This window comes from Malaclemys terrapin, chromosome 8 (genome assembly GCF_027887155.1).
Source record: "Malaclemys terrapin pileata isolate rMalTer1 chromosome 8, rMalTer1.hap1, whole genome shotgun sequence".
Taxonomy (NCBI): Eukaryota; Metazoa; Chordata; order Testudines; family Emydidae; genus Malaclemys; species Malaclemys terrapin.
In genome coordinates this window covers 55779949-55836136 of record NC_071512.1, presented here as the reverse complement: position 1 = coordinate 55836136, position 56188 = coordinate 55779949, and the positions used below count along the sequence as shown (strand labels likewise).

Here is a 56188-nt window from a genome sequence, read left to right as displayed (position 1 = left end):
GTGGTGGGGGCAAGGGGAAGGTTGTAACACTCAAGTTCTGTCCATAGCTCTTCATCTGAGACAGCACCTGATTACAAGCATGATATATCACATTCTCTGGCCTTGGCTCTATTTATTAGCATCCAAACACACCTAGGAGTTCTGCTGGATTCCCTGTGCTTGCCCCTCCGAGTTAGTTTGGCTCCCCCTTGCAGCAGGTCAGATACATACTGGACTCTCAGATCCTTTGTCCTTACTCATAGTGCCAAAATGCTGCCACTCCTTGTAGAATGGGCAGATAACAGAAATCCTCTCATCATACAAGTTATTTCACTGCTTACCTGTCAACATTGTAAGTTAATATCTGTTTAGATGAATGGGGTTTTTCATACTTCCGAGTTAATTTCAGAGTCGGCAAACATCTCTACATCAACCTCAAACACTTCCCTTGGAGGTTCCTGTATCTGAGCCAGAGAAACCTAACCCATGTTATTACCTCACTAGGCAGTTCTCTATAGAGCAAGGCAGCACATACTAGTAGCCAACCAGTGGACAACCTAAATTGCTGTAAATCTGCAGTGAAAGGGGACAGTGTCATCTGGCACTGCAGCAGGGCCTATTTGCACAGTGCATTTAAAGCAAAGAAAGAGATTCCCCTCACATCAGCTGTTCAAGTTATCGACTAAAAGGTGTAGCCAATTGTTTGGCTACACTCAAGGATCATTCTTAAAAGTGTTCAAGACCAGATAATCCAATTTAGCTAAATATATGGTCTAAAGACAAAGCAGTACAATAAAAGGAGACATGCATACCTTCCTGGGAAGCAAATGCTTGCAGCTATATGCTTCAAAGATATACATTTCAGCTAGTAGTAATGATTTTACAAGTTACAACTCTTTACACATCACTTTAAAGTTTAACCCACTAGTTTGTGCCAGCTTTGTCCTTGGTATCTCCCTGTACTTTCCCATATTTTGTTTTGAATATTACACTCCATGTGTTGATGAGCCATGAAAGTAAATCCTAACTGAACTTGATACAAAGCATTCATGCATCTTTGCTTTGCCATGTTTCCTATTTTTCTAATTGTAAAGCCGATTTCAGCTTTGACAAATGTAGTAGGATATTTGACATGGGTGAATAGAATTGTGGGGAGAGCACAATACTTAATGTAGTTTCCCAACACACATATAATGGGGTTCATTATATTAATATTGTGCTCATAATATCTATTAATGTAGTGTATTCTACATCTCATTACGTATTGGCTAACAAAGTCCTAGGATTTCAAACCTCCTCTTCTGTCCATTCAGTGCAATCATGGTCTGAAGCAGCAACGACTAGTAACCCTTGCAATTCTGAAGAATTGTTGCTATCTGTCCCACATGCTCTTTTACACCCTGGAGACAATAAAGAGACATTTTTCCCAAATTTCTCATACCTCCTATAGACAAATGCTAAACCTAAAAGGAAACAGCCATGCTCAAGTCCAGAATCCAATCATCATACAGAGACAAAACATGTTACGTCTTGTGAACAGAACACTTTATTAAGAACAAAGTATACAGACTGTGGTACTCTGTAGTAAGGACTATTTTACATAATATCACCAGTAGTCCTAAACAATTCTTTTCAAGCTACTGTGAACAAGTAGAATGACAAACAGACTTCTGTATTAGTAACAAAGAAATTCCAGAAGGAAACATGCACATTTTTTTAGAGTACAAGAAAGACTTCAATGGATTTCAATAACCACCACGCCCCCTTCCTTGGCCCCCATACCCACCTCCATAATTACCTCTATTCCCACCACCTTGGTACCCTCTATATCCTCCACCCGAGCCTCGATACCCTCCCCCAGACCCTCTATATCCCCCCCCACCTCTATAACCTCCCCCAGAACCACCTTGGTATCCTCTTCCTCCAGAGCCACCTCGGTACGAGTTATAGCCTCCACCACCATAGCCTCCACCTCTGTAGCCAGAGCCACGCTGGTTAACTCCCCGTCCTCTGAATCCACCTCCATTGTCATATCGAGCCATTTTGGGTGGACGAGGACCATCTCCAAACCTAGGAAAGAAAAGTTTTAAGAAAAAATTAATTTAACACCCACAACTTTATAGGATTCAATATTTTCATCACCATCGGAGTGGAGAGTTCCAAAAAACATAAAAACTCCCACTTCTCTTATGCAGCAGAGCAGTATGCTCAAATCCCACACCCAACTTAGACATTTGCTCCCTGTAAAGCTTCATTAAAGAGCAGCCCGGAGTGATCTCATCTGGTCCAGGACCACACCCATTCTGAAAAAATTCTAAAGCGGAGATAAAATTGTCCACTGATGTGGACTTTGTCAAAAATAACCACTCATAGGTAGGGGTGGCAGTTTTCAGCTTACGTGGGAAGTGCTGGGCTCTCTATTTTGCCCCTCGTAGGTATGTTTAAGAAAAAATAGAAGTTGGTCCCTCATTTTGATCAGTTACCTATACTCCATACAGTTGAGTCTCCCTCACTTTTATTAAATTATCTACATCAGAAATAAGGAATGAAACAGGTTATTAGAGGCAGGGCTGCCTGACATGTCCTACTATAAGACTCTGTTTTCAATTGTTTATAACTTTGCCAAAGTCCCATTATGGGGCTGAAGTTTTCCATGCCAGCCACTTGCCTCAGGCTGAATTTCAACCAAAGTGGTTCAGCCATTTCTATTTGAGGCTACTGCTAACAATGGTCCAATGATACACAGAAAGCAGAGTTTCTGTTCTGCTTATATAACAGCAGAATAACGAACATTAAAGTCTCTGAAGTCATTAACATTTAGCCCTGGAAATTCACCCAGCATTTGAGAAAATAATGGGAAACAGCCTGCAGGAGATGGAAGAGCAGACTGGAAATAGGATGTGCTTGACATAGTTAGGGAAGGGGTGGGGTGGAGGGGAAAGAGAGTCAGCCTGTTCCTCAAAGCAGAAAGGATACTGAAACAGGAACTTCCTCCCCCCCCCACCCCCCATGCAGCCCTTCAGCAGCTGTACTAGGACTGATACTGAAGCAGAGAAAAGATTCTGTTAGAACTTTCGTTTGTATACATCACAGAGCTCTACGGCTCCCTTTCCCCATACACAGCCATGTTTACCAGTGGTATGGAAAAGCACAAATAGGTATTGTATTATGAGAAGTGGTGAGACTCGTGTGGACTGAGACCAACTATTTTCAGATATTTTTGTAAAAACCGCAAAAGTGGTTCTTGTTGTCAATGGTTTGCTGTGCTGAGCAACACAGGTACAGTTTATAGTGGTTTATGAGTCTGGAGAACTTCTTTGATTTCTATCATTCTTTATACAGACTGGATGAGGAGCTTCAGCACCCATTCTCTACAAGAGAAATCCCAACCCTGATGTGTGCTTTGCCCACACTGAATCTGACTAATGTTAGAGTAGTGTTTTCTGCTCTTAGGCAGCCATTAGGACCAAGGGGGAATCCTAGCATCACACAGTCTGAATAGACAAGCACTCAAGAAATGATGCACTGATCTCTTCAGGAAGAGTATTTGTGGTAGGAATGGAGAAGTCAAACACTATCAACCAAATACATTTCTCTCCTTGCCTGCAGTTCAACCATTACTATATCTCCAGAGATTTGGGAAAAGTCATCTTTACATCTTAAATCTGTTTTGTATAATGAGCAACACAAATTGATGTGAAGGGTATGAAATTGCAGGCAATCTAAATATCCTTGAGTAGGTGGAAATCACACATGCTCAGAGTATGTAAAATTCAGTAGACAAGTTAATGCCCACCACTGCAAATCCAAATCAACTCTACAGCTGCCAGAATGTTCAAGCCATATGATGTACACACCAGGGTACCATGACCTCTTGGATTACAACTACAGGTCTGTCACATATTACACGCATTTAACATGCACGATTTCAGCTTTACGCAGTCGGCAAAAACAAAAAAAGAAAAATAATTTTAATACTGTACCTGTAGTGCGGGCAATTCTGCCCATTACACTCAATGTAATTTTGACAATATGCGATTTTCGCTTTACGCATTGACTGTGGAACGTAACCCCAGTGTAAGATGCGACAGACCTGTACCATATTCTGAATTTGACAGTAGAGTTAAATTAAAATGAACTTGTTCAAACACTTCATACCAAGATCAGTCTTCTGGTGTGAAGTTTATTGCAGGCCAGTGAAATGGTTACTCTCTGCAGAGTAACCATCTGTGCGTACCAAGTTGCTATAGTTTAACCATACTCTCCCAGGTTTTTGAAAGATTTCTACTTCAGGGCCTAAAAGTTATGTTATTTCAGTTTCCTGAAACTACTATTCATAATTTTTTATAATTCTGCTAGTAATGGGAGGGTGACATATGTGGCCTGGGGAAGGAATTACAGTCAGTATACTTTGTGTATGTGATGGTGTGCATTTCCCAAACAATTCAAAATCATGCATGAGTAGAGCAGCCCCCTCAATTCGTTTGTGAAATCCAGAAGATCCTTGGTACATTCTGTATCACAGGATAGCCAATCACACCAAACCTCATTAACTCTTAACTATAGAAGCCATCATTTACTCTCCTTTTGTCATCCTCCATCAACCTGCAACTTCACTGCTTGCACGGTTTCTTAGGAAGATTTTCAGACATTATGATTCACTGAAAATATGAGTATATAAAAACTTCAAACACTCACTATCCACATCAAACAGCCTGCTTCCAAACTAAATCCCACAACAGGAGTTTTTGCTGGCATAGGAGTTCAGACACATTTTGGCCTTCGGAATGTTTAGGCTTTCCAAGTTACCAGGAATGTTTTCCTACTCCAAGGATCCAGCTGTATACATGAACCGATTGGCGCTAACCTTGTGTTGCCTGCCATGAGGTTGATGCCAGCCGCTGAAGGCCTGGAGATTTGGCGGATCACATTCAGCATTCGCTCATTCACTGGGTCCAGCTGGCTAATGATTTCAGGATCTTTAGTTACTTCAACAACAAGAGCTTCCATTGCTGCACGTAGGGCAGTGACACAGGCAGCTGCATCATGAGACATCCGCAATTTAATCCTAGAGCAGGAAAAATGATTTCAAAATGAAGATCTCTCTAGATATAAAGCATCATAGCCTACAGGAGAGAGGCTATAGAGAACAAATGTTCCACAGAGCAGGTGTTCAGTGCGTCTAGTGCCAACCACCACAGAAAACACTTAGAACTTCAAAGTTCAGAGTATGGATAACACCCTAACAATGGGGAATGCCGCCATCTGGAACCAAAAAAGTATGATTGGCAACATACGAGATTCCCCAGCACTGAGAGAAATCAGAAGCCAATTAGAACAGCTGCTACATTTTTGACTCCCTGCTCTTCGGACCTGGAACGCTTCAGGTACTACCAGTTACTACTCCATTACCCTCTGGGAATAAAAGATGCCAAAACGTTAAAGCAGGCTCAAAAATACAGGAGCTCTTCAAGGCTCTGTTACGGACACAAAGATATCATCAAAAACTACTCACCATCCCATAATCTCAAATTTGACAAATGTTAGTGAACTAAGCTTCAACTCTGAGAAGTGGGTAGGCATTAACTCATTGTAAAGACTGCCTTTTTACCTCTGGTTTCCCAATTACTTGCCAAAGGTCACAGGAAGTCAGTAGCAGAGCCAGCACTCCTGACCCAGTCCTGTGTCTTAACAATGAGGCTATCTTTCCTCCTGCTTGTCTACGAGGCAGTGACCCGAATTCTACACTGCCTCTAATTCAGATCTGATATCAGGGAAAGCAGCTTTTGTGGAATCCAGCCAGTGCCTCATGTTTTCAATTTAGGAACATAATCTACAGAAAAAACAGGAGCTGCCAAAATAAACTGTTCCCCCATCCTTACACACACCAACGATAATGCTCTGATGAAATTCATCTGTTACTGCACGGCCTGACCTACATTTCCCATTCTAAACATACTTATAGCTATGTTACCAGCTGTTTCTCCTCACAGTTATCCATGATCAACTAGGAAGTTCATACCAGTCATCCACCAGAATGATCTCTCCATCAGATAAGACTTTCTTTGAGGCAAACAGAAGCAGCTGCAGCGGGCTCACCAAAGTCATTCCTTTGGCAGAGATAGCTCGTGTTCGGATCTGCAGGTAGAAGAGGAACATGGTTTCCCATTTCAAGAACTAAGACGGCTCTTTCTTCCACAGGCCATGGAAACTAACAGAATTTTTTTACAAACAGGATAATCCCTGGGAGATTGTATTTATTACTAATCCATTAAGAGAGAGAGCTCCTCAGATCAGGACAGATGCTGTGAATCCAGCTTTGGTCGGTTGACACAAATTCATTACCATTTAAAAGCTGTTCATTTGTCCATGTGAAATGAATTTTGTGGTCTCAATGCAGTTCCTAAGGAACAGGTGTCACTTTGACAAAACTTGAGGTGTTTTTGTAATCTCAGCACAATGCCCCAGCATCAGATGGAACTCTCCTCTCACCCTAAAGATAGTCCATACAACAGATCTGGGATGCTGCACTTTGGTAGGGCACTCTAGGGGAAGCTTGCAATCTGTTCTTTGGATAGTCAGTGATCCAGATATTCCTGGTGATTATACAACTGTCCCACAATTGCAGATTTTTAAATTCCTGCATAACTGTGCTAAAAACCTACGCTTTTGTTTATATAAACAAAAACCTGAACTTGGTACTTGTTGAGAATACCTTCAAAACAGGATCTGGCATAAACCAATTCAGTGACGTCTGCCCAACTCTGCAGACAGACAGACAATGGCTCTGACTATGTGAACTGCCCCATTCATTTCAATGGTGTATTAACAAGCCCAATTACGGTTAGAGATCAGTCACTGCTGGCTGTTGTGGCAAATATTGGGGTGGAGTGCAATGAGGCAGCCTGTTATCCAGGGTTGCCAGAGTGACGGGAGCAAGGAATTAATGCCTGCATCCCCCCAAATTTATAATTCTCTCTCCCTCCCCTTTTTGCGCAGGAGTGAAGAGGAGATGGAATCCCCTCCCCAGCACCAAAAGACTCAAATGCATTTTGGGTAACAAAACACAAGCTATTCTCCCTCACCTTCATGGGTGCCACAAGTCATAGCTGTCCCCTGTTCAGCTCCTTAAACCTCCATCATGCCCCTTGACTCTATAAAGCAGTTACTTGTCAATACAAAGTATGCAGCACGCTGAACACTTGGGGACTGTGCACAATATAAAATAAATGAACATGGAATTCTGAATCAACTGACCCTGAGCAGGGAACAGCAAGAGGAGAGGGCTAATTCCAGGTTTTTTTGCCATACAACAGAAGAGCCTTGGAATACAGGATTCCAGGGCTGCAATCCACTCTGTTTCACTAGCACTAACATTTTCATTAAAGAAATAGAACAGTGCCAGAGAGGCTCCTTTTGAAATGAAGAATGGGCATAAAAATTCGTAACCTTATCAAAGAAGGTATTTAACGGTTCTCTTTACCTTTTCACCAAAAACAAAGAAAGGAGATGGATACTTCATGTCCTGGCTGCTGAAAGGACAGTTGACGGATGACTTGTGGATAAGTGCATTGCGCCCCTCAGTGGTAAGAATTTTCCTCTTCTCCTTGTGATAGCAGACATTAGGGTATACACCAAAAGCAAGCAGGGAGATCACAACATCTAGATTGTTATCTGGTCCAGTGTTGTTAAATATCTGAGTCATCAAACACTCTGTTGACAGAACAGAAAACAGGCTACTTTCCAGATCTCGCATAGTGCAGTGCAACTAAGTTATTCAGGATCTTTGATCTGAACATTTACTGACTCAACTATTTATTTAGGCATTGGTTCTCAAGACATCTCTGCCCTTAGAAAAGGGCATTTTAATGCTGCATCACAACAACATTAAAGAATTGTATTTGTAATGAGTAAACTGAACACACATTTTCTAGTATTCAATGAGGAAAGAGCTGAAAAATAAACTACAAATTAAAGCCATTCCCCTTCCCACACACTCAGGAACAAGGACATAAAAGCTTGTCCAGGAGTAGCTGTATCACATCTTTTTTTTTTTTCTTCATTTGTTTTGGAGACATAGGACCTCCCAAAGAGGTCAAGTTGGATGTTGTAATAGTGTCATTGCCTGTCACAACAAACCTGGAGTCCCAGGTTGGGGGTTGTTAGGTCATCCAGCCCAGAAAGAGAATTATTGTAGCATTTATCCTTGAGAGCAGAGGGAGAAAGACTATTGGATATTAAGAAAATGAAAGGGAGAGCAACACTTTGGATTCCCATCAACTTTTTAACATGGAACAAAACTTCCAGAGATTATCGAATCTAGAACCTGTCCCATCTTTAGGAAACGCTGCAAAACCTTCCTCCTCAAAAAAAGGGCTTTTCTTCCACCACAAGAATGGAAACTCTCTGCATTGACTCCTAACCCAAAGACCCCAACCCAAGCATACTCCTCAAACAAAGTGTCAAGTATCGGGGGGTAGCCGTGTTAGTCTGTATCTACAAAAACAACAAGGAGTCTGGTGGCACCTTAAAGACTAACAGATTTATTTGGGCATAAGCTTTCGTGAGTAAAAACCTCACTTCTTCGGATGCATAGAGTGGAAGTTACAGATGCAGGCATTATATACTGACACATGGAGAGCAGGGACTTACTTCGCAAGTGGAGAACCAGTGTTGACAGGGCCAATTCAATCAGGGTGGATGTAGTCCACTCCCAATAATAGATGAGGAGGTGTCAATTCCAGGAGAGTAAAAGCTGCTTCTGTAATGAGCCAGCCACTCCCAGTCCCTATTCAAGCCCAGATTAATGGTGTTGAATTTGCAAATTAATTTTAGTTCTGCTGTTTCTCTTTGAAGTCTGTTTCTGAAGTTTTTTTGTTCAATGATAGTGACTTTTAAATCTGTAATAGAATGACCCGGGAGATTGAAGTGTTCACTTATTGGCTTATGTATGTTACCATTCCTGATGTCCGATTGGTGTCCATTTAATCTTTTGCGGAGGGACTGTCTGGTTTGGCCAATGTACATGGCAGAGGGGCATTGCTGGCACATGATGGCATATATAACATTAGTGGATGTGCAGAGCTGCTTCTGTAATGAGCCAGCCACTCCCAGTCCCTATTCAAGCCCAGATTAATGGTGTTGAATTTGCAAACCTGCACATCCACTAAATCGTCCCAAACCCTACCCCAATCAAAGTTTTTACCTTGAAAATGGGTTAGAGGCAAGGACCCCATAAAGTCCACTAGGGACCTGGCCATTGCTATTAATTTTATGCAGAACGCACTAAAATTTACTAGATTTCAAGTTGACAACGTCTCTATAAATTCAACCTAATTTGGATACTTATAGTTACCTTCCTTAAATTTGGGCTTCTCTCTGAATAGACTCCATTTGAAAGTAAATCTGACTTCTTGCCCCCCTGCACATGGCTGTGTTAAGTCATGTCTTGCTCAATCCCATATTGGTGACTAGCTGAGAGATTTTGCTATGTATTGTAACATTCTCACTGCTTAATGGAAATGAAAACTCAAATATAAAGAATTCTAAGCTAACATGCTATGTAATGAAGATCTGAGTACAAGCCCAGAAAACTACAGAGCAGGAAAGGCAGTGTTCAGATCCTGTGGGGAGGTAATGCCCTGAGTAATTCCCTTAGGATAATGCAACAGCTATGCCAAGTGATTTTGGAAGGGCAGTCTCTAGCTCTTCTCATCTAGAAGGAATATCACTGCAATATGGAGCATATATGGCAGAGGTAAGAGGCAGAGAAGTATGAGAAGCAAAACCATGGAGATGGATCTGAAAAGACAACTACCACTTAAAAGGTCAAATTCCTCATAACCGTGCCCTCCAGAATTTACCACTATTGTAGTGCTAAATTCACAAGCAGTTGTAGGGCTTGTTTACACTGTGCATTAATCCACACTAGAGGGGTGTAAGTTCTAGTGTGCACTAGGGTGTTCCACACTGATTGGTCTGCATGGACCCTGCTGGCACACACTAAGTTCCCTAGTGCTCATTAGCGTAGTCCCAATGTGCGCACTAAAATAGACAAGTCCTTAAATTGCTCTTCCGCTAGAAGAGGCAGAATGCATGCAACAACACTCAGGTGGAAACTGCTTTAACAGCACAACAGTGCTGGGGCAAATTCACCATGGGCCCACATGCCGTGTATTCACCATTATTGGGCTATTAGCCAGCCAACAGGTTGGAAACCTATCCCTCAACTCTCAAAGATTGAAGAGGACAATACTGAAATGACTACTTCCATGGAATATTACCTTCCGGAAAGCCAGAATTGATAAGAATATCTTTAAGCTGGACTTTGGCTTCCCAAGTCATCCTGAGTGTAGCCATGTTGAGCCTTTTGTGTTCACAGAATCTTATTTCTGCATCTTCACCGCCCATTCTAAAAAGGAAACAGTCAAGACAGACTCACTTGGACTCAAGAAGATCTGTACAAGAGAAGAACGAGTGCCACAAACGGAAACTCTTAACACAGCCATTTGGCTATCTAGTCAGGTCACATAGTTGCTCACCCAATATTACCCTTAATCTTCCATCAAGTTCTGTGCTAAGCCAACATACCTTGCATCATCCCAGGCCTGGAAGACTGAAAGCAAGGCTACATGATCTGAAAACCTGTTCCCCGCAAAATTCCTATGGACGTAACCCAGCCGTTTACCCTCACTGATGAAAGGCTCAGGGAAGCAGGTGGCAGCGGAGATGGTACACACAGCATCTCCTACACTGAAACAAAAACCAAAGAAGTATTTATGACTGGGTTTGTTCCTAGACTTGTTGCCAACAGCTGGTACCGGCCCACTGACATGAGTAAAAACTTCCTGCTTAAGGACATAGGCCTCATTACCTCAGTACTTATTCTTAGAGAGACTTCTTTACAGAAGCTCTTCCCAGGGTAAAGACATTAATTAGATCAAATGACAGTGGCTGGAATTTCACAGCACATTCATGAATATTATGCCTCTTCCCCTCCCCCATCTGTTCTCACAATCCTGTTCACTACCCTCTTCTAGATAATGGGCTCTCCAACACCACCCCTCATGATTAAAACCAACACCCGCATACCTCTATTGATCAATATTCAGTCCCGTGGTTCTTTTCACCTCTTCTCTCAAATGCTAACGGTTCACATCTCCCCAACCACAGTTCACTCCGATCTTACAAGTGTTCAGTGTCCCATTCCCCCACTTCATAAATATTTAGTCTCTACTGGTGCCATTCAGTTCCTCCCTAGCTCATGAATATTTGGCTCCCTACACTCAGTGATGTTATTTGTCTCCTAATCTCATGAATATTCAGTTTCCTCCCCTTCCCCTCCACGCCACCACCCACAGTGCCATTCACAGCCCATCTGGGTGCATTTTTTTTGACATTATTGGATGCCTGAAGATTCAAGAACACAGGGCAAGACAGCCAAGAATCCTCATTGATACTGAGGAACTTACTAGAAAATGCAGCCCATTATCATCATCTTGCCCAGACGAGGTTCAATGGGGAGTTTAGCAAGGATTCTCCCAAGAGGTGTCAACTCATCATTGGAGTCCAGGGCATCCAGCTCTGAAACAAGCGATTAACTGATCAGCAAAGATGGTTCTGGCAGTTGCCTAAGGCTAGTCTACACTGACAACGCTAAAGCGATGCCATGGCAGTGCTTTAACGTGGCTTGTGTGGTCATAGAGTGCTGGGAGAGAGCCCCCAGCGCTCAAAAAAAAAAAAAAAACCCCACTTCCACGAGGGGCGTAGCTACCAGCGCTGGGAGCGTGGCTACTAGTGCTGGTGCACTGGCTACACTGGTGCTTTACAGCACTGAAACTTGCTGCGCTCAGGGGGGTGTTTTTTGCAGCACTGTAAATTACCAGTGTAGACAAGCCCAAAGTCAAACCAAAGATTTAATTAGTACTTGGATGAGAGATTGAGAAGTTTAAGAACTTAAACAATGATGTTCACCCAAGTGTTCTGAAGGAACTCATATGAAATTGCAGAACTACTAACTGTGATATACGACCTTTGCTTAAATCGGCCTCTGTAACCAGACAACTGGAAAGTAACTACTGTAACACCAATTTTCAAAAAAGGACTCCAGAGGCGATCTGGCAATTATAGGCCAGTAAGCCTAACTTCAGTAACAAGAAAATTAGTTGGACAGAACGACTGGACACAGATAAACACATTATGTTGGGGAAGAGTCAACACAGCTTTTGTAAAGCGAAATCATGCCTCAATAATCAGAATTCCTTGAGGGTATCAAAAAGCCTGAAGACAAGGGAGATCCAGTCAAAATAGCCTATTTGGACTTTCAGAAAGCCCTTGACAAGGTCCCTCACTAAAGGCTCTTAAGTAAACTAAGCAGTCATGGGATAAGAGGAAGGTCCTCTCACGGACCAATAACTTGTTAAAAGATAGGAAACGGTAGAAATATATAGTCAGTTTTCTCAATGGAGAGAGGTAAATAGTGGGGGCTACCTAAGGATCTGTATTGACCACCTGTGTTCTTCAACATATTCATAAGTGATCTGGAAAGGGGCGTGAACAGTCAGGTGGCAAAATTTGAGACTATGGTACTCAAGATAGTTAAATCCAAAGCTGCAATGAGTTACAAAGGGATCTCACAAAACTGGGTGACCAGGCAGTATAGAAGTGCAAAATAATTATAACACAATCCATCAGCCTAGATCAGACTTCTTTTGAACCAGTCTCCCAAATGCTTTAATGCAGTGGACTCAGTCGCATCTCATATATACGAGTCTCACAGCTGAAGATACAGTAGTAGCCAGCTTCACAAGATCCTCGTAAAATGTAACAAAACAAGCCTGAAGCTAGGAAGTCAAATAGAGGAACATTTGTGTTCTTCTAAGTACTGCTCCAGTTTCAGAAACTCACTGCTACCCAGAAAATGCATTCCAGAGCCACAAAGGAGGTCTTCAGACATCAGGTTGTTCCAGCCAAAGAAAACCTAGAAATATAAATGTCTATCTAGCAATATAAATGTCAAAGCTACTTACAACTGACCTTGAGACCCTCAACCATTCAAAGCTGTAAATGTCACATCTCTGGGTTTGCTAACAAAAAACCTTGTGGCCCAACAGGAGTACCTCTGAGTGTGTGCTCTGCTTCAATCACTGCATCCAAAGGTGGTGGTTCTATCGCTTTGGCCAAGAATTGTCCAATCCCTCCCAGTCGCAGAAGTTTGATGCTCAAAGCAATTTCATGCAGTGGTGTTCTGAACATTTCAGGTGTCATGTGAGTTTCAAGCCTGAAAACAGTGAGGGGAGAACAAAACAAGTCAACCTTCTAGACATATGCATTCCCAATCCCCAATACAGATCATCCCATCAAGTGCAACCTAGCCTTCCTACATGAATACATTCACCAAGTTACCTCATCAATCCACCCTCAGTGACTTCCTGCAACCTGCACTGATTAACAGTACTTATCTTCAGAAATTCCCATTTCCCTTCCAACTGGAACCCTCTCTCTCTCTCTCATCTACTTGCCTTTCCACAACCAAACTTGAATGCTAGAACAGGTCTTCCATTCCTCAGGCAGGTCAATTACTTCCAGGCTGCCTATTACCACTACCCTGTTTCCAGTTTCCATGCTGGCTACTTTATCACCTCCACTCCCAACACCATCTGCTGGTCCCTGGTTCAGTTGGGTTAACAACAAGGAGGAGTGCTCTTACTGGAAACAGGCCAAGTATTTATTTCTAGAAGCATGGAGGTGTGGTGGGGATGGAGCTCTTTGGCCCCTTTCTCCCTAACACAGTGCCCTCAGTCTCTTTGCCTTGAGGACCACAGTTCAAGTGTTAACCCCTAGAAATGATTGAGTTTTTGAACAGTTAGTATCCTATGTGATGTTTGGGATAAACATGCCTCCCAAATGAACATGGTCCCATCCATTTCTACTTCTTACCCTGGCTTCCACATTTCAAACTGTCTTCCTCCTTCTACGCTGCATGAAGCTAGGCTTTCAGAGATTCCAAGGCCAGAAGAGATCATTGTAATCATCTAGGCTTATCTCCTGTACAACACAGGCCATAGAATTTCCCAAAATAATTCCTCATGCATATAATTTAGAGAAACATCCAATTCTTGATTTTAAAACTGCCAGTGATGGGAGGATCCACCACAACGTTTGGTAAATTGTTCCAAGGGTTAAATTTTTTACCATGGGAGTAATTATGTCTTATTTTCAACTGGCTCATGTTATACCTTTCTCTGCTAGAGTGAAGAGTCCATTCAATATTTGTTCCCCATGCAGGTACTTATACAATTAGGTCACCCCTTAAACTTTTACTTTGTTAATCTCACGTTGAGCTCCTTGAGTCTATCATGATAAAACATGTTTTCTAATCCTTTAATCATTCTTGTGGCTCTTCTCTAAACCCTCTCCAATTTATCAACTTTCTTCATAAAATGACATCAGAACCGTACAGAGTATTCCAGCAGCAGTTGCACCAGTGCCAAATACAGAGCTAAAATAGCTTATACTTCTAATAGAGATTCCAATTCAGGCAAGGATTGCATTAGCCTTTTCAGCCACAGCACTGCACTGGGAGCTCATGTTCTCCTCATTATCCTGGGAAGCAGGAGGTTTTTGTTTTTTGGTTTTTTTGGAGAGAGAGATCATGGTGGTTACAGTTCCCCAATCTGTAAGTATGGCCTACATTCTTTGTTCTCAGATGTCTACATTTAGCCTATTAAAACTGATTGCTTGCACCCTGTTTACCATGCAATCCTGTTCATTCTATCAATGGCCTGTTCTCTTCATTATTTATCATTCCCTCAATCTGTCTCATCCACAGACTATCAGTTGCTATATTTTCTTCCAGATCACTGACCAAAAAAAATGTTAAATAGTGTAGGATCAAGAACCAATCCCTGTGGGACCCCATTGGAAATACATGACTCAATCTCCTGTTTACAATTTGTCTGTTTAAGCACAGTAATTCCTGGGGTTCCATGTTCTCTGTGGTAAGCTGAACTTAAATTCTGACAAGACCCCATGATTTCTTTAACAGCATGCAACTAGTTTGCTGTCAGAAGTTCATAATGAATTAAGATGATCACATTATACTATAATGTGTTTAAATGTTTAATTCAACAAAGATTTTAGGAATGTTTTTATTACATGCTGCTTCAGAAACAGATTTCTTAACATCGATCACTGTAAACATACAGCTATCCTGCAGCTGTTGTCTAGGGGAATGGGTGTATGGTGATGTTTTGCAGGGTAGTGGGTGAAATATAGTAGAATCTGACAGCTGTGTAAGCCCCTGCAGCTGGGCAGTGAGGGTTACATGGCTGTGTCTTTGGGGAAAGGTTTGGCAGATAGGAATGAGAAGGAGTCAGGTTTCAGCAGTTTGGGAATGTTAGAGCAGATGGAAGTGGGAGAAAAATAACATTTTGGCAGCAAAAAGAGGTGTTAGCAGCTTCTGGCCAGGGAGTTGGGAAAAAGGAACATCGGTCTACCTGCCTCCTCTCCTCTGAGGTCTTTCCCCCTCACCTGGTTCTCACCACCTTCCACACCTGCTGTCCTCTCTAGGAGAGGAGTAGGATCCCAGCATCTCTCTACACAAGCATGCACTTTTTGGTTGGTAGGATCAAGGTGTCTTTTGTGGCATCTCATTCTAGAATCCCTTTTCTTTTCAATACCTTGGGCCTCAACAGTCTCTCACTGGGTGAAGCATGGGGCTCCTTCTTCCCAGTTACTCCATCAGGCTGCTAGGCCATACTTGTCCAGTCAAGTGGGGACTGCTCCTGAAGTCACATCTCTAACAATTTCCCTGCTTTCCATGGCAGTTTTCTAAGGGGACCCACAGATTCTAGAGCGGGAACTAAATTCTGTGTCTGAGGAAATGCAACTGTTCACGGCAATCTTATCCCCATGATTTTGCATTAATCTGTTTCCTCTGCTTGGTTTGAAGCAGGTCACAACTGCATGCTCTGTAATTTATGGAGTGCTCCCAAATGTCCCTTTGTCCCAGAAGAAGAGGCACAGCCTCACCTTTCAAAGCGAGCTCTGCTGCACAGATGGAAACAGAATCCAGCCCGCACTCGGCCAGCTCGCCCTTTCCGTTGCTCAAGGTTAGTTTTTGATGCCCAGACAGTGGCATAGTTTGTCATATTGTTGTGAGCAGTGAACAGCTTCACCTTTTGTCTGTAAAAGTAGTAAAAACAATGAAGATCAAATATTGCCAAAGCAGGTCTGCACTGTATCATTTAATGCAGCAAAACTGGAATAAAAAAAGTTAACTGTGCTAGTCTTTCTGCTTAAAGAATAGTGCCCCCACTCACTGCATCAGAACCCGTATTTCCCGGACTTCTCCCAAAAGTTTAAATCTCAGCTCAAAGCTCTAATGCAATTAGTGATTCATGACTATAACATGCTCAAAGTGCATACAGCAAGTCAGAGTGCATAACAGACTAATATAGGAAGGTTTAATATTCCCCCAGCAACCATACAATGAGAGTTTAAACATAAGAATGGCCATTCTGGGTCAGACCAAAGGTCCAACCAGCCTAGTATCCTGCCTACCGACAGTGACCAATGCTAGGTGTCACAGAGGGAGTGAACGTAACAGGTAATGATCAAGTGATCTCTCTCCTGCCATCCATCTCCACCCGCTGACAGAGGCTAGGGACACCAAGGTCTGTAGTATGAAATCATCCATTTGGAAAACAGCGTACAGGAATCCCACTGACACCCATATAAATACCATTAGCATGGTATTCGATTGACCAAGGACAATTTAGAGATACACCAATATGGTTGTTTAACTGTGTAGATTGCTTGGGGAAGCACACAACCACTGCAGATTAGGTCTCCAAACTCAGTCTTGGGGCTACAGCAATACAAGGAATTACTGCATGTTCGCAAAAACTACTTAGCATTCCAACAAAGAATACGTTGTGTAAAACAGAGATCTGGATCGGGAACTCACTTGCAAGAGTCTATAACATAGACAACGTCATTGATGGTAATGCTAGTCTCAGCAATGTTGGTGGATAAAATCACCTATGAAAACAGGAAAATTGTATTAGAATACATGTTTTGTAACAAGGAGCCAAGGACGGTCTGTAAGGTAACATATAGAATGCCAGCATTAAAAAGCTCCTCTCAAAAGTACAGGAGAGAGCAACGATACTACACTCTGTCTCTGTGTAGGTGACAGTTTCACACCTTGGTCACTCCAGAAGGCACTGGATCAAACACTCTGCGCTGTTCGTCTCGAGGAATTTGTGAATGCAGGGGCAGAATTCTATAGCGATGGCTTCCTACAATATGAACACCGGGAGGTTAAACTATAGCTGTTATATATCAGACATTAAAGTTCAACTCTCTCTTATCCATTCACTGCTTCATACCTAAACACCTTCCTTCCACTTTCTCTCATCCATCTACTCAAACCCAGCTCTCATCCTATATAGACACACAAGGACCAACTCCTTCAGTCAAGTCATCTTTACATTCATCCAGTAACTGTTCTGAGAGAAGGACACAGTAGAAAATAACTAAATGCTGTTTGTACCAAAGTGTGGATTCATTTCCAGATGCTTTTGCATGGTGTAAATCAGGTTCCAGCCAGGCAAGAAGACAAGCACAGCTCCTGGAACATTCAGGGTCTCGATGTACTTTAGCAAGGCCTCAATGAGCTCAAAGGGAGTTTCCTTCTCATTCAACTGGGCCATACAACGTTTTGTTTCTGGACCATATTCATCACTACATATAAGATTACAGTTGGCCTGCAGATGTAGAGAACAAACAAAAACCCTTTAACCAGATGGCACTCTGATACTATGGGGATGAGGGCCACTCAAACCAGATAGATGAATGGGATGGATGGATTGGAAACATGTCCTAGGCTCAGTCCTGGCTCACAGGACAAGATGGCCTGGCCTTGTTCCCCAGCTTTTTTCTATACATATTCTCTTTTCAGAATTATAAACCAGTGAAATTATAATTTAAGAGTAGGAAACTATCAAACCAATTAAATCTCCATTAGAACAAATGGAGCCATAATTACAGCATCAAACTGCTTTTCTTTAAGGAAATACCAATATGTAGGTTTGAAGAAAAAAAATTGTTTCTTTTAAGGAGAAATGGTTAATTTGCAATCAAGCTAAAAAAGGAGTAAGAAGTACAGGTTCTACACCTGTGCGCAAACCCTCTAACTATATTTTTTTGTGATTTTACAACTAAGTTTTTTCTGCTGAGGTGTTGATCTCTCCTCTGTTGCTTTAAGACAGACCTACAGTGCCAGCTGGGGAAAATTAGGAACTATATAGAGTACCCCCCAATAAACTTGCAACCCCTCCACAACTCCTTTGGGTCAGGACCCCTACAATTACAACAAAGTGAAATTTCAGATTTAAATAGCTGAAATCATGAAATTTATTTTTAAAATCCTATGACCATGAAATTGACCAAAATGGACCATGAATTTGGTAGGGCCCTAGTTAAAAGATCTTAGTCATTACAAGATTCAGGACAGTAGCTTTTTACAGAAAAAACCATCACCTACAGCCATGTAAGGAATACAAATTCTTGGTAGGCATAGTTGCTGGCAATATCTACTGCAGTAAAAGAAGTAAGCTTGAATTCACAAATCAATTAATTTTTTTAAAACACAGGTGATGTGACAAAATGGGACTGGAACTTTATAAGGTAAATAAATACAAATAAAAGCTGTTTTATCCAGCATGCTGGAGGAATGGGGAGTGCCAGTAAATGAAAAAAGCCGGTTACCTAAGGGGGAGGGAGTTTGGGTGCAGGAGGGGGCAGGATGGGCCAGATCTGGGGGATGCTCATCTCAGGCGGCTCCCCACAAGCAGTAATCTGTCCTGGCTATTTCTAGGCGGAGGTGTGGGAGGCAGCTCTGCGTGCTGCCCCCGCCCCAAGCACTGGCTCCGCAGGTCCCATTGGCCGGGAACCAGGAGCAGCTGGGACAGGTCGCTACTTCCAGGGAGCCACCCAAGGTGAGTGGCCCCCCGATCTGGCACCCTGCACCCCACCTGCACCTCAAGCCCCATCCTGCACCCAAACTCCCTCTCAGAGTCTGTGCGCCGCATCCCAACCCCCTGCCAGCCACACACCAACTAGACTTTCAATGAAGATCAGAAATGCCAGTTTATAGAGCTTTCCAGTTGAAGTGCTGTATAAAACAGCTTTTACTGTACATCAATTAGAGGAGCATTCAGAAAATACAGTTAAATATATCAACAGCAATCCCACATACTATTTCAATAGTTACAAGGTTTCTGAAAGCACTTTAGTGCAACAATGTTGCAGTATTTAAAACACAGCCAGTGAATTATATAGGAATTCATTTTATACCATTGTTCCGCCGTCTGACCACTACCTCTGTCCCCTGATTAGTTACTCTTGCTCATCCATTAGTCTTTGTATAATAATGTAGGAACAATACTTTTTTGAAACACTGCAAATATTTAACCCTCAAAGGAGAATCTGAAAAATTTTACTATACAGTACTATAATTTAACTTGGTTAAATTGTGTTCTGTCCCTAACAGGACAAATGCCTCATTGATGTCCAAGTAAGAAAGGAGTACAGCAATGCATGCATTACGTTGGTGCGCTGGTTCCAGCCAGTGCTTATTTAATTTACATATATAAACAAGCCCAACATACATCGTCATCTTCACCACCTTCTTCATCTTTGTCTTTCCTCTTCTTATCCTTTAATGGAGGAACAAACTGAGTCATCTGAATACAGTCTTCCAGAAAATACTCTGCAGGGACAGATCCATCAAGTTAGTATAGAGGATGCCCATCAACCAGTCACATAAGCTTCACTAGAGGGACATATTCGAACCATAGCTCTACACAGGCCCTTCCTAAAGATAGCTATAAAGTTTCGAAAGAGCAGGATGAGGACTCAGTTTGAAGCTAGTGCTGGAGATGAGTGCTTGACTGACAGCCTTGGAAACCAAACTCCTCAATTTATACAAAGAATAAGTACAGCATGGGCAATGGCACTACAAGCTTCCCCACACTCTCCCTCCCATTGTTCCTCACCTCTGACCAGCCAGCCTGTCCATTCAGGCTCTTCCCATGTATTTTCCACAGCAGTTTTTATACTGGATCATTTAGGCTGGTTTATTCAAGACAATAGATGTATGCATTATGTAGAAGCAACTCATTGTTACATCACTATCACTATTTAACCCTCTAAGAGAAACAGAAAAATTTCACTCTGTAGTAGTTAATGTTCTCTGACTTCTTTGCCGACATAGGTTATAGACCAGATCTCAGGATACGCTGTGATTCATGTGACCTGTTTAAGCTTTTGTCCCCTCTACTCTGTGCAAGATTGAAGAGCGAATGAATAAAAGCAATTACTCAAAATACATGCTCAGACAGTGTTTTACCTTCAACTGGGAAGGTTCTACCGTAGACCTCAATGATGGGGCAATTGAAGAAGTATTCACAGAACATGCTGGTATCAATAGTGGCAGACATAAGGATAACTCTGATTTCAGGATATGCCTCAACTACGTCTCTCAGCACCACCATGAGGAAGTCAGTCTGTATATAGAGAAAACAGGAGTGTTAACCAACTAGCCAAGGCTGCCAGAAACATTTTCATTTCTCCAGTAACCCTAACAATAGATAAGCAACTATGTAATTGCCTATTCACATGAACAGCACTTATGTTGCCTTCTATTAAGAACCTTTCAAACTAAACTAACTTCTGAAAAACAGCTAGCATATTGGAGAATTAAGCACCTAGTTATCAACTCCCTATGCTCATTTTCCCCCTACCAGATTAGGCTAGTGTTTCAGTTGCTTCTAGAGTGCCTTCTTAAAGTGGTTTTGACTTCCATGTCAACAAGTTAGCACCAAAGAACCCTTTGCGGTTCTAGTTTCCAGTCCACATTAAAAAAATACAACTGAACAATTGCTGTAGTTCTACACACAGGACGTTCTACAACTAATGAGAAGGGAGGTAATTGATGAGGCACTATGAAGTGGTGATCCATACTATGAAAACATTTAAGTCTGGCTTATCTGTTTAGCTTTCCCTGCATTCAGACCACCTCTTAGTTTAAAAAACACCAATTCTGTACAAAAATCTAACTACTCAATACAGTACATGCCCTTAATAGCATCTCTCCTATTAGAAGAGGAAAAGGTGCATCTCATCCAGTCTGGATGCTACAAACGCACGTACATTTCCTCATAAGAGGATTCATAGTACAAATGAGGAACCTAACTTTGACAAACTGAACTTTAATCATGTGATAAGATTCAGCTTTCTGGTATGGCAAGCTGAAAGATACCATTAATGACTGCTTCTTGGAGCACCTAGTCCTGGAACCCATAAGGGCAGAGCCAATCCTTGATTTAATCATAAGTGATGTGTGGGATCTGGTCCAAGAACGAATATAGATGAACAGCTCAGTAACAGAAACCATAAAGTAATTAAATTTAACATCCCCCCCTTTTTTTTTGGGGGGGGGGGGGGGAGGAGAGAAGGAGGAGAGAGAAAGAGAAATTCCAAAGAAAGGGGAATGACAAAAATGAAGAGGCTAGTTAAATGGAAATTAAAAGGAACAGTCAAGACTGAAATGCCTGCAAGTTGCATGGAAACACCACAAAGGCTTAAACTGTATGTATACCCCAAATAAAAAAAATAGCACGAGGACTAAAAAACACCACCATGGTTAAACAGAGTAAGAGAGATGGTTAGAGACAAAAAGACATCCTTTAAAAATTGGAAATCAAATCTTACTGAGGAAAACAGAAAGGAACAAACATTAGGAAAGGGATAGATAATGAGAGAAAATAATCTGATGCCACTTTATAAATCCATGGTATACCCACTCCTTGAATAATGCATACAATTCTGGTTGCCCCATCTCAAAAGAAAAAAAAAAAAAAGCTATATTAGAATTGTAAAAAGTACAGAGAAGGGCAACAAAAATGATCAGGGATATGGAACAGCTTACACAAGGAGAGATGAAAAAGACTGGGACTACTCATCTTAGAAAAAGGTATTTAAGTGTTGATATGATAAAATCATGACTGCTGTGGAGAATGAATAAGGAAGTGTTATTTACCCTTCACATAAGAACTAGGGTTCACCCTATGAAATTAATGGGCAGCAGGTTCAAAACAAACAAAAGGAAAACATGTTCACACAAAGCCGAGTCAACCTGTAGAACTCATTGCCAGGGGATGTTGTGAAAGCCAAAATTATAACAGGGTTCGAAAAAAAAAAAAAAAAATAGATAAGTTCCTTGAGGGTGGCTAATGATGGCAAGGTACCCTGGGACTGGATGAGAGGGGATGGATCACTCGATAAACTGCCATGTTTTGTTCACTCCTTCTGAAGCATCTGGCACCAGCCACTATCACAAGATAGGATAAATAGGCTAGATGGACCACTGGTCCGACCTCGTATGGCCATTCTTATGAAAACCAAGGTAGATTCAGGTAGATTTAAAAAAAAGAGTTTTTAACTAATTGTGAATAAATTCAGCACAATATCCCCACTTTTATATTAAATGTTGCTCATTTTGCAGTGCTTTCAAGTTTTCAATTTGTTGCAGATTTTTGTACTAAAGATGAACTACTGCATTGTAGTTGTCAACTTGATGACTGTGGCTTAAGTACTAGCATATTAAGTGGTATATTACTGTAGATAAGAAAATGGAAGGGAAGGACAACAACATTTTAGTCTAATTTTCACTCTTGTCTTCAGCACCAAACAACTTTGTACAAAGAGTACTTGCACCGTAGTGCTCTATTTGCTAGAGAAAGCCAAAAGTGTAGGAGAGAGTCCTAAGACCTATAAAGAGACATAAGAAGAAGCTGTGAAGCCTTGATCTTCAGCTGGAAACATCTCAGAAGTATTTCAACCAGTACTACAACTGAGAACAATTACAGAAGACTCAGATCCATACAATTTAGTAAAATGCACAATTCCCTTTCACATAAGACAGGAACACAAAAGACCTGGTAAACAGGTAAAGCAATCCAGACCTCCAACTCAGTAACTCACATTAATGTCTCTCTCATGGATCTCATCCACAATAACATGACTAATTCCACGGATCCCAGCCTCCAGTTTTCTTAGGAGGACACCTTAAAAAAGGAATTCACATTAATAGGGATAGTAACAGCTGAATGTTGACATGGATCACAGCAGTTCAAACATTTATAACAAAGCCTCAGCTATGTTGGCAACAAGAACTGTGCACATTTTGAAACCCTTTGTCTAAACCCCACATTTACACCTGTATGTAATGAGGGGAGTGGGCTCAAGTGTTGAGACTAGAGAGACCACCTCTCCCCACCCACCACCTCCCCATCCTAAACTTCAGGTGGCTACTCCTCATCTCACTTAGAGGGAATATTGTGGATATGGTATCTGATCTGTATTCATTCTCAAACCTCTAATGAGCCCAATGACTAAACTAAACTGGCACATTTCCCTGTCCGTAATTGGAGAAAAGTTTGCTGAGCAGGTGAACAAAACTTGCGATTTTCATTCAGATTCTCCCTGAAAACAAGGACTGTTTTCTCACTGTCATCAGTACCACTAGTGCAGGGGTAGGCAACTTTTTAGAAGTGGTGTGCCGAGTCTTCATTTATTCACTCTAATTTAAGGTTTCGCGTGCCAGTAATAGAGACCTTCTAAAAACATTAAAATGTCTCTTTCTATAAGTCTATAATATGTAACTAAACTATTGTTATATGTAAAGTAAATTAAGGTTTTTAAAATGTTTAAGAAGCTTCATTTAAAATTAAATTAAAATGCAGAGCCCCCTGGACTGGTGGCCAGGACCCGGGCAGTGTGAGTGCCACTGAAAATCAGCTCGCGTGCCGCCTTTGGCACATGTGCCATAGGTTGCCTACCCCTGCACTAGTGCCAGGCATCTAAGCTGTTACTCAGATATTAGACTGGTTGGGTAACAAAGCAATACAGACCTACAGTGCAGAACATCACACTGGCATGGGGGCGAGGAAGTACAGATTCAAATCGTACACTGTATCCACAGCTTTGCCCAGGTTCTTCTCCTCTCTCATACGACACACGCTCTGCCACGGAAACTGCACTGATCCTCCTGGGCTGAGAGGTGAAACATTTTTTGCATATTGTAAAGATGAAACTGTGCAAACTTATCTATTTCACAGACCTACAAGTAGAGAGACTGGGGAAGTTAGCTGTGCCCTCTCCCCAAACTTTAATGTTGAAGATAGTTATTTAAAGACAAATCTCATCGGTGAGCACCCAAAAAAGATGAGAACTACAATCCAAACTCTTAAAATACTCATGAAAGTACATTACTAACAGCACTGGCTTGAGCCATGTATAGTTTGGGCAGGTAATACGAAAGTTCTACGCAGCTCTGCCAGTGCACCTCAGAACATTTTTATCTTAAGCAGATCCTGCTGCACAATGTGAATAAATAGAAGCTAGGATGCAAGTCAGTAGCTGCTTCTAATGGACAGTATCACAATGCAGACACTGCAAGAAGCAAACTACTTAAGCTGGGAATGATGGAGGAAACCAGATCACCAAAAAGGTGCAAGCTCAGTGTTTTCCTTAAAAAATGGTTCATCTTGCGTATGCCAGCTGATTTCCATAGGCCCCCATATCTGCTGGATCCCATTCCTTCAGATAACCAATAGGTCTGACCTGCCCCACCTATCAACTAGGACAGGGATCGGCAACCTTTGGCACATGGCTCACCAGGGTAAGCACCCTGACGGGCAGGGCCGGTTTGTTTACCTGCCGCGTCCGCAGGTTCGGCCAATCGCTGCTCCCACTGGCTGCGGTTCGCCATCCCAGGCCAATGGGGGCGGCAGGAAGTGGCGGCCAGCACATCCCTGGGCCCGCACCGCTTCCCACAGCCCCCATTGGCCTGGAGCGAGGAACCGCGGCCAGTGGAAGCAGCGATCGGCCGAACCTGCAGACGCGGCAGGTAAACAAACCAGCCCGGCCCGCCAGGGTACTTGCCCTGGCAAGCCGCGCGCCAAAGGTTGCCAATCCCTGAACTAGGATATTCCATTACTAAGTATCAGAAAGGACTGCACTGTATATGCAAGTGCAGAGTTTTCTGGTGCTGTCCACAAAGATTATTTCATCAAGTCTTATCAGATACCCACTGCAACATGAATAATCATTACACACACACACATGCATAGTGAGTAATGAATTTAGTGTAATCAGAATAGCAGATGTTTTCACAACTGTCTAGAATGTGATTTAGTTTCTCCAGCCTTCGTGAACGGTTTTAATTACATTCAGATTTAATAGCATGTCTAGATGGGTATTTTATCGTAAACCACCATGAAACCTAAATAATTTCAATTTATAACGCGTTCCTCACTTGTGTTACTACAATGTTGCATTCTGCAGCTTTGCCGTTTTTGATGTATTCATCCAGGATGTACTGTGGAACCTGTGTGGTTTTGCCACAACCAGTGGCACCACGAATGACGACAACAGGACTGTGATGGATTGCATCAAGAATTTCAGTCTCAAATTTCTTCACAGGCAGGGTCTCCCTCTCTTGTAGGATCTGAAAAGAGACCCAGATCTTTCCCGTAATATTCAGCAATCCGACCCATTCTGCTCTCTATCTACATCAAGAGTGTCCCACTCTTGCAAAACATGTACTCTACTCCACATTAGTGGGATCTGTGAACCTGAGAGATCTCTTCCTGCAAAACCCATAATGGTAGCATTCTTGAACTTGGGCAAAACATATTAAAGCAACCATTCCTGCAGCAGTAGTGCCCCATGCCCCTGAAAGCACTTGCCAGCAATCCCGAGTAAAACCCACAATCCCCAGCACAAAGAATTGTCTACTGCACTCAGAAACAGCAGCAACTCCAGGGCTAGGGTGAAGAAAATTACAGCAAGCATTGCTTCTGCAAACTTACCAGCATGCCAAAAGTCACAGGCAGCAGACTTACCCTCTGTAACTCTTGATCCTGCTCCAGGCGGTACATGAGATCATTTTTCAAGTCCATGCTTATCTGTTCTGGGGTGGCCTGGAAAGTACACGAAGGGTTAAGAGACTCGTTAGGAAGACATTTATTTATATTTACAATGCAAATAAACTTCTTATTGCATTAATGTGGTTAAGTGGTACTAATGCAATGTTACCACAATAACCTTAACTCTGACCCATTACTTCATCATCCAAATATTCAGTATTAAGTTATATGTGCAAATCTGTAGTTATAAAAAGATGCAGTTTGAACAAATCAGGAGTACACCATCAATATTACTTTGACAGTCCATTATCAGAAGACATCAAATGCCTGCCACTTCCAAAGACAGGATATGGGAACCGATGGACCAGGAGTTTGGCTGAGTATTTATCACAAAGATCACATGCAGTAATCCTTCATGTTATAGCATTAGAATTCCATATGAAAGTTGACTCATGGAACAGGTTATTTCCTCTCATAACGAAGACCTAGCACCCTTTTTGCGGTGAGATCATCAGTAGAAATATTCTCTTTGAGACACTGTGCCAAATTGCAGCTTCCTACTCTACATAACTTTGGATGCGAGAATATATATATTAAAAAAAGATGAAAATGGACTTCTAATTTATAGAAAGAGGCCCTTTGGAAAAGTCTACTGCAAAGATGTGAGGTTTTATTTTTTTAAAACCATGATAGTGAGGACTTAGCTTCACTTTCTAATCAGTAATGACTGAAGAACGCAGGCAATCCCAAAAGAAACAGGATCTTTTCATCTAGTTCCCTGAGCTATCCTACCATTTCTTTACCTATCTAGACCAGCATGCTAGAGTTTGGATGGACCATTTTTCTAAAAAAGTTAGTTTTCCCAAAAAGTTTTCAGTAACAGTCTAACTCTTTGTTGTAGGCCTAGATACAAATGCATTGTACTCTGATTGAATGAAAAAACTATACATCAAGGAACTGCTGAAGTGATCACTCTGATGGCAATCTTTCACATGCATCATCCACAGATTAGCCATTCTGCACAAAAGAGCAGGATGCAGTAAAAACCTTAGCTGAACTACCACCTCCAATACTTAATAAGTAGGGCTGTCGATTAATTGCAGTTAACTCACGCAATTAACTAAAAAAATTAATCACAGTTTTAATTGCACTGTTAATAAATTTCAACTGGTGTTTTATTGTTTGACTATTTTTGGATGTTTTTCTACATTCTCCAATATATTGATTTAAATAACAACACAAAATACAAAGTGTACAGTGCTCACTTTATATTATTTTTATTACAAATATTTGCACTGTAAAAATGATAAAAGAAATTGTATTTTTTAATTCCCCTCATACAAGTACCATAATGCGATCTCTTTATCGGAAAGTGCAAACGTACATTTTTTTGGTTACATAACTGCACTCAAAACCAAAACAATGTAAAATTTTAGAGCCTACAAGTCCACTCAGTCCTACTTCTTATTCAGCCAATTGCTAAGACAAACAAGTTTGTTTACATTTACAGGAGATAATGCTGCCGGCTTCTTATTTACGTCACCTGAAAGTGAGAACAAGAGTTCGCATAGCACTTTTGTAGCTGGCATTGCAAGGTATTTATGTGCCATTCGTATGCCCCTTCATGCTTCGGGTACATTCCAGAAGACATGCTTCCATGCTGATGACACTCCTTACAAAAATCATGCATAATTAAATTTTGATTGAACTCCTTGGGGAAGAATAGTATGTCTCCTGCTCTGTTTTACCAGCATTCTGCCATGCATTTCATATTACAGCAGTCTTAGATGATGACCCAGCACATGTTGTTCCTTTTAAGAAGGCTTTCACTGCAGATTTGACAAAATGCAAAGAAGGTACCAATGGGAGATTTCTAAAGATAGCTACAGCACTCAACCCAAGGTTTAAGAATAAGTGCCTTCGAAAATTTGAGGGGGACAAGCTGTGGAGCACGCTTTCAGGAGTCTTAAAAAAAGAAACGCTCCGATGCAGAAACTACAGAACCTGAACCATCAGCAAAGAAAATCAACCTTCTGCTGGTGTCATCTGATTCAGATGATGTGAACATGCACTGCTTTGGATCGTTATCAAGCAGAACCAGTTATCAGCACAGACACATCCTCTGGAATAAGAACAGGAGTACTTGTGGCACCTTAGAGACTAACAAATTTGTTAGTCTCTAAGGTGCCACAAGTACTCCTGTTCTTTTTGCGGATACAGACTAACACGGCTGCTACTCTGAATCCTCTGGAATGGTGGTTAAAGATGAAGGGACATATGAATTTTTAACGCATCTGGCACGTAAATATCTTGCAACACCGGCTACAACAGGGCCATGGGAACATCTGTTCACACTTTCAGATGACACTGTAAACAAAGGCAGGAAGCATTATCTCCTGTAAATGTAAACAAACTTGTTCGTCTGAGTGATGGGCTGAAAAGAAGGAGGACTGAGTGGACTTGGAGGCTCTAAAGTTTTACATTGTTTTATTTTTGAATGCAATTATTTTTTTGTACGTACTTCTACATTTGTACGTTCAACTTTCATGATAAAGAGATTGCATTACAGTACTTTTAGGAGGTGAATTTAAAAATACTATTTCTTTTGTTTTTTACAGCAAATATTTGTAATAAAAAATATAAAGTTAGCACTGTACACTTTGTATTCTGAGTTGTAATTGAAATCAATATATTTGAAGACGTAGAAAACATCCAATAATATTTAAATAAATGGTATTCTATTGTTTAGATCACACGATTAATCTTTTTACTACTGCGATTAATCTTAAAAATTAATTGTGCGATTAATGGCAATATTAAATATAGTGATAAATCTTTCAACTTTGTTACTAAAGGATCAATTAATCTCCGTTGCAAAAAGGAAGCTACACCCTGCCGAGCAAATCTTGTGAGTGATATGAAGTATATGTTCAATTTGCAGTATCAGTCAAGATCTTAATTACAAACACATCTCAAGCTTACATTTAATGGACTGTTGCTAGGGCCGCATTTTGAAAAACAATGCTAATTGTTTCAGCCAAGCAAGCAAAGCTCAGGGAGGAGATAGGGACATAAACTGGATCAGAAAAATAGAAAACAAGACTATTGCTATGGGTATCCTATTTTGACCAGTTTATGTTGATACTCAAGTCAAGCCAGCTGCATCCGCCAAGCCAACATTTCCTTTTCTTTACTAGGCCACATCATTGTTCTCTATGTAGCTGGAAGCCATGGAAAAGCAGACTGGTAAGAAAGTGACACCTGCTTGAAGCAGTTTCTCCTTTCAAAAGCAGGATTCCTGGGGAGACAGGCTGAGAATAGTTATAAACTGAAATTTAAGGAAGCCTATATGCTTGCATTATGAAGTTAATAGGAATTATTTAAGGGCTGCAAAAATGACAGAGTGAAACAAAATGGCCAAATAGGACAAGCAAGGGGCTGCTGTCAGACAGCCAAACCCAAAATCCATTAAGTCAATCCATGAAGTCCCATGGATTATTGGAACTTTCCCCAGAAACCTGGAATAATGCATTTACAAGTTCCAGGAATATGAAAATAGGAACAGATCCATTCTAAGAAACTGCCTTAGACTTACATATGCCAGAGGACCCTCATCAATATTGCAGCTGGTCCAAGGGTTCCAGTTTGACTGCGGGGGTGACCATGGGACAACTCCCATTTGATTCTGTCTCACAGATGGTTCAAAATGGGCCAGTTTTCCAATGTTGAGCAAAACTGGACAGCTTGGATCTTCAGGCTACAAGTTCAGAAGAAAAAAAAAATGTTTAAACAAACTGTAAGACTGATGGGGAAAAACAGTGTAATGAAGTGTCTCAACTACGGCTGTCGGTTAATCAGTTAACTCAGGCGATTAACAAAAAATGAATTGCAATTAAAAAAATTAATTGCGATTAATGGCAGTTTTAATTGCACTGCTAAACAATAGAATACCAATTGAAATTACATATTTTTGGATATTTTTCTACATTTTCAAATATATTTATTTCCATTACAACACAGAATACAAAGTGTACAGTGCTCTCTTTATATTATTTTTGATTCCAAATATTTGCACTGCAGAAGTGATATACAAAAGAAATAGTATTTCAATTTACCTCATACAAGTACCATAATGCAATCTATTGTGAAAGTGCAACTTACAAATGTAGATTTTTTTGTGTTACGTAAGTGCACTCAAAAACAAAACAATGTAAAACTTCAGCGCCTACAAGTCCACTCAGTCCTACTTCAGCCAATCACTAAGACAAATAAGTTTGTTTACATTTACGGGAGATAATACTGCCCGCTTATTTACATCACCTGAAAGTGAAAACAGGCATTCGCATAGCACTTTTGTAGTGGGCATTGCAAGGTATTATGTGCCAGATAGTAGATAATGTTTTCACCCCTCAGCTCATAGAGAGCCGCACATGCCCCTTCACGCTTCCAAAAAAATCATGTGTTAATGAAATTTGGGAATGAACTCCTTGGGGGAGAATTGTGTGTCTCCCGCTCTGTGTTACCTGCATATATTTCATGTTATAGCAGTCTCAGATGACCCAGCATACGTTCATTTCAAGAACACTTTCACTGCAGATTTGACAAAATGCAAAGAAGGTACCAATGTGAGATTTCTAAAAAGATAGCTACAGCATTTGACCGAAGGTTTAAGAATCTGAAGTGCCTTCCAAAATCTCAGAGGGACGAAGTGTGGAGCATGTTTTCAGAAGTCTTAAAAGAGCAACACACTGAAGTGGAAACTACAGAAACCAAACCACAAAAAGGAAAAATCAAGCTGCTGTTGGCATTTGACTCAGATGATGAAAATGAACATGTGTTAGTCCACACTGCTTTGGATCATTATCGTGCAGAACCCATCATCAGCATGGTGGTTGAAGCATGAAGGAACACATGAATCTTTAGAGCGTCTGGCACATAAGTATCTTGCGACACCAGCTACAACAATGCCATGTAAACACCTGTTCTCACTTTCAGGTGACATTGTAAACAAGAAGCAGGCAGCATTATCTCCAGTAAATGTAAACAAACTTGTTTGTCTGAGCAACTGGCTGATAAGAAGTAGGACTCAGTGGACTTGTAGGCTCTAAAGTTTTACAGTTTTATTTTTGAGTGCAGTTATTTGTACATAATTCTGCATTTGTATTTTCAACTTTCATGACAAAGATGGCACTACAGTACTTGTAATAGGTGAATTGAAATATACTATTTCTCAACTTTTTACAGTGCAAATATTTGTAATCAAAAATAAAGTGAACACTGTACACTTTGTATTCTGTGTTGTAATTGAAATCAATATATTTGAAAAATGTAGAAACCATCCAAAAATATTTAAATAAATTATATTCTATTATTGTTTAACATCGCACGATTAATCTCACGATTAATTCTTTTAATCACTTGACAGCCCAAGTCTGAACCATACACCCACCTGTGGCATGACCTCAAGAGAAAGCTCCTGTATGATGCTATTCAGCTGATTTTCCAAATCAGGAGAGATCACCACTTCATAAGGTTCTACCTGTGAAATTAAAAATACTATAATAAAAACCCAAGATATCCACAAGAACCTCACTGGAGAATATATTGAAACACCGAGAGGCTTCTAAGGAGAGAGAAGTGAAAAGGGATGCTGACAGCTCAGAACTCACATTTATTAAAGGTACTTTTTATACAAAATTTAAGTTCAATAAAAATCTATGTTTTAAAAAAAAAAAAAAACTTTTGTTTGTTTGGTTGTTAAAATGAATACGTAGACATTCCTTTCAGTGTTTGCAATCAAAATACTGCAGTACTGCTAACACAAGAGAACCTGAAACTAACTGGTCTGCTGACAAGTTAAATCAAGTTTGCCAGAAGCTGGGAATGGGAGAGATGGGATGGATCACTTGACGATTACACCTGTTCTGTTCACTCCCTCTGGGGCACCTGGCATTGGCCACTGTCAGAGACAGGATATCAGGCTAGACGGACCTTTGGTCTGACCCAATATGGCCGTTCTTATGTTCTTAAGTTGAAAAATAAATTTTTTATTTTTAGTTTTACTATTGTAGAATGTGACCACAAATAAAAAACCTTTCCTCCCCTCCCCCCAATATTCATGCATACCTCTCTGTTGCTCCAAGCGCACATGTGCACACACATACATACACACAAATACACACGCAGATACTTCTCTGTTCATCCCAGCCACTCATCTTTCCCCAGATCAAAATCAATCTCTGGTCCTGGAGATCAGAAAATTGCATTAGCTTCCCAAGCATTAAACATGGAGCATAAGCAAGCAGAGACAAATTTACACCAGTTCACTGCTCCTTCTGACTCAGAGGAATAGTATCTGCTTCTCCTATAGCAGACTCACTGTTTCTCCTTCCTTCTTCTTTGTCTGCCCAGTGTAGGGCTCGATGACCCCAAGATGGTAGAGCTGTCTGACCAGGGACAGAGCACAGGACTGTGCTGCCAGCTTTTTGTTTGATCCATGCTCACGAGCAAAGATTCCTGTAGCACACAAACATTAAGGTTATAGTAGCCAGTTATGCATGTTGTCTGTGTGAGTAAACAGCTTTAGCATAAGATAGCAATATGAGATGGGTTTAGTGGCTACTTAAAAGCAGGTTTCAGTAATGATCCCTACTGAGAAGAGGGACTCCCAGCTCCAGCCAGGCTGTAACTAACAAAAGTTAATTCACATTACAGTATTCATGCAAGCAGGTTTACCTTATAGCACTCAGCCTACCCATGCTTAACAGGGCTTTTTCCACAATATTTGTGAAAGCCAGGACTCCCTTACAGCACCCATCTGGACCAGGCTATGCTGCAGGCCCATTTTCAATTTCAAGGCACCAGTCCACAAATCCAGTAGAGACTTGACACTTGTTTTTCTTGTGTCTTCAAATACCTAACAGTTTGGTCATTTTAAGGCACCACACTACATCAATTTTACTGCATTATGGACATTATAAAAAGATAATTAATTGACTGGTGAAGTTTCTAATTGTGTAGATATCTACTATAAGTTCAAATCACAAGAGTAAGACTTGTGTGCTTGGTATCTTAAAAAAAAAACCACACAACCCACAGGTTTCTAACTAGCTGTTTGAAACTGCATAATTTTTGTGATTCTCCAAGGTTCCCCACCCATCCTAGTCCTGTATATATCTCTATCCTCGATCACTGACCAGATACTTAACCTGAGCAAGGTGTCTTCTTGAATGGTCCTATTTCTAGCTCTTTGCTTGCTTTGGACTTTACTGCAATAGACTTCCATGAAGGCAGAGGCCAGCTCGTTAAAAATAATTTCTAAAAGCAATAATTCAAGCAGTGCAATACTAGATACCTGCATCTCTCAGGTGGTTCAAGGCCAAGAGTCTTAAGCTATTTCACTAACCAGACATACACTATGTAGCCAGTTATCACAGACCATCCCTTTACAATGTACAAAGGAAAGGCCTGTGTGTTTAATGAACAAGCAGCTGAAAGGTATACTGGGGGAAAAGGTAAAAGAACATTTCCATAATAGCAGTCAATGGTGAGAAGACTTCACACAATTCAGCAAGCTGCTTACTGGGGCCCACTGGGACACTGGCAGCAGTGCATTATTGCATGAAACACCATCCAACTAGTGTTGCATGTACTCAGAATTATTCTCATGTTTCTCTTCTCTAAGACCCATAACTAGCCAGACAGGAGGAAAAGGAGGACACTTACTTCTGCCCAGCTGCTTGACATAAATGGTCATTTCTGCAATAAAGCTCCTGTAACACACAAAGAGACACAGTTAAGGCTTTAATTCCTGAGAGTGGCTGAACCCAACATTTCCAAGATGGCCAGGCTTTCCAACGGTTTAGACAAAGCTCATCAAAACTCAATTATAAAACAATTATTTCCTCTTTAATTCTAGAACAAATGAAACATTAACCTTAAAATATAAGGTTTTTCCTCTGTACAGTGACACCTTCTCAATCGTGAGATCTGCTCCCTGTGTATTTTGAGCAGCAGAGTCATACTTCAACAACGAATGACTAAAATAAGATTCTAGTGCTTTTAATCCCATAAAAACTAATTCAGCTGAGTAAACTGGATTCTAGTTTGACTGATGGATCAATTGTTCCAGTTGCAGATCCAGATTCTTCCCTTATTTGTTCCCTATGCAACTTGACAGTTAATAGGCAACACCAAAAAAACCCACACACTCACTCAGTATTTGGACTGATATACTAGTAAAAATGCAGCTTAACTTTTGAACTGAAGAGTGACTTTGAAGGACTGGCAATTGGAAAAAAAAATCTGGTAATTTGAGTATGTCTGATTTGGATTCATGAACACACATACCCATGATGTCATTTTACAGTTACTTTTCAGAACAGAACCTTAAGAAACTGACAGCACCAGACAGAACTATCTGACGAGCCTGGAAGAGGATGGATGGATGGGGTGTGTGTGTGTGTTGGATATCTTCACTTGTTTACTCCAGCATCAAGGTATATATGTTTCAACACAAGAACAGGCTCCTATCCTGCCTGGAATCAAATAGTGAAGTGTGACCCAATAGGCAGATAACAGAGTTGCTTTTGCATTGTAGTCAATTGTTCTGTTAACAAGATTCCTATATGCAGTACTGCCTAACACTGAAATCTAGAGCAATCTGCTCAGATTGCCCTCATTTCCATGTGTTCTGGCTTTGCCTTCAGTCAGAACACAAACATCCAGACTGCTAACCATATAATAAACTTGTTAAAGAGACTACTGGTACATTAAGGCTGTGATTTTCAGAGACACTTAAGGGAGTAAGACACCCAACTTCCACTGAAATTCAATGAGCATTGGGCACCTACCTCACAAGTTTTGCCCCCCCCTTCTTTTTTTTAAATCACAGCACAAATAAATGCGTGTTCGAAAATTAGAAATTAAAACCACGTTGTTATAACTCTGGGTTTAAACTTGCAAATCTGATCCAAGTTGTTTGGGCTCTAACAGATGCAGTTCCTCTCTGAAAACTATGCCTCTGGTGCTTCCACTGCTGCAGGCAGAACCTTGCAGCTAGGACACGGCCTTGATTTCTCGCTGTAAATAAAACAAAGGTTAGGTGAGGATTTAAGTTCAATGTTAGACTCCTTCCTGCACCACCAGTGAACTGACCTTCAGGCACAGCGGCTTCATGAGTCAAAGGCCACTGGCTCTCAGGGATACAACAGCCACCCTTTCATTAATGACACCGATGCCAGTATGTTTCTCAGCCAGGCTTATAGTCAGCACTCAATCTCATTCTCCTCCACCTAAGGGGGGAACAGCGACACCAGAAATCAGTTTACAATAGACTCCCATGTGATTGCTTAGTTCGGCCTAAGCAGAAGCACATGTGTGAATGAGCACAGATCTCTGGTGTCGCCGTCTGCTACCCCTTTCAGCATGAAACAAGCAGCAATGCTGTACCCAGACTGCCAGTGAAGTCCCCAAAAGGTAAAAGTCTTGTCCCATCATTTGCTAAAATATTCATTTTGTGTTCTGTGCCCCAGAAGTTCTACATTTACATTCCTGTCACTCAAAATAAACCCTCTCGATTCCAAATGTATGCTATTATCAAGTACCTGTACCCACTCAGTTTTGAAGGGACAGTGACAAAAATCCACTGAAGAGACATATTTCTCCTTTAAAATTTCTCACTTATGGAAAAGTAAAACTGACACTCAACATAAAGAATATTAAAAAGATCAGAACTAGCAAGTTATACGTAGACTTGGAAGGATTAGATTTTTATTGGTAAATATCAGCAAGTTTAGATTTCATCACACACATACAAAGGGACAGAAGACTTACCATCAATAATCTAAATTTACAGATAAAATAAGAAAAATGCTGCTTGAGAACTTACAGTTTGATTTAAGGTTATTTTCCTTGTATCTTTTGACATGTTATATTTACAATTTGTGTTTGGTTTCTAAAGCTTTAACTTTCTGAATCTCAGTGTTAACTGTCTGACACACTCAGTTTTGGACACCTGAAAATTTAAAACATTGATATTATCTGTCAAAATTATAAAAAAAAAAATAAAAAACTGAACTCTGCCAAGCCTAGATATATGTGAGGATTGGTGCTTCCTGAAAATACTACTACCACCCTACTTCTTCAATCCAGAGATATAGTGCAACTATTCCTCTGCTTTTACTGGATATTCACCGAATATGCAATTTTATTTTATTTTATTTTTTTAAAAATGGAGCTATCCCATCTCCTAGAACTGGAAGGGACCTTGAAAGGTCATCGAGTCTAGCCCCCTACCTTCAACTAGCAGGACCAAGTACTGATTTTGCCCCAGATCCCTAAGTGGCCCCCTCAAGGATTGAACTCACAACCCTGGGGAATTTACTCCTGGCCTCTAATATTAGAATAGGTCTGAAGAGTCAGATGCACTGCAACAGGTTTCTCTCACAATCCACTCTTTCCAACATGTTGATCCACATGAGAGTAATCCATACGAGCCTTCCTGGGAGTAATAAATACTACACCCTGGAATGCTCTCTGGAAGAACAGCAAGCAGGCTGAGAAACATACTAGTACCAACCACCACCCCCACTTTCCTCAAATACATGGATTTAAGGTCTCCACCCACAAGGAACCCATACCACCACATACACCAACAGCAACCTGCAGATTACAGAAGTAAACACTCTGCTGAACAACACTTAGAACTTGAATTTTATATGTACTCAGTAGTATACAGTTAATCCTCACCCCATTGATTTGAAAGAGGTAAGTGCCCAACATTTGGAAACTGAAATGGAAGTGAACTGACTTGAAGCAATGGCAACACAAGGTTTATATGAGTACCAGGGTACTTGATGTCAAACACATAATGTGTTCATATATCTGAAAAAGATTTTTATGAAATTTCCCATCATTAATAGGAATTGACTGGAGAAGTACTTCAGAGTTCCTGACAATCTTCTGTGAGTAGATCAAGGGATATTGGAATCAGAGAAAACAAAAATCCAGTTGTCTCTTTTGATAATAGCATAACCTTCAGAGAACACATTTAGGATGGCAAAGGGCACAGCGGCTTTCCAAAACGGCTTATTTATACAGAACTGATGGATTAAAAAACAGTATGACAGCGTTTCTCACCACAAAAAGATTCTATTAAGATAGAAAACAGACTTTCCCTGCCACAAAAAGTTTCACATTTTCAGCGGGAGCAGGGGGGGGGGGGGAGGGAGGAGGGGCAGAGAGGGAGAAAAGTGTCCCAATTTTGGATGAAAACTCTAAATCGTGAATTTTTCCACAGCATGGAAAGAATTCCATTTCAGAAGAACTGAAATAGAATTTTTCAGCTTGCTGCCTCACTCACCGGGGAGCTGATCAGCCTGGGACCCTGACCGGTTGGCAGGAAACCAGGTTGGCCAGACTTCCTGGTTTCTGCCAAAACTTTCAATGCTATCACAACACATTCCCACAGAATACTGATTCCATTGAATCAGCATATTCCAATGGAAATTTTCAACCAGCTCTAGCGGTAACAATTGTTAAGTCTCCATTAGATACATTCCCTGCTTAACCTAATTTAAGCATTACACGTTAAATTAATGTTTCCTTAATGCATTTTATAGTGAGTAGCACAAATGATTATTTACTGCCAGGATAATCGCCTTGCAATCAAACTGAGACCTCCCAGTTACCCAGATCATAGCAATATTACCACTATAAAATGCAAAACAAAAAGGCATTTCTTTAAGCAAGTGCCAAAACCATCAGGCAAAGATTTCTCCACATTGTCATCCACATCCCAATGCCAAGGATCTCTTCCCCCTCCCTCCCAAGGTCCAGAAGCACAGTCGCCATTCTTCTAACACACTGGATAGGACACTGCAAAGCCAAAGGCACTTTTTAAAATCAACTGAGAAAGTAAAAAAGGAGCTGCTGAAGATTAACATGAGGCACAATCCCCTCTTACCAGGGACTACTGCCCATTGCCTTCTTTTAAGAGCTACTGACCAAGAAACAAAGCTTTCCCGCATAGGACTGCAGAGTACTACAAACTAGATCAATAGGATGGGTCCCAGAAAGGATTCCTCTTGCCCACAAATGTTTCTACCCCTTGTTACAGAAGGATATGAGTGAAACTAGCAAACCTGTTGTGATCAGGCCCCACTTGAGTGTATTTATATTCTCCCTGGACCTTCTCCTTTTGGAAAAACTGGTTCAGACGCGCCTTAGCATTCTCCAAGGTCCAATTTCCATGAAGACCAGCATTTAAGTCCACTTCTTCTGACTCCAAGGTCTAATATTGAAAACAATTTAAAAGTTACTGGCTCTAACTGTAAAGTTTTGTTACAAGTATGTTTAAAACAAAATGTAAAAGTCAAGTTTCCTGAGTAATTGGTCAGCGTGCCACAGAATAATCAGGAATTTTCACAAGAAATTTAAGTGTCTTTACAGCCTCAAGACTATTTCTGCAGACTGCCACAGCAAAGAGTCTGTATAAACAATATAAATGTTGATATGAGGACAATCTGACCGTCAGTGTACCCAGAATTATCCTGTTACTATTACTGGCCACACAATAGCAGATGTAAAGGTAGCCATCTTACAGCAAAAAAACTTCAGGACCAGACTCCAAAGAGAAACTGCTGAGCTCCAGTTCATTTGCAAATTTGACACCATCAGATCAGGATTAAACAAAGACTGTGAATGGCTATCCAACTACAGAAACAGTTTCTCCTCTCTTGGTGTTCACACCTCAACTGCTAGCAGAGCACCTCACCCTCCCTGATTGAACTAACCTCGTTATCTCCACACTGATATATACCTGCCTCTGGAGATTTCCATTACTTGCATCTGAAGAAGTGAGGTTCTTACCCATGAAAGCTTATGCTCCCTGTACTTCTGTTAGTCTCAAAGGTGCCACAGGACCCTCTGTTGCTTGTTACAGATTCAGACTAACACGGCTACCCCTCTGATACTAGTAACCAGCTAGTTTCTTCACTGATAAATCTTCTGCCAGTTAAAAAAATTACAAAATACTGAACTCCTAAAAATTACAAGCCTGGCTGCAAACTCTAATCAATCATTAAAAGGGGTGGAAAACACTTGTTTCAGAGCTAAAGTAGAATTAGATAGGTTAACTTACAGCCTGTGCCTCCTGCTCCTCCTTCCTTGAATAGTAATCCTTCAGATTGGCTCCACGGTCCCACTGAGCCCCACCATAGCCAGAGCTTCCAACTCCAGCAGCCGGACCACCACCTGGGGGAGAGGGGGAAGAAAGGTTAATCCCTCTTCTAACAATTGTGAGATGCATGCTGAGAAGTCAGGTGCTCTGAAGAGGAAAGAGAAAAATCTGAACTGTTCGCAGCCACGCCTCAGAAATACTCAATTACTTTTAGTTATTTTCTTTATGAAGAAACACACATAGGAGACATTGATATTATAAGGTAAAAAATTTATTCCAAACGTGTGTGTGTGTGTGTTTATATGTGTGTGTGTGTATATATATATATAATAAATATAATGTAAGTTACAGATATTCAAAGTCTTACCTGTTTCACTCTTCAGTGCCAAATGTGGAGGAAGAGGTCCGCCCAGAGTAGAAACACGTTCACCAGCATCTCCCCTTGCTTCAGGCACTATTCCATCCGGAGCATCAGCAGCTCCTGCCTGGGGAAGGGAAACAGCCCATGAATAGCAATGCCACCAACTTCATATAAAATGACAGAACTTTTCACTCAATACTCATGTCAGAAAAAGTGTCATACAATTTAAAGATATGTTCATTATATAACATTGCTGTCAGAAGCTTCCATTTAAAACATTTAAAAAGCTTGACTGCTGAGCATTTAAACTCTTTCAGATGTCCTACTAAAACTCACAATTTAACATTCCTAGCTGCTTTAAGCGACAGGAAAAATGTGAGTTTATGGCCCATGGCTTATATCCATGATAAACAGGATACACTGAATGCACTGTATAATTACACACAAAAACCTATGTTAAAAGGACATTACTAATATTGCAAAAATCAAGCACTCAAAAGTTAAGCAGTTAGCTAGACAACCTTAATTCAGCCCCATTATATATATGCATTACGATAGTCTAATTACACAATCACATATAGTTTTCCCACAGGACCTCAGCCCATTCAGCTAGCAGATCTGCTCTAGGAATGAATCACAGTTGTGTGGTGAAGGAGATTTATCCGTAAAACACCATTCTTCATTTGCTGTAAAAGTTGGAAAATGAGTACCTATTGTGGGTTCCAGGACACAGCGGGCCTAGGGTGACCAGATGACAAAGATGAAATATTGGGACGCCAGGGGGGAGTTCCCCCCCCCGCGGCACAGCCCCGTCTCCACCCAACTCTATGGTGGCCGCAACAGCTGAGCGAGGCCCAGCCCGGAGCTGCCAAGCCCACGTGCTGTGCTAGATCCCCGGGGCAGCCTGGCTCGCTTCCCGGCTGCCCTCCAGGAGCCATGGGCGTGGCCCAGGAGGCCCAGGCCTGCCTCGCCTTCTACCGGGGGCTTGGGTGGAGGGAGCTGCTGCAGGATCTCTGCCGGGCCATGCTTGCCTTCCTGGAGAAGCTGGACTGGAGCAGTTCGCAGGGTGAGTGCCGGGGGCCACCCCGTCCCTCCAGGCTTGCGCCGCCATACAGCTGATCAGCGCAAGCCTGGGAGGGAGGAGGAATGCGGCGTGCTTGGGGAAGAGGCGGGGCCAGGGTGGGGATTTGGGGAGGGATCCAATAGGGCAGTGAGGGGGCTGGGGGAGCGAGAGCCCCTCCCGGCTCCGCCTGTGCGCCACAGCGGAGGGCAAAATTGCTCGTTTGTCCAGGGTCCCGACCGAACATCGGTCAGGACGCGGGACAAACAAGCAAATATCGGGATGTCTGGTCACCCTAAGCAGGCCCACGCACACCGGTAGCTAAAGGCCCTTCCCCCGGCTAAGGGGGAGGGGGACAGTGAACCTAGGCCACAACTGAATACTGGGGACAACAAATGAAAAAATCAGAGATGGGAGTGAAGGTCGTAGTGTGAAAAATCAGGGAACTGGAAGGGGACACCAAGCAGAGAACCCCGACAGCACCCATGACTGCTCAAAGACATCCAAGGAGTCAATGGACACTGCCCAGAGGAAAACTGCTCAGAGAAATGACTGCAATAGGGATCAGAAGTAGGCCCCACAGTTGCAGAGCACTCCCCCTGCAAGCCCCCTCCCCAGGTCAAATTCCTCTTCTGACCATTACAAGGTGCATAATGAATGAGGTAGGGGACTGAAGGAAGATAAAGTATAGTCTCATGGTTAGGGCAGGTGAATGGAGAAACAGATTCTAGCCTTGTCTCTACCACAGAGTACCTACATGATGCTAGGCAAGTTACTTAAACCAGACTTTTCACAGGTGGTTATTAACTGAATGTTCCTCAATTTCTGAGTCCCTGACTTGAGACCCAGGGTCTGATTTGTAGAAGTACTGAAGTCAATGGGAGCCTGTTTTATAATGCTAAATATTCTATAAAGACAGGTCCCAGGGGCCTCAAAATGGGCACTCAAGATTAGTGACTACTCTTGACCCTAATCTCTCTGTGCCACAATTCTCCACCTGTAAAATAGAGATAAGATGACCCTCCCATCTCACAGAGGTTTCTCAGGTGCTGCCAACTCTGCCTATAATAAATCAGGGCTTGAAAAATTCACTCACCAGTAGTGAGCAGGAAGCTTTTCCTGATGAATAGGATGATCAAAGCTACCAATTTCTTCTGATCATAAACTTCCATTAAAAATAATCTTCACAACTATGGGGTCAAGACTCTAACCAGGCAGAAATTATACAGTACTGTTTGCCTGGGTCTACAGACTGCTCCAATGCCTCAGCAAAGCTATGAGCAACAGACCAAAAGACAAGATTACCATCAATTTACAGCTGATATTCAGTGTTCTGTGGCAGACACATACAGTACTTGACACTCTTACATCACAATTGCTTGACCAAACTGTGACCAGTGCCAAAAGTATCCAAAGGGAAAGACAACCCAAAAGCAGCAGAAAGTCACTGCTTCACAGGAAAAGGGCAATATGGCAGAGGACCTTAAACCCATTACTGGTTTCATTACACAGCGATGAAAAATAGCTTATAAAACTATTAGAGCCGTCATAAGAGACTAGCTCCTGCAATCTCCTCCAGTATATACTCCCAGGGGAATTCTGCACAAAAAGTTAAAAATTCTGCATATTTTATTTGTCAAAACAATAATATAATCACACCAGTTTCAATTATTTTTGGTCATTTATTTCAAAATACCTGTCAGCAAGAATGTAACAATACAGACAACAAAAAAGATTCAGGAAATGTTTTTTGACAAATAGATTCCTTACTAGGCATATTAATACAGAACTCTGAGTAATAATTCATTTAAACTACAATACAGAACCAAATTTCCCGCACCCTTCAGAAGCAATGCAAAGACTTTGGGGAGTCAGGGGTAACGGAGGAGCTGAGCGAGAGAGAAGTAAATTGCTGGGAAGGAGCCTGGGTGTGAACTTGGAGGGTTGTTGGGTATGGGTAGGAAAAGTATGGAAGTTTTTTTGTGGTTGGGGGGGGGGGGGGGGTGAATTGTTAGGGAGCTTGCAGACCCTGGCTGACCCCTAGCCTTTCCCATTCAGTCAGGCACATCTGCCCCTCTCCCCATGTATTCCTGCAACCCCATATGTCCTTGCACCCCCTGTCCACGTGTCCCTCCATCCCCACTCAGACACCCACCCACCCCATCCCCATGTGGCCCTGCACCTCTCCCTCTGTCCCCATGTGTCTCTGTGCCCCCACCTAGCCACTCCCATCCCTATACCGCCTCCCTGTGTCTCTGTGTCCCCAACCAGCCACCCCCATCACCATGTGGCCCTGCACCTCCACTCCCATTCAGCCCCTGCCCCAGTCTGTCCTCCCCTACTAGCCCTTATGAGCCCCCATCTGACCACCCCAGCAGCCCCATGCTATCTGTCTCCCCATAGCTCCTGTTCCTGGGTCTTATACCTCACTTTAGGCTTTCCCCTTCCAGGAGAATTGGCTCCAACATTTAGATCCAGAGGTCCCAGGTTCAATCTCTGCTGCTAACAACCTACTTAGCAGCACAACACTACAAGTTACCGCCAGAGAGAATCAAACCTGCTCTCCTACATGACAGATAGGGACACAGACACTTACCCCTAAAGCTGGAATTTCTTCACTCTTGATTTCATTCAACCGAACTAAGTAATTAAGGAAGTCCCTAGCAGCATTGCTCTGTGCATCTTTCTTGTTCGTGGAATTGCCCATTCCAATGTAGTTAAAACCTTCCACCCGAACCTGCAACAGACAAAAAACTGACCCTCAGGTAAGTGTTTACAACATCAAAACCTCACCACGTGAATACCCAACCAATTCCAATGGACTCTCAGCTGTTTCTATTCACTCCTGGCTCCCCTGCTAGCTAAGCATCTTCCCCAGAGCGGATATGTGGGGGTCTTAACTTTTTAAGTGCTAGCGGCTTTTAGCCATGTCAAAGGCTGTGCACATACCCCACACCCCTTCACCATTATTTCTTTTCTGCCTCTGTGGGCAGTAAGTAATTCAGGATGTCAACATTTTTATTGGGACAACAGCTAGGGCTGAAATGGGGTTTGTTATGCTGGGACCTGGCGCTAGTTGCCTCAACCAGTTCTTTGCTCTGTAGATAAGTTGAGCCTAGGGTCTGGTTTAACTCAGCCAACAAATGTAAAGTGGCAGAAGCTGGCTAATTACACTAATAAGGTCACTCGTAAATTAGTGAATATTCTAAGGTGGTGACAATACATGAAAGGGTTGGGACTATAAGCAGAGCCACCCAGGCACCGCTCCTACTTTTAGGGTGAGAAGAGGGAAAGGATGAGGTAGCAAAATGGCCCTAGAGCCAATGCTCCTTTCCTTGGCGTGGGGAAGCCAGGCGGGAGTCCTGAGCGGGTGCTGCAGGGAGCGAGAGCCCATGGCCGGTGCTGGCGGTATCCTTGACTGGCCCCTTAACTTCGACTTGTGCAGCTACACTCAAGGCCCGGCCCGGCCCTGGGCGGTTACACCCCGCGCCTGCGCCTGCCGGCCCGGTGTGTGGAGACCAGCCACGCAGAACAGGCGCCCGCCGCGGCACGTGCCGCCGGGAGCGCTCCGACGCCGCGGTGAGGGGCCCGAGCCGCCGCGCCCTGGTCCGCACCTCACACATGAACTTCTGCCGGTTCTTGTTGCCCACGGCGCGGATCTCGTAGGTCGGCGTCACCTTCCTCTTGCCGCACCAGGCGTACAGGAAGTTCTTCACGTCCCCCATAGCGCGGGCTCTGCGGGGACAGCGCGACCGTTAGCGCCGCTGGGTCACAGCACGGATAAGAGCCGCGCGCCCTCCAGCAATGGGGAGTAATAGCAGGGGGAGAGCGCAGCCCCTGCCCAAAGACAGCGCATGCGCACAAACAACACGCACGCACCACGTGCTCTATCAGGCCCCTCTTCTTGACCCAGCCCCGCCCTTCTCCCTACAGCGCATGCGCATGCACCCGCCCCACTCCACGGGCAGAGATGCCCGTACCTCTCCTCTAGACTCAACCTCTACCCGGCTTCGGCTGGGCAGCTGCGGTGGGGGGCGAAGTACCTCGCTCGCCGAGCGCCACAAAATGGTGGTTGTGTGGCGCATGCGTATAAGGAGTATCAACAAAGGCCCACTATGGCTGAATGCAGGGAGCCGCGCCCACAGCGTAGGGGGTGGTGACAGAGCGGCCGTAGGGCTGCCAGTTCCGGGGCCCGTCCCCTAGGCCTGGCAGCTGTTAGCATGGCCGGTCCGAGCGGCGAGCCTAGCCTCCCGCTGCTGCAGCGCACGGCCAAGGCGCCCCAGCCCCGCACAGCAGCTGCACGCCCCGGTGCGGCTCCTGCCCGGAAGGGAGCGGAGCTTGAGGCCCCCCGCTGCTGCTGTACTGGGGCGGGGGCTCCTGGCGGCTCACACGGATCGCTCTGTTTTTTGCGTTGGACACGAGCCCGACCCTGCGGGCAGCCCCGGGCTGGCGGGAGCGCTCGGGCCCTGCTGCTCCCGGGACAGCGGGAGTTCCACAGCGGATGGGCGCTTCAGGCGGCCTGCTTAAAACTCGTGGGTTGGGTTTTTTTGGCGCTTATTTCACTTCCATGAGCAGGTCACACTTTGAATAAAAGCCGCCTTTGTCGCTGTCCCTGCACGCAGCGGGATTGGAGTTTACAGGCAATGTGCTGAGATCTCCCCATAGTCTTCCTGCAAAGCCTAGGAAAACGAGATTGTTTTAGGAGAGGGAGTAGAAGTTTCCATATAAAATAAAAGCTATATTAAAAATAAAACAAAGTAACTTTCACACTTCCATTATACATTAAAGGGGGGGGAGTAACCCAGTTATTAAAAAAAAAAAAAAAGCAAAGGTCACTGTGAAATGCATGAGATGAAAAACGAGGTGTTAAAGCTTTCTGCAGTTACAGGGCCAGGACTGCCAAACTGAGACAATATGGAGAAGGGGAGCCATTTTAGAAGCAAGAGGGAAAGGAGGGATAGCTCAGTGGTTTGAGCATTGGCCTGCTAAGCCCAGGGTTGTGAGCTCACTCCTGGAGGGGGCTACTTGGGGATCTGGGGCAAAATCAGTACTTGGTCCTGCTAGTGAAGGCAGGGGGCTGGACTCAATGACCTTTCAAGGCCCCTTCCAGTTCTAGGAGGTGGGATATCTCCATTAATTTTTTATAACTGTCCTAGTGAAACACAGAACAACAATTTTTTCATCACATATGGGGGTTGATGAAGATTCTGCTGCTGGGGGAGCGGTGTAGGCTGGAATGGTGTAAAGCAGTGGCTCTCAAACTTTGGTACTGGTGACCCCTTTCACATAGCAAGCCTCTGAGTGCGACCCCTCCCCCCCTTATAAATTAGAAACACTTTTTAATATATTTAACACCATTATAAATGCTGGATACAAAGTGGGATTTGGGGTGGAGGTTGACAGCTCGCAACCCCGCCCCCCATGTAATAACCTCATGACCTCGAAGGGTCCCAACCCCCAGTTTGAGAACCCCTGGTGTAAAGGTTCTGCTGCAAATAGGGTGACCAGATGTCCCGATTTGGGGCTTTTTCTTACATAGGTGCCTATTACCCCCACCCTCTGTCCCAATTTTTCACACTTGCTATCTGGTCAGCCTAGCTGCAACTGAGTTTCAGTATAGAATCTCAGCCAAAGCTAGGTTTGCGTATAACCAGGGCACCATACAAACCTGGGCTTGCTTAAACTAAGATTTCTGGTAACCTTTCACAGGGGGTGAAAGTCCTACACTGAGGTGCAGTAAGAACTCAATCCTGCAAGTTGAGCAATCTAGCCCTGATCCATCAAAGCACTGATGCACACACTTGTGAAAGTTACTAGTGACCCCCCTTAATCAGAGCAGTCGTTAAGTCAGCCAGCGGCCATTAAGGGAAAGCAGACACCTTAAGGACATAGTAGCCTGAACTTTTCAACTGTTTTCCCTTCAGGGCCTTAAGGTAATTAAAGCTGGTCCCAAGCCGGTTTTTACTGACCAAATAGCAAAAGCACGGGTCTAACTACCACCAATCAAGTGTTAACACTGCAAGGACCTTGGTCTAAATGTATATAAAAAATGTATAAAATGTGTGTAAAACAAAGTTTTTGTACTAAGGTGCAAAGCTCTCCTTTCTTCTGCAGAATAAAGCAACTCTTCCTTATCCCTGTTTGGCTGTTATTGGCTCTCAGCTAGGTGAACCCGATATTTCGGTGACAGTTACTGGCGACTCCGCGGGGACTCTCCTAGCTCGGACATTGGACTCTGGACGGCTGCGGCAAACTGGGAACGGCGCCAACGGGGTGTTTCGCCCCTTTTCTCTGCTTCACCGCGGCCCCCAGGGTTCGTGCTCCGATAAGGTGAGTCCTAATAAAATAAGAAAATACTTTCTGGTTCTGGTCTGGTTAACTGGTTAATGAATTTCTGTCTTATACATTGGGCGTTAGGTGTGTGAACGGAACTGAGCCTCTCATTTGTAATTCCTCAGAGTGAAAGCCATCGCGTGCGATAAAGCTGTAAGGTCGAATTGGGATCCTTCTGTCCCGTCCCCTGTAGCGGTCAGTATTAGTAGAAATTCCTGTAATAAAATCCCATTAGGCCATAATTCCCTCTGTTCTCTGTGTAATTCTCTGTTAGAGTGTCAGCAGGCAGATGGGTGGGTCTCTGGTAAAACCCTCAAAGGATAGTCCTTTGAATTATATGTTAAGCAAATGGCCCTTACCCGGTGTTCAAAAAGGGATGTCAAGAAAGCGTTTTTTACAACTTTGCACCCAGGATTGGCCAGCCCTGGGGACTGCATGGCCCAAGTATGGCTCCTTTCCTACCCATTTAACCCCCTTACACCTGACATTGAAAAACAAAGCGCCGGGGCAAATGGACTATTGGTTTTTTTGGGACGATGAGGCCCATCGTCGCATGAAGAAGGTACAGATTCAAGCCCCTCTATTCCCAAAAGCTTCTGCCCCTCATGAGGCTAATTATTTGAAGGATATCCCCCCCATGTATTGCTCTAGACCACGCCCACCCTCGGCGGCAGCATTACCAATTGCAGTGGACCCGGTACCCTCTTCAACGGAGCCCAGGACAGCAGGCCTACCAAGACAAATATTACCAACGAAAATTGAGGACACCACAATGCAGGCAAGCAAATCAGCTAGTGAAGCCACCAGCAGTGGGTACGCTACCTCCCTGTCTGTTCCCAGCCTTAGTCCGTCCCATACAAGGAAGGGTGCACTTTATAGGGACAAGGTAATTAATATCCAAGCACCCCTCCGGACCATCCCAGTCCCTACAACGGATGGGAATGTTGTAGACCGTTATGTTCATGCTTTACCACTTTACCACTTTACCACTGCTGACCTTATGAACTGGGAAACCACTACGCCTCGCCTTAGGGACGACCCGGACATCATTCACAGGCGATTCCGTGCCATTTTCCAGTCTCATAATCCTGATTGGCAAGACATGGGCCAACTTTTAAATTGCAACAGAGGGTCCTGTGGCACCTTTGAGACTAACAGAAGTATTGGGAGCATAAGCTTTCGTGGGTAAGAACCTCACTTCTTCAGATGCAAGATACAACTTTTAAATTGTTTATTGCGCACGGAAGAAAAAAAGCGGGTACTAAGGGGGGCCCGGGAAGCTGCAGAGGCCGCCAATGACGGTCGCAATTTTATAAGGCTTGCCAATCCGCCCCATTGGAACCTGAATAATTTGACCCAACAAGCAGATCTGAAAAAATTCCTAAACTATATTTTGACAGGCATAAAACAAGCAAAAAAAACCAAACTTTAAATTGAACAAAGGTTCATAATACTGTGCAAAAAAAAAAAAAAAACACCACCTTTCTGACTTTTATAAAAAACTTTGTAAAGCATTTTGTATCCATACTAATATAAATCCCAAGGCCATGGACACAGTCCACGGTCAGGCTTATTTTTATTTCCCAGTCAGCCCCGGACATCAAAAAGCGGTTGCAGCAGCTCAAGGGTGCTAAAAAAAATCCCTGGTAAGCGTGGCCACCCGAGTATATCATACAAAAAAAAAAGTTCAAAAGACCAAACAGGTAAGGATGCTAGCAGCTCTTGTAAACACTAAAAATGAAAAACAGGGAGGGTGGCAGGGACCCCCCAAGTGGCAACCAAAATCAGATTATGGGGGGACCCCGAGACATGCCATAACATATGTAACTACTGTAAGCAGCTTGGCCACTGGAAGAGAAAGTGTCCGAACCGACCTACTGGACGACAACCCCGTTGCCCAGACCGACCTCAACAACAGATGGCTGTGACAAAAACAGACGCTGTTGCTAATAAAAAATGACGGCAACCATTGTCCTCTTGTCACCTATTCAAATAATTTTACCACTTATGTTTGTTCCACAGACCCCCAGGTTCGCCTAACATTGGGAGGAACCACCTATTCTTGTCTTTTGAATTCAGGGGCTGCACTTTCTACTGTTACTGCCAAGACGAAAAAAAAAAGCCTTACAGATAAAAGCATTCCGGTAATGGGTATAGGCGGGAAGCCATTTAACTGTTCTGTATTACAGAAGGCTGCTGTAAAAATCTCTGGTGTCTCCGCCTCCCATGCCTTTCTGCTAGCCCCAGATTCCCCAGTTAATCTCTTAGGCAAAGATCTGTTGTGTAAACTATGTGCTCAAATTTTCTTTTCAAATAACAAAATCATTCTTCGGTTGCCTCAAACCCAATTTCCCCAGCTGTGTGCTGTTCTAACCCAAGTTTCAAAGGACCCGATCCTGCCTGCGGACCCAATATTACCCGAGCGACTCAGACAGGAGGTAAACATCTCCCTGTGGGGCACTTCAAGGGCAAACTTGGGAACTCTCCAGACAAAGCCAGTGTGTATAACCCTGAAGCCAGGCATTGAAATTCCTCGGATTCGTCAGTATCCCATTCCCCAAGAAGCTCTGCTTGGCCTCCGGAGTCTTATCACCACATTCCTGCGGTTGGGAGTGCTGGTTCACACCAAGTCTCCTTTCAATACTCCCATTCTGCCAGTAAAAAAACCTAACATGGACTAAGAGGGAAAACCGGTATACCGATTTGTCCAGGACTTACGTGCAGTAAATAAGGTTGTTCAAGCTAAACACAATGTGGTACCAAACCCTCACACAATCCTGACTGCCATTCCAGCAGGTACTGCTTGTTATTCAGTAATAGACTTGTGTAATGCCTTTTTTAGTATTCCTTTAGATAAGGACAGCTAAAATATCTTTGCATTTACATAGACGGACCCAAAAACTGGAAAAGCAAAACATCTGACCGGGACTCGGCTCCCACAAGAATATGTTAAGTCCCCGACTATTTTTTCCTCTATCCTGACACGTGACTTAGCTAATATCAGCCTACCGGGTGGGTCTACGTATCTCTTGTATGTGAATGACGTCCTGGTTTGTTCTCCGGATCAGGTAACATGTGAAACGGACACTATTTACTTGTTAAATTGCTTGGCAGACAAGGGACATAAAGTATCTCCCTCTAAGTTGCAGTTTGCCAAAGACAAGGTAACTTATCTTGGTCATGTACTCACCTCTGGGTATCAAGCGTTATCTAGTACCCATATTCAGTCAATTCTTAACATTCCCCGACCAGAAACAAAACGCGAAATGCAGGGATTTTTAGGCCTTGCAGAATTCTGCCGTTCCTGGATTCCAGGCTTTGGGGAGATGGCAAAACCCCTCTTTAAACAAATCACCCATGATGCTAAGGAGCCCCTTCACTGGGACTCTGGGGCCGTCAAAGCCTTCCAGGGAATTAAAACAGCCTTAGCCTCAGCCCCAGCCCTTGGACTCCCCGATTATCGCAAACCCTTTGTTTTCTATGTACATAAGCGACTTGGGGTGGCCTCTGGTGTCCTTACTCAGGCTTTTGGACCCAGAGAACAACCTGTGGCCTATTTCTCCCAAAAATTAAATGCTGTGGCACAGGGCTTTCCTGGCTGTCTCCGAGCAGTGGTTGCTGCTGGTCTCCTGGTACCCCAAGCAAAAAAAATTACCTTGGGCCATCCACTGACCCTACGGACCCCTAATGCAGCTCAACAACTATTAGTCCAAAAGGGCACGCAACATTTGACCTCTCAAAAATTAACGCATTTGAAAGTTTCTTTATTATCCAGGACCAATTTAAAAATTAAACAGTGCCATACCTTAAACCCTGCAACCCTTTTACTGTTCCCGGACTATAATTACAAGCCCTCACATAATTGTCTTCAAATGGTGCAACATCAAAAAAAACCTCGAGTAGACCTTTCAGATGTGCCCATTCCAAATGCTGAACTAAAACTGTACACTAATGGTTCAGCACGGGTCATAAAGGGCCAACGGGTATCTGGGTTTGCAGTAACTACTCAGTTTAATGTATTACAGTCTGCTCCCCTGGGACCTTCCACCTCAGCCCAGGCAGCAGAATTAATAGCTCTCACCCAAGCATGTGAGTTGGCAGCAGGTCAGTCGGTAAACATATATACTGACTCAAAATATGCCTTTGGTGTTTGCCATGCCACAGGCCAACAGTGGGCAGAGCATGGCTTTATTACCTCCAGTGGCACTAAGGTGGCACATGGGCCCCTAATCCTGAAATTATTGGAAGCCATACATCTGCCATCTAAAATTGCCATTGTCCATGTTTGGGCCCATCAAAAGGGAAACGATCCCACCATTTGTGAAAATCGGTTGGCTAATTCAGCTTCAAAAGCAACCTCCCTACAGCCATATGTTACCAACCAGATGGTATTCACATCCTCCACCCCGCCAACTCCAGTCCCAGCCCCTTTTACCCCTGAGCCATCAAAGGTCAAGCGTTGGGAAAGCATGGGGGCCACCAAGACCCAAGGGGGGAAGTAGCAACTGCCAAATAAAAAAAAAAGCATTGCCCCGAACTGCTCTACGGCCTGCCCTATTTAAACTACACCAGAAAACCCATGGTGGCGCAGAGGCCATGACAGCTACTGTAAATAGACTTTGGTATGCTCCTAAAGTATTCCAAGAAGCTAAACAAGTCCTTGCCACTTATAACATCTGTGTAAAATTCAATCCAAGGGGGGAACCTAAAGGCCCCCCCCGGAGCCAGGTTATGGGCATACACACCCTTCGAGCAACTTCAAATTGACTACTCAGAAATGCCTAAATGCCAGGGCTACAAGTACCTCCTTGTAATCGTGTGCCAACTAACTGGTTGGACTAAAGCATTCCCAACTAAACAAGCAACTGCCTTAAAAGTAAAAAAAACCTTATTAAACCATGTCATTCCTAGGTTTGGCCCCCCTAGGTCTATTAACTCTAATCAAGAAACTCATTTTACTGCCCAAATTATTCAAAACATTGCAAAAGCCCTAGGTATTAACTGGCTTCTACACACCCCTTGGAGACCACCATCTTCAAAACAAGTAAAAAAAATAAACCAGACTTTAAAACTTAAACTCTCTAAGGTGTGTGCTCAAACTGGGTTAAAATGGCTTCAAGCTCTGCCTTTGGCCCTCTTGGCAGTTCAAACTGCCCCTAGAGGCCGGCTCCGTCTCTCACTCTTTAAACTTTTATTTAGCAGGCCATACACTGGATTTGCTAATCCAGGATTTGTAACTAATTTAGCCACTTGGGGTGACAAAGAGCTAACCAAATATGTTGTTTCCCTTCAAACCACTCTCAAATCTCTCCACAGGTATGCGGCTCAATTTCAGTCCCTACCCGCTGATGTTCCTGCCCACCGGATCGCTCCAAACAGGGCCGGCTTTAGGCTGAATTGGGCCCCGTGCCAAGAGGGCCCCGCCCTGCAGCTGTCCACCCCGCCCCCAGCTCACTTCCCCCTCCTACCCTCCCCTGAACGCCCCGCCCCCTCCCCTGCTTCCCGCGAATCAGAGATACGAAGCAGGGGCAGGCCAGCAGCACAAGGTAAGCTGGGGTGGGGGTGGTGGGGGCGGGAGAAGGGCTCCGGGGAGGCGCGGCCCGTTCCCGCAGGCCCCAGCGGCTCTGGCCCGGCTCCAGCCCGGCTCCGGCCCGGCCCCCGCGGCTCGGGTCCCCTCCAGGTGCGGCTTCCGCGTCCCCCACCCCGCGTCCCCCCCCCCCGCGGCGCGGCTCGGGTCCCCCCGTCCCCGTCCCCCCCGCGGCGCGGCTCGGGTCACCCCGTCCCCCCCCGCGGCTCCGGTCCCCCCCCCGCGGCGCGGCTCGGGTGTTACCCCCCCCCCGCGGCTCGGGTCCCCCCCCGCAGCGCAGCGCGGCTCGGGTCCCCCGGGTCGTCCCCCCACCCGCGGCTCGGCTCGGGTCCCCCCGTCCCCGTCCCCCCCCGCGGCGCGGCTGGGGTCCCCCCCCCCCCCGCGGCACGGCTCGGGTCCCCCCCCGCGGCGCGGCTCGGGTCCCCCGGGGTCCCCCCCCCGCGGCTCGGGTCCCCCGGGTCCCGTCCCCCCCGCGGCGCGGCTTGGGTCCTGGGGGCGGGGCTTGCAGCAAGCCCCGCCCCCAGGAATCGGGCCCCGCTCTTGCTAAAGCCGGCCCTGGCTCCAAAAAACTAAATCTATGTAAAAAAGTAAAAACACAAGCCTCTCCAACCCCGGTGGACGGGCCCTTTCCAAGTCCTTCTTACCTCTCACACTGCTATTCAAGTAAAAGAGCGAGACACTTGGATACACCACACCCGAGTCAAGCTAGCCCCTAGGACGGGGCCAAAAGCAGACAACTTCGGACCTCAAGGGAGCACCGCCAGCTCTTCCCACCGCAACCCGGAAAAGCCAAAAGCAGACAATACCTAAAAAGCGAAACCTCTTAAAAAACTAAAGCTTCTGTTCCGGCAAACAAAATCCTAAAACTTTATAACTATGGGTTCTCAAACGGTGCTGCAGTGGCTATTGCTTTTGGGTTTGCCCCTTGTACAAGCTAACCCACACCCAGCCGCTAAATCTCTTCAGCAAATAGCCACATTAAAACACTTATCTAATTGTTGGCTGTGTCACAAAACCCGCTCTAAAAAAGAAATAAAATCGTGGGCTGTACCTGCAAATCTTTCTAAAGTACTCTCCTTACAGGTAAAACGAAAAACTGAATGGGCATAAATTAAAAAATATCAATATAACAAATATAAAAAAAGTCTGAAGTTTGGCATTATTACTGGGCAGCTAAGGGGGTCCCTCTTTTTAAAGTTCTTAAAATCAAATATAACATGCCCCTTTGTTTAAAAAATGCTAAAAAAAGTAAAAAAAAAAAAAGGGCTACCTTCCCCTGAAGGCCTGTAATCAAACCCTTCGGTTTAAAGTCAAAAATAAAACCTTTTACCCTTTAAATACCCCTAAAAATGCCCCAAAACCCCATTGTCTCCTGCACATGGCCATTACTGTAAAACCAACAGGCATTTGTTATCAAGGTCAATGGTTTCCCTCATTCCTCCTGTTAGGCCCCATACATAAAGCACATATGTATTATATAAATATTTACTCTGGCATTCTGTTGCCCCACACATCCCTTGAAAGGATGTCTGAATGCCCGGAGTCTATGGGATCACTTGCAAGTTTTACAGCTAACATATTTGGGGTTACGTATTATAGGGCCATTTTAAACAATACCCATGCCCTAAAAAACTTAAATGTTTCCCATTAAAGGTGCCAGGACCGGTTAGTAAATAACTCCGGGCGCTAAAATAAATGGGTGACCTGGCGCCATCAAGTTGCGGGTAATACCCTTACCCTCTATTTAGAGACCCCTGGCTTGTATTTTATCTGTGGCCACAATGTCTACAAAGCTCTCCCTTCAGGTTGGCAAGGTCGGTGTGGTGTGGCCCGGGTGTTACCAAATGTCCAAGTAAACGACACATTGGATGCCAGCCAAATCCTCAACCTGGGCAGCTATGTCCGTAAGTTTTTCACCCCCCCCTTTATAAGGACTCGAGCAAAATGCACCAACAATCCCCTAATAGTCAGGCAAACGGGGTTCACTCCTTTGTTCGTGCGCTCATTCCTGGGTTAAAAGTAGCCAAGCTAAAAAAACCAGTAATAAATATTTCTGCAAAACTAAAAAAAATAGCCAATGCATCAATAAATGCTTTCCAAAAATTAAAACAAAAAATTAATAAAATAGCAAAAATAGCTTTGCAAAATAAGCGTATATTAAATGCTATAAATGCTAAATTAAAAAAAGCTTATGCTTGCATAAAAAAAAATGTTGTTTCTATGTTAATCATTCTGGCTTAATTAAGCAAAATTTACAAGCCATTAAAAATGCTGCTGTTGTTTTCCATGCTGTATCTCTTAATCATACCTTTAGTTTTAAGAACCTCCTTCCAGACCTTGGGTCATGGTTTACGGGGCTCTTTCAAACAATTGTTAAATAAATCTTTTTCTTTCTTTTCTTCCTATGTATTATTTAAATAATAATACAATGTGCCAAATGCCTGTGTAATGCTATAATCAAAAGCTCTGCTGTCCATAAAAAAACCCAGTAAGCAAACATAGTAGCCTAAACTTTTCAAGTGTTTTCCCTTCAGGGCCTTAAGGTAATTAAAGCTGGTCCCAAGCCGGTTTTTACTAACCAAATAGCAAAAGCACGGGTCTAACCACCACCAATCAAGTGTTAACACTGCAAAAACCTTAATCTAAATGTATATAAAAAATCTATAAAATATATATAAAACAAAGTTTTTGTACTAAGGTGCAAAGCTCTCCTTTCTTCTGCAAAATAAAGCAACTCTTCCTTATCCCTGTCTGGCTGTTATTAGCTCTCAGCTAGGTAAACCCAATATTTCGGTAACACACTTAACTTTAAGCAAGTGAGTAAGACCATTGAAGTAACTAAGATATTCACTCCCTTAAAGTTAAGTATATGCTTAAGTGCTTTGCTGGATTGGGACCAGAGTGTTCAGTCCCTCTGGGGGGGAGCAGAAGGAAAACCAAATTTGGTAGAACAGTGCTTTATTGGAATATATAAAACTTGTAACCTCATCCTGTAGAACAGGGGTTCTCAAACTGGGGGTCAGGACCCCTGAGGGGGTTGTGAGGTTATTACGGGGGGGGGTGTCATGAGCTGTCAGCATCCACCCCAAACCCTGCTTTGCCTCCAGCATTTATAATGGTGTTAAATATATAAAAAAGTATTTTTAATTTATGGGGGGGCGGGAGCACACAGAGGCTTGCTATGTGAAAGGGGTCACCAGTACAAAAGTTAGAGAACCACTGCTGTAGAATGTCCTTTCAACTCAATGGACCACATGTAACCATGCTGGTTAAGCATATTAGCTGGAAGTTTCAGCCTTTCTAAGCAAGAAAAATGCAGTACTTTAGCTATATGCATCGTTATTATAGCAGTGTTGGTCCCAGGCTATTAGAGAGAGAAGATGGGGGAGGTGATATCGTTTATTGGACCAACTTGTGCTGTTGAGAGAGACAAGCTTTCAAGCTTACACAGAGCTTTTCTTCGGGTCTGGGAAACATACTCAGTGTCACAGATTTGTTCCACCTTGTATTTAGCTGTGACACTCAGGGTATGTCTACACTACGGGATTACTCCTAATTTACAGAATTTGATTTTTGGCAACTGATTGTATAAAGTTGAGTGCATGCAGCCACACTAAGCACATTAATTCGGCGGTGTGCGTCCATGTACTGAGGCTAGCGTCGACTTCCGGAGCGTTGCACTGTGGGT

General features: G+C 43.2%; 1 protein-coding gene across 2 annotated transcripts; it reads right to left on the bottom strand.

Moving 5' to 3' along the window:
* Positions 1-1507: 1507 nt before the first annotated feature.
* DHX9 (DExH-box helicase 9) lies at positions 1508-44657 on the bottom strand. Of its 2 annotated transcripts, XM_054037581.1 has the most exons (28): positions 44561-44657; positions 44195-44315; positions 43177-43317; positions 39527-39644; positions 39121-39233; positions 38123-38271; positions 33705-33751; positions 32359-32495; positions 31429-31518; positions 29575-29736; positions 25956-26033; positions 25367-25558; positions 23961-24102; positions 23032-23114; positions 20396-20552; positions 19656-19756; positions 17537-17750; positions 17188-17282; positions 16949-17022; positions 16012-16164; positions 13098-13258; positions 11451-11562; positions 10570-10731; positions 10263-10390; positions 7463-7692; positions 6002-6117; positions 4847-5047; positions 1508-2049 (listed from the first exon to the last, which is right to left on the bottom strand). In XM_054037581.1, the coding sequence occupies exons 2-28, from the start codon at positions 44303-44305 to the stop codon at positions 1725-1727; spliced, it is 3792 nt and encodes a 1263-aa protein (XP_053893556.1). In that variant the 5' UTR covers positions 44306-44315; positions 44561-44657; the 3' UTR covers positions 1508-1724. The 2 variants fall into 2 exon arrangements, with proteins under 2 accessions (XP_053893556.1, XP_053893557.1); XM_054037582.1 differs by lacking the exons at positions 38123-38271; positions 39121-39233; positions 39527-39644; ... (1 more) ...; positions 44195-44315; positions 44561-44657 and adding an exon at positions 35136-35227.
* Positions 44658-56188: the final 11531 nt, after the last annotated feature.

What these genes read in the sequence shown, in the direction of transcription:
- DHX9 (XM_054037581.1), bottom strand. Translation starts at nt 44,305, where the DNA reads ATGGGGGACGTGAAGAACTTCCTGTACGCCTGGTGCGGCAAGAGGAAG. An exon ending in CTCTTGAGGTCATGCCACAG is followed by an intron (nt 29,737 to 31,428) that starts GTGGGTGTATGG and finishes CTGAACTTGTAG; the next exon opens with CCTGAAGATCCAAGCTGTCC. An exon ending in CTCATGGCAGGCAACACAAG is followed by an intron (nt 2,050 to 4,846) that starts GTTAGCGCCAAT and finishes TTTCTTTCCTAG; the next exon opens with GTTTGGAGATGGTCCTCGTC.